General features: G+C 46.1%; 1 protein-coding gene across 1 annotated transcript; it reads left to right on the top strand.

Annotated features, from left to right (window-relative positions):
* The first annotated feature begins 17,382 nt into the window (after positions 1-17,382).
* LOC138570245 (zinc finger protein 268-like) lies at positions 17,383-65,319 on the top strand. Its single transcript, XM_069648995.1, has 2 exons — positions 17,383-17,620; positions 58,614-65,319. Exon 2 carries the CDS (start codon positions 59,643-59,645, stop codon positions 61,803-61,805), a length of 2,163 nt encoding a protein of 720 aa, XP_069505096.1. The 5' UTR covers positions 17,383-17,620; positions 58,614-59,642; the 3' UTR covers positions 61,806-65,319.
* The last annotated feature ends 6,770 nt before the right edge of the window (positions 65,320-72,089 follow it).

The following is a 72,089-nucleotide window of genomic DNA, read 5'->3' as shown; positions in this document are numbered from 1 at the left end:
GCGAGATGAACTATGTTTGACTGAGAGAACTGGTTGAGCAAGATTGGAGGTTAAGTAAAGGCAGCAGGCAGCTGCAATAATATCAGATGGTCAGCTACGGCCAGGCTCGGGTTTTTATGATTTGGTACTATTGTTTAGAGGAGATGCAATCTTTTGAAGTACATGGGAGCCTGTTATTCATTGTCTAGGGAAGTCTGGCTATCTGGTAGAGTCAGTTTGGGACTGAGTAATAAACCTGATGCATGGGATGCTTAAGGGCTGGGTTGACAAATGCTGTATGGGTTTCGATCAGGTTGTCAGGATGTGCCCAAAGACCATGCATGCTGAATTGATAGTCATATAGATTAGAGTGAAATAAGGATGCCAGCAAGTCTGGGCGAATAAGTTATTTATTGCCAGTTCAAAGGGAACTTGTTTGTTCAAGCCCTCCTCATATTGTTGAAGTGTACTTGCAAAGACAATGTGCATCACGTTCGGGGTTAGAACCTGTAATGAATTATGTTTGTTGTGTGAATGTGTAACTATGGGACGACGTCATGACCTACCACCAAAAGATCAAGCGGTGTACTAAATATGAGCTGATGCAAATATATGTTGAAAGTGGATGGTAGTTAAATAAATGTGTCCAATGAGAGCGTGGGAATTAAAGGAGATTAAATTTCTTTGTTTGGGTTTGGCCAATCATGTGTGGGGAAATGATTTGTAATAAAATATGTGGGATAGTTTTAACTTGGAAAATGTATATAAAATGTGTAAACCTTTGTGGTGTGAGGTGACTCTGGTTACTTTGACTCCACAGCATCATCTAACTCCTTCGGGCATTTGTACAATAAACTTGCTTTACTGACAAATGGGACATCAAGCATATAAGTCATTAAAGGCATTCCAAATTTCAAGATACTTGTCCATTCTTTTTATTCGTTGACAACTGGTTTTCTCTGTTTGATAGAATGGACAGATCATGTAGCCAGCTGTCAATCGTTGGACAAGTATCACTTTTCCAATACTTCAAAACCTGTTTTTTAGCTATTAAACGGGCACTAAAAGCCCTGTAAGACTGATTAGACAAAAGTTGGAGACCTACTGGAAATAACCCTAACACACACATACGAGGTGACCGAGGAAGTGACCAACCCAACACCAGCTCCATTCGTTGTAAGATCCCCTTCCAAAAACTCACCACCTTTGTACAGGACCAAAACATGCGGAGATAGTTGCCAATCTCCTTCTTACAATTTCAACATGTATCTATCTGCATCAGCTGACACTGTTTCATCCTTGAAGGTGTCCAATAGATACCATGACTAACCCTCTGTTGAGCGAAACTCAGAATCAAGTCAACCTTGTACCTGGAAGGTCCTGTGCAGATTCGACTCCAATCTCTATCCGAAATTTCAGACCTAATTTCCAGTGACCACATGGCTCTACCGTGCGCTAAAGGAGTGGTTCCATGTGCTTGCGTCAGTAATTTATAAATGAACAAGTCCGAAAGTGAGGAGCTCCTGGACAGATAGAGCAATGGAAGAATATCTTGGAGTGAGGCATTCAAGGGCGCTAGAGCATTACTAACCACTTTGCAAAGAATCTGATACCGACCTACCTCAGAGGCTCTTAGCTTGTACTTAAATTTAAGAAAATCAAACGAGAGCATTGATGTACTATCATATATTTGCCCCAGGTGCCAGATGCCAGTAGAACGCCATGTAGACCATGAAAGAGGGCGATTATTAAATTGGAGTTTTGGGTTCCACCAAATTGAGGAAGTAGGGTTCAATAAATAGCTAAAACCTAAATCAAAGCAACACTTTTTCCAATCCCTTGAGACAGATCTGATAAACGGGGTGGATTTCGCCAGTGGCATTCTCCTTTCTATGCTGAGTAGACAATCTAATGGGGCTGGGCAATCCAAACTCCTCTCTACGCATACCCAATCAGGGATTCCCACCTCATCCCCTTTCATCCAATAATGCAACGTTCGTAATGAGAAAGCTCTGTGGTAGGAAACGATGTCAGGGAATCCAAACCCACCCAAGTGCACTGGCCTCACGTGCATATCCATGGGAATCCTAGCTTTTTCATTCTCTCCCCACAAAACGTTACGTAGAATTCTGTTTATATCACAAACTAAATCCCCCGTCAGAGGGAGAGGCAACATACCCAAGACACAGAGGAGCTTTGGTAATAGAGTATCTTAATAGCGTTTACCTTTCCCCACAGTGTAAGTTTCAACTTTTTCCATTTTAAGCGTAGTGTTTTTAACTCTTCAATCTTATACCTAATATTGACTGCCAATAAGCTCTCTGTGCACTGCATATTCCTTATATGTACCATTACCCCAGGTATTGCCTCTTTTGTGCACTGTATCTTCCTTGTACGCACCATTACCCCAGTAATAGCTTCTTCCGTGCACTGCATCTTCCTTGTATGCACCATTACCCGAGGGGTAGCCTCTTCTGAGAACTGCATTCCACTTGTATACATTCTTACCGACAGAAATCAAGTACTTTGCATAGCTCACCACCTCTAACACTCATACTCCCAGAAACAACCTCTACTGTACCCAGAAAAAAACCTCTGCTATAGACTGTGGGTAGCATGTAGAGACATCCATTCACTCAAAACACCTCTATCTACTTTACACTAGGTCACTTGTAGACATTGTTAACGACAGAACATCTTTACTTTTCACTGGCTGTCATCTGAATACAATTGTACCCTCTGGAACATCCACTACTGCCTGTACCTGCATGTCCCCTGTAAGCACAAATATGCTTAGAAACAGCAGTCACTGTACATTGTGTACCACCTGTAGAGGAACAGGGGGTCAGCTTTGTGGTGTGGCACCAGTCTAAATAAGAGCAAAGGTTTGCAGTGAAGCCCCACATCAGGGCAGAGTCTGGGAGCGGTTGAGCATCCTTCTGCATATGTTGGGAGCGGACAATGCATGCACCAGTTCCCTAGAGGATTATGAAGAGTTTCTTGTGGTCAGAACAAGTGTAGAGATATGAAGGAGTGCGCTTCTTCTGAGCCTTGCAACGTTGTCATTGCGTAGAAGATTCACATAACTGTCTTGTTCTATGCTCTGTACACTTGTGGTTTGGCCTCCTTATCCAGTCTCTGCTGAGACCTGAGTTAGAGAGTCAATTATTCAGTTAGAAAAGAGGAGACAAGGCTTCGCCCAGTATGCGTTGCGTGCCGCCCGGTAATAACCAACAGGGCCTGGTTACCTCCCCTTTTCTGTCCTCAGGCCCTACGATTACCTTGTGGTTAGCCCTTCCTGTGCTCTATGGGGCGGGCGTAGGGGAGATCGATAGACAATGATACATTGGGCCTCATTCCAAGTATGCCGGTCTGGAACCAACGGTGCCAGCACCTTTTTCCGGACCGGTACAGTATGATTTGTGATGCCGATATCACCGGCACTGCAAGTGACCTGCCGCATCTGGCAACACCTTTGCTGTTATCTGCGGAGTGCCGCAGCAACCGCGCCTGCCATACCGGCATGGCGTAACTAAGTGCACATTACGAGCAGCACGGACATGCAATTGCCGGCATGAACATGCCAGTGGCAACATGAAAACAGTGCCGGAAACACTGTCATCACAGACCAGGCGTTAAGTAGATTCAGGTGTGTAGAAACATGACACAGGTGCCCAAAATCAGCACAGGTGGTCCCATTCGGCAGTGCTACAGCACAAAAGGACCAGTCCCACACCCCATCACGATGCTAGCAGTAGCAGTACTGTAGCTGGAGGCCATGCTTGCAGGATTATTACTCGAAGAGGCAGGGAGGCAGAGGATGCAGCGGAGGTGATTGAGGAGAAGGAGGACCATCATAGCCCAGCAAACTCCCATTGGCCAGCCTGTTGCAGCACGCCGACATCCACCAACCCCTCGTTTAAGGGCCACCCCATTAAACCTGAGCGAAATGCAGATCCACACTCTTAACCGCCTAGACCGGGATACCATCATCAATGTAGTGGACATGATCCATGACGACCTGGTCAGCCGCATATATATACGCACAGCCATTCCCCCTTGCTCATGGTAGTGTCCGTGCTACACTTTCTTGCCACAGGCACATACCAGCACACCGTCGGAGAGCTGCATGGGATATCACAACCGTTTTTCACGTGTCCTGTTCCAGGTCATTGATGCACTCCGGTGGCATGTTCGAGACCGCATCAGTCTACCCAGAACAGCAGACCAGGTCAATCTCACGAAAATAGCCTTCCATGCCCTTGCAGGCATGCCGAACGTCATTGGTGCCTTGGACTGCACGCATGTGGAGCTTGTGGCCAGGCATGCTGTGGAGGCTGTGTACCACAACAGAAAACTCTTATCATTCACTGAACGTGCAGATTGTGTGTGATGCCCGCCTCATCATCACCCATTGCTGTGCTAGATTTCCCTGTTCCACCCATGATTCAGCTGCAACTTGGTGAGTCTAACTACAAGGCCATGAGCACATTTGAATGTGGGGGGCATGAAACAGCATAGTGTACCTGGCTGCTGGGTGAGTCCAACTACAAGGCCATGAGCATATTTGAATGTGGGGGGGGGGCATGAAACAGCATAGTGTACCTGGCTGCTGAGTGAGTCCAACTACAAGGCCATGAGCATATTTGAATGTGGGGGGGGCATGAAACAGCATAGTGTACCTGGCTGCTGGGTGAGTCCAACTACAAGGCCATGAGCATATTTGAATGTGGGGGTCATGAGACAGCATAGTATACCTGGCTGCTGCGTGAGTCCAACTGCACAGCCATGAGCACATTTGAATGTGGTGGGGGGCACGAAAGAGCATAGTGTACCTGGTTGCTGGGTGAGTCCAACTACTTGGCCATGAGCACATTTGAATGTGGGGGGGCATGAAACAGCATAGTGTACCTGGCTGCTGGGTGAGTCCAACTACACGGCCATGAGCACATTTGACTGTGGGGGGGGCATGAAACAGCATAGTGTACATGGCTGCTGGGTGAGTCAAACTACAAGGCCATGAGCACATTTGAATGTGGGGGGCATGAAACAGCATAGTGTACCTGGCTGCTGGGTGAGTCCAACTACAAGGCCATGAGCACATTCTTTTTCCAAAAATTCTTTCTATTGGTTTTATGTAAACAAGCTTTTGACATGACTTCATATAGCAAGCGTTATCCACTGTTTGTCAAGATGGTGACATAGACTTAACAGAAAAACAAAAACTTGAACAGTTAACAACCATAATAGTTCATGGTAGAGAAGAGGAAGATTGTCCTTTGATCGTCCGTACTTGGCCCTGTCGTGGGTGATGCGATCAGTAGCTCGGAATGCTCTTCTAATGTATTATGAATGCGACTCCATAGTTTCAGGGTTATGCTTTCCCCCTCTGGGGAGACCTTTAGTCTTGCTTCTCCATCCAGCGGAGGGGGGGAGGTTGTCTGGCCAGCCCTGGGTATTGCTGCGTATAGTCCAGGAAGTGAGCCCTGGTTTGGTAGAACTTGTCTATGTTCCTGAACTGGAGGGCTGTAATTTTCTCTGCTGCAATTATGTCCCAGCATTTGGACCACCACATCAGGATTTTTCCAGAGTCTGGCTATTGAACCTTTTGCAGCTGTAAGCAAGTGTGAGCACAGGTCTGCCCTCCTGCCCGTCAGGGGGAATTTACCCTCGCCTGTAGCTCCCAGCAAGACGATTCCTGGATCCGATGGGATCGTGAGGCCTGTGATGTCTTTGATTTGTTCCAGGACGCTTTTCCAGAATTGGGTAGCTTTGGGGCAAGTCCAGAGGAGGTGATATAGTGTGCCCTTGTCCGGACATCCTCTCCAGCAGTGCGGGGGAATGGCGGGGTTGCATCCATGAGCACATTTGAATGTGGGGGGGGCATGAAACGGCATAGTGTACCTGGCTGCTGGGTGAGTCCATCTGAATGGGGGCCATGTGTAACACACATCACCAGTAGCTGTGCACATGGAATGCTTTATTCCATCTCACATACCACTTACCTGTGCTCCTTAAATAACAAGAATATCCTTGAAATGGAACATGTGCAGTATAGAGAGTTTGAAGGGGAATTGTTGACATGAATAAGATTCCCATGAATAAAGCCATTAGTACGACACATACTCACCATTCCAAACAACGTGATCCTTAGATAATCGAATCTACCAAGGACCAACTATAGTTTACACCTTATTCTACTTCTCAGGAAGCATGGCTGGTCCCACGAGCCACATACAACCCAATTAGTCACCCTTAGAAAGGAAGCATAATCTGCAGACATATTGTTACGCCTCCTGAAGAACCACCCCCATCAAGGGTGGGGAAACACGTGTCGACGCACCAAGAGGCATCAAGTGGCACTCGTAACATTATAGTAAAGCAAGCTATTGAAGAACTTTTGCAAGACTACAAGAGACATCAGTCACATATTGACAGTACTTTTGTCCATTATCTGCATCGTTTGGAGAAATTAGCAGCAACTGCAGATGTAAATATTGAAAGGACAAGGTGATCCAATTCACCATCAGTACACAAGCTTATCAGCACAGCAAATCTAACCTCTACATGGTTACATATTATTGGAATTTTGCAAATCTTCTATTGAAGCAACTACATTGATGCCTGTATTTGACTCAAATGTTCTCATTGGAATTTGAAAGCTCAACAGCAAAGCAACTGTAATTGCAGTCCATGTAAAAAAAATCTATTTTGGTTATTATTTTGTTTTTGACTCCTGCATTAAATGAAACATATCTATCTTTCAATCCATGTCTGACAAAATAAAGACATACTACAATTACACTACAGCCATCTGAAGCCTCTCCTTTGGGACTAGCGCAACCCAGGGCTTGATACACATTTTTCCGCTAAATGAAAGGGGAAAAGTATGTACTTTGTGTTATGCGTGCATTAAACATGAAAATGTACAGGTGTGACTGAATCTGTTACACAGTTATAGCATGCCTGAGTGCAAGGCCTTATCAGGCGTGCCACAATATTTGAAATCGATCCAGTGCGTGCATGCCAGCAGCCATTCGGAACAAATATAAACCCGAAAACAACATGTACCACAATGCACCAAAACAGAGAGAAATCAAGTAGCAATAACAAAGTTGAGCAAACACACAACACCTGATGGACAGACGGAGAACAATACTGCACCCACCCACATAACAGTGTTTGTCAACACACCAATTGTCTATTTCCTATGCCAATTAGAAGCACACAATCACACATGCTTCTCTTTTCAAATGTAAAAGTGCACTACTACATGGACTTCTTGTTCATTTTTCCTTCATAACACAAGAATGATAGATGAAGCTTTTCACTTTCTGTCTTTAGTATAACAAAGGTAGGTCATGTTGCCTGTGAATGGCCAACGTGAATGCCACTGCAGACCACACCACCACACGCATATTTACATAGTGCATTTCAGGTACCTGATACAGGACATATGTTAGATGAACTTAATATTGCATATGTATGTCTGTACACTCAAATGAACACTCTGCAGCCTGTGCCAACATAACATGGACAGAGGAATGACATTGTACACTTTCTGTTGCCCCCTGCAGGTGATGCTGGTTACCCCCTGTCGCCATGGTTGATGACACCCGTGAAGCAACCACAAAACATGCATGAGCAGGCATACAATCGTGCCCATGTACGTACTCGGAGCACAAATGAACAGACAATTGGGCTGTTGAAGGCAAGGTTCCGCTGCTTGAGCAGATTGGGGGAGCACTGATGTACAGTCCAGAAAAGGTGGGAAAGATAGTGCTTGCCTGTGCCATGTTGCACACCATGTGCATCAGATGCAACGCCCCCCTGCCCCCTGACATGGACATGCACCCACCTGAGGCGGAAGATGGCAGCGATGATGATCAGAAAATTGGCCAGTGCCGTGACAGAATGGACAGACGTGTTGCACGGGATGAACTTAAACTGCACTACTTCTAATCACCTGTCACACACGTGGCACAGGACACCTTGCACACTGGGCACTGCACGTAAAAAATACAATCACACGGAATAATGAATGTCCAGTCATAATTTCAGTTTGCCACACCAACTATAGTTTGTGATTAGAAACTATGTAGCAATGTTAAGTTGCTATACTAGTAATACTATTTCTGGTCCCCTTACATGCTCCGGGGTGCAGCTTTGTGCAGGCCAAGACAGCAGCACCAAGTGACGCCTTGGGCTGCTCTGTAGTGAACTCCCTGGTGTGGTGCTAGTGAAGGGAGCCAGTTGTGTTGACAGGGGCCTTTGGTCCAGCCATTGTTTCGGCTATTGAGGACATGATATTGTTGCCCTCCCTCACCCGGCGTGACATTTGCACAATGGCACTTGTGCATTGTCCCAGTGCCTGTGCCTTCCGCCTCAATTTGGCCTGCACACTCTCCCACATCAGTTGTTCCTCATGAAGGTGCTGTTGCACATGTGGTGTCAGAGCATCCTGGCATTGCTCCATCCGTGTCAGGCGCCCTTCTATGTCCCTGACACTGTGGAAGGGTGGAGGGAATGCCCTCCTCGTAGCTGCGGTCTGTGTCCACAATATCTGCTCCTGCCTCGTCACCAGTGTTTTCCTCCGGACACCATTGCGCACGTCCTTGCGGCTGGGCTGCAGGTGCCACTGGGATGGTGGGCGGCTGGGCTGCTTGTGTCACTGGGATGGTGGGCGGCTGGGCTGCAGGTGCCACCGTGGTCGGATGCGGCTGCTGGGAAGCGGATGGGGTGGCACTTTCACATCTGTCGGAGGTGGCTGTGGAGTCCTGTGTGGAAGTGGTCCTTCTGTGGCGAGGCCTGGTGAACCTCAATGTACTTGGCTGGCCAGCCACATTGCCAGATGATGTGCCTGAGGGATTCAGAAAGGCACGGCATGAGTGATGGAAATGGATTGATGAGAGAGACATAAGTGCTATTACATGTTGATGACAGTGTTGGGACATGGCATGGTGCACACATGCTTCTGTTGGGGATAGTGTGCATGTGCATGTGTGGTGTGTGCATTGGCGGTAACGTGGTGTACTTTTGTTTTTTTGGTTGGGTGTTATGGGTGTGGTACACAAGATGTATTACATTGTGTGTTGTGGCTGGTTGTGCATGGATGTGTTACACATGTGCCTGCTGGCTGTGGCACTTACTGCGTCGGTGATGATTTGGTGACATGGTTCATGGTGGATGGGACAAGGGGACCACATGTTTCCTTGGTGTGTGCAGCAGGTCATTTCTTGGTGGTGTAGGTTCTTGGCACTGACGTGACTTTGGGCCTGTGCTAGCACGGCAGTAAGTAAGAACACAATTTGGCCTGTGGCAGGGGGATGTGTGTCTGAGTGCCTGCATGAGCATCTTGTGAGGGTGATAAAGGGGGCCTGTGTTATGCTAACTGTGTGAGTCAGGTATGAATGAGGTTTGAGGGCAAGGTGTATGTGGATGTGTGCAACCAGGTTGCAGAGGGGGTGTCCGGCAGGGCTGTACTGGCATTGTGCACAACGTACCTGACGTGTTTGGCAACTCCAGTGTATGCAGTGTGGACGAGGAGGTTGATGTGACATTGGGGTGGCCAGCCTCCTCGGATGTCACGCCTCCGGCCTCCGCTGCACCGACTCCCTCAATTGATCAGAGGTGAAGAACACTGCTGCAGGTCTTCTCCCGGGTCTGCAGGTGGATGAGGGATGCTGTGACGCCTCCTGTGGCCATGCCTTTGGTGTGCTGGGCCGACAGGAGGTTTCGCACCCTCAGACGCAGGACATCTCACCTTTTACGGCAGTCACGGACAGTGTGGGGTGTTGATCCAACTGCGGTGACCTTCTGGGCCACGTCCCACCAGATTGCCTTTTTGCATAGCTGGGCATGCCTTCTGAGGTCGGTGCTGAAGAGTTGGTCAGCATGCTCAACTATTGTATCAGCAAGCATGTTCAATTCAGCCTCGCTTGCGCTTCCGGGTTGCAGGTACCCTTGATGTTATTTCTCGTGGTATGCTTATGTGCTCGGGATGTGAGTATCACTCCTGTACTCACAGAATTGCAATGGATTCTGTTTTATTAATGCCCACTGGTCGATTTCCTGTTCCAGCGAACACGCGATTTCCGGCCACAGTAATAATGGCACCGTTGTTACTGGTGCCGATGGGTCCGGGCGCCTGGTGTCGGAATTGGATTCACCGGCACTGAGGGTGGCGGTGTGGGGTTATTGGGGGAATTACCAGCATGCCGGTGCTACCATTTCCGGCATGCACATGCACACAAACACAGAATCAACCGTTGATTCCGGCAGCAGCGCTTCACGGACACGGTAGCAACGGCATGCCAGTAATTCTGATTTCTTTACAGCCAGACCCGTAATGAGGACTATTGTGTGCTATAAGCACTTTTTTTTTATTTGTTTGGATCACGTAGATCTTTACAAAATATAAAAACCAACATTTTTCCGATTTACCACAATAAGAGTACAATTAACTAACAAAGATTTCAACAAAATTAGAAGACAAGCCTAAAAAAAAACATCTAAATAGATAAAAGACTAAGAGGAAAGTCAAAGAAGAAAAAAAGAAGAAAAGAAGAAAAAGAAAAGATAAAAAAATAAGAAAAAACAGGAAACCCTAACTTCCCTGAAAACCTGCACCCCATATTACATTAGTTTCTACTGCTATATTAAGCCATAATAACTGGAGAGGCATTGATCCCGGACTGCCCAACACTTAATTGGGTCATGCCAAGTTTTAAAAGGACCTGACCCACTGCAATCGTCAGGGTGGTGTTGTGCCCCGAGATCAAGCGATTCCAAAAGTTCTCTGAGTACAGGCAGTCCATTTTATGCACAAATTTCCCAAAATAGAGGACTCTAGTCTCCCAAGTTCCTTTACATTCTATGAGTAAATGACGCAGATTTTGCTTATTTTGAGTTACACAGATTTTACAAAACGATATGATATTCTGGCTTTTCCCTCTAATGCTTAGGATCTCGCCTGTATGAATTAGGTTAAGGCGGGCCCTAAGAAAAACGTATCTTGATTCACTGCTGGGATGTTTTAGCAGATAGTTGGGCAACTCTCCCAGTTTTTTTTCCCACTACTAGGAAGCTATTCTTCGGTTTTACCAGCCTCATTTCCAGTCCTGTTTCAATCCAGTCCACTATTTCCAGTTCTTTCTTTGCTTTCAGAGGATTCTCTATCAGAGTTGTTACCGTTGAATCGGCTCCTTCCAGATTTCTTTTAGCTTTTATGGCCAGCTGATGGAGGATCTTAGAGCTGTCCTTTTGGAAATGATGATTGACATCTTCATAAAGAGAGTCTTTTTGAGGAGTTATTATTAACCTGTAGAGAGATAGCAATCTCCAAGTTACCTGTTGCTGCAATGATTTCAGGCCGAGCTCAAACCTTAGGACCTGAATGGAAAGACAGCTGGGCAGGCCCAATGAACTCTTCCAAATGTGCCCCTCCACCTGTTGCCAGTCTATATCCCAGAGCTTTGGATGGGCCTCCAACCCGTACAGTATCACAGGGATTACTTGGCGTTATAAAACTTTATTAATGGTTTAATTGAAAATTTACAAAGCTCAAAGAAGATCTTTTTCATCTGAGAGACTGTTTTGTCAGCTTTGGATCTGATTTCAAGTTCCACTTTGCTCACTGATGGATAGGCAAACACCGTGTAACCCAGATAGACTAGTTTGTCTACCCTTGTAATTACTTCTCCTTCAAAAAAAACATTTACCAAAGTTAATTTGATTTTTTGGGTGTTTCAGCACCAGGATTTTTGACTTTCTTGGATTTACTTGTAGTCCATTTAGTTTAGTGTATTCACTTAGCCCATTGAGTAAGTGCTGCAGGCCTATTGCTGTCCTGCCAATCAAGACAATGTCATCTGCATAGGCGAGCCAAAAACTCTTAATGAAATTAAGTTTAGGACTTGCCATAGTCCATTTTTGAAGAAAGTCTCCCAGATCTGACAAGTATAGGTTGAAGAAAAAGGAGGCTCCCATACACCCCTGTCGCACACCTTGCTCCACGCTGATTGTATTGGAAAGATGACCAGCCTCATCTAATCAAATGTAATGTCTAAACAGCAGTTCAGCCTCTACATATTCGAAATGCTGCTTGTCTCAAGATGGCTTTGCTCTCTCCATCGCTTATATGTCCATGCTCCTGATGGCCGACTGGGGCTAAATCTCATACACGTATACTGCAGCAACAACTTCTACAACCACCCACGCTCAAGTCACTACGCAATAACCCAAGCACCATCACTTCATCACCTGACCCACTCCTCACTGATCAAAGCAACAAACCCATCACGCAACCTCACTTTTCTAAGCCTGGCCAGTTACTCACCCTCACCACATAACCCCACCCAGTACACCTCATTCACCCACCAACCCAACCCTTATCCACCCCACTCACATGCATCCCATTACCTCACCTGCCCTCTCAACCCAACGTTTTAGCCCATTGACCCACACCTCAATCAACCATCTCGCTGACTGGACCTTTCCCACTCTCATTTTACCACTTGATCCATCCAAGCTTCATCACACAACTCACCATTCCAATCACCTATACAGCATACTATCCTTCCATCCAACCTGATTCCACCGCCTTACCACACACCCTTACAATATCACCCTGCCCTCCATCTTCTCATCAACCTCACAACACTCACCCTAGCCCAGAATCCTACCCACCAACAAATCATCCCCTCACCCAACCACCTCTCTCCACACACACATTCCACTATCAGCCCAGGATTTCACCCTAGCCACCTCAACCCGCCACAGCAGCACTAACCCTCAAAGGCCATCACTTAATTATCCAATTTCACCCCACCATCCAACTTCACTGACCACCTCATTGCAGCCCACACCACCCACCCAATCTCACCCAACCAACTCCACCTCATCGCACCCCTATTGATCACCCACCACCACCTCATTATCTCAACTCAATCCTTTCACAGAACCACCTCACCCCACACACCCTCACCTCTCACCCTATTACACCACACCCCCTCATTTCATCCCACTAACCTCACCACTTCACCCGACCAATCCTCACATCACCCTATCACACTCTACCACCAAAACTCCACCCACCACTTCACTGATCCCCATACCGAACCTAAATCCACCACCACACAACATGCCCTCACCTCACAAACTCATCCCACACCCTCACACCATATTTCATTACACTCCACCATGTCACATCATGCAACTGACCCCTCACCAAAGCTCATACCCTACCAAACTGCATTACACCCTGCCAACGACCTCAGTGCCACTTCACCTTACCACCCAACTCAACCCTATACTGTATAACCACCAGCCCGACCACATAACCTCACCCTACTACCCACCCACCCAACCTCTACTTACATCTCAACTACCACATCAACTTCATACAGCCAAGATTACCAAACACACACCACCACCAACACCCAAACGATCCCTGACACCCTGGAATCCCACCCAAAACAACACTCAGCTGCATCACACCCACAAGCTCAGAGCACCATTACATCCAAAAACCACATAACACCCACTGTAACCTACCACCTATCCTAACCCAAGCAACTTCACAACCTCACCACCTTACTTCTCCATCTCATCTCACCCCATTAACCTCACCAACTCAACCTCACCCACCTTCCGCTTCTCACTCCATCCACAAGTAACCACACTACCCATCCACCAAACATCTTAACCGACATCAATGACACCCCAGATCCCACCACACAATCCCACCCACCCATTCTCACCACCTTACCCCACCCAACCCCATAACTAACAACCATCAACCTACCACCTAATCCAACCCTACCACTTCACCCACCCTTACCCCACCACTTCACTCACCCTTACCCCACCACCTCACCCACCCTTACCCCACCCAATCACCTTCAACACAGCACATCACCTGATAATATCACACCCAACCACCTCAATCCACAACCTCAACTCAATCCTTCAAAACTCACCCTGCCCAACATTACTCCACTACCCTATCCCACCCACTCACCCCACCACGTCATCTCAACCCAACCACTCATCAATTCACACCCTTCCCTCCCACCCTCACTTTGCATCACCCCTCAGAGTGCAGCTCTTAACTGTCGGATCCGTGCCCACCGCAGTGCACTCTAGAAATCCATGATCAATACGTGTTCACCCCAAACATCCTAGCTCACCAAGCACCCCACGCACCCTAGCTGATCCCGGAACCCTCCCCACTGAAACTAGCTCAACGCAGCCTACACGCCCGCTGTCACTCACCCTAGCACCTATTACCATAGTCCTAGCTCACACAGGCACACCAAGTTCACACCAGTGCTCACCCGCCAACCATAACCTGCAGTCCACTCTTGCGTCATCTAGCAACAAGCACCACCAACCCAGCATATCCCCAACCTCCAAACCCAGGCTACCATTGAGTGGCAACAGTCACACAAAGGCAAATGAATCTAAGCATATGATGGAGGTCGTTGCTGTATGTCTGGCTCGTGCCTATACAAGAGCCACAACTGTTGCCTTTGCCAGCGCTTGTGTTTACTTTGCATTCTGGGACTTGTAGTCCTGCATTTCCCCACAATTAACCCAGGCCTCTGAGTCCAGGAATGCAAATGCAATGGGACACGCATGTTCCTTTCTGTGAATGGTTTATAGTCTCAGACCCTGGAGAGCTCAGACTATATCCATAACTTTATAAACAATAAGTCTCGGGCCACCCTGATTCGTGTAATTGTTAGTGCGTAAAACGGGGCTATTTGCGTGCCATTGTGCCCGCAAATGCCCATTCGTGAAACAGGGATTTGCAGGCACAATAGCACGGAAATACCCATTTTACACGCAAATAATTCCATGAATCAAGCCTCGTTCTTTCAGCGGCTGTTTCCCTGGGAGCATAAAGCAGCGAGCCTGCATCTCTAGCATCACACGGACCCCGAGGGGCTGCTTCATTGGCGCGGATAACTCCACTGGTTACCAGGGGCCTCTGCAGCAGCAGCCCCCCGCACACCTGTGGGGACAGAGACGGGGGTCCCTGTGAGCATAAAGCAGCGAGCCTGCATCTCTAGCATCACACGGTCCCCGAGGGGCTGCTTCACTGGCGCTGATAACTCCACTGGTTACCAGGGACCTCTGCAGCAGCAGCCCCCCGCACACCTGTGGGGACAGAGACGGGGGTCCCTGTGAGCATAAAGCAGCGAGCCTGCATCTCTAGCATCACACGGTCCCTGAGGGGCTGCTTCATTGGCGCTGATAACTCCACTGGTTACCAGGGACCTCTGCAGCAGCAGCCCCCCGCACACCTGTGGGGACAGAGACGGGGGTCCCTGTGAGCAGAAAGCAGCGAGCCTGCATCTCTAGCATCACACGGTCCCCGAGGGGCTGCTTCATTGGCACTGATAACTCCACTGGTTACCAGGGACCTCTGCAGCAGCAGCCCCCCGCACACCTGTGGGGACAGAGACGGGGGTCCCTGTGAGCATAAAGCAGCAAGCCTGCATCTCTAGCATCACACGGTCCCCGAGGGGCTGCTTCATTGGCGCTGATAACTCCACTGGTTACCAGGGACCTCTGCAGCAGCAGCCCCCCGCACACCTGTGGGGACAGAGACGGGGGTCCCTGTGAGCATAAAGCAGCGAGCCTGCATCTCTAGCATCACACGGTCCCCGAGGGGCTGCTTCATTGGCGCTGATAACTCCACTGGTTACCAGGGGCCTCTGCAGCAGCAGCCCCCCGAACACCTGTGGGGACAGAGACGGGGGTCCCTGTGAGCATAAAGCAGCGAGCCTGCATCTCTAGCATCACACGGTCCGCGAGGGGCTGCTTCACTGGCGCTGATAACTCCACTGGTTACCAGGGACCTCTGCAGCAGCAGCCCCCCGCACACCTGTGGTGACAGAGACGGGGGTCCCTGTGAGCATAAAGCAGCGAGCCTGCATCTCTAGCATCACACGGTCCCCGAGGGGCTGCTTCATTGGCGCTGATAACTCCACTGGTTACCAGGGACCTCTGCAGCAGCAGTCCCCCACACACCTGTGGGGACAGAGACGGGGGTCCCTGTGAGCATAAAGCAGCGAGCCTGCATCTCTAGCATCACACGGTCCCCGAGGGGCTGCTTCACTGGCGCTGATAACTCCACTGGTTACCAGGGACCTCTGCAGCAGCAGCAGGCCCCCGCACACCTGTGGGGACAGAGACGGGGGTCCCTGGAGCTGAAGAAGCAAGCCGAACCCTCCACCGTCTTTACTAGGAGGGCAGAGCAAGATTCAGCCCACAACCAGTGTTGCCAGGTCGGAAGGAAAATATAAGCTGAATGCCCTTCAAAAACAAGCCCAAAACAAGCTGACTCCCATCCAAATAAGCGGAAAAAACCAGCGTGCACCTAAAAAGTTGTGGAAAGGTCTCAAAAGTAAGAAACATAACAACAAGAAAAACGTACATAGACAGAACACTGACATAGTGTGTTAGAACAACAATATTTTATTGCATGGTGACTAGAAGTCCCAGATTGCAAAATAATACGGCCCTGAAATATTTGTATTTATTGTTTTATATAGCGCCTTAATCCAAGGCGCTATATAATATTGTAACATGGCCAATTGGAAGCTGAAAAGAAACATGGCCTTCCTGAATACATCTTTCTGAGAAAATGTTGTAAATAGATTCCAATAATCCTCTAACCCAGTCATGCAAAAAAAAGTTTTTAAAAAATAAATAAATAAATAAAGGATGTTAGTGGATAATGCGTCAGCACTGGGGATATCACCAGGATAATATTGCTATAGAGTGACGCTTGCTAAACTAAACCAATCCCCTTCTTTACATCTTTACATGTCAGTGTGTCTGCCTGCATGACAAAACTTTTAAAGTGCGCTTTTTTTGCATATGTTTAGGCATTTGGCATTGATGGGCCACCTGGTGGGCAAGTAACGATCCCATCAGTGCCAAACACTTAAGCATATTCAAAATACAGGGCGCACCCGAGAGCAAGACACAGCAGCAACTGCCGTCAAATGCTGCCAGCAGCCCAGTGCAGGACGCTCTGTGCGACGTGTAATGGGCTTAAGAGCAATATAAACAAGCCCAATTACACGCGCACAGACGGTCCAACAAGCGGACGAAAACAGCGACAAGCGACCTCCAAATATAATAAGCGGACCTGACAACACTGCGGCCACAACACACTGATCAGCAGAGCCGAGGCCAGACCCCCCCCTTCCGGTGTGCCCTGAGTGCTTCCGGGTGAGCACTGGGGCAGCAGAGCCGAGGCCAGACCTCCTTTCCGGTGTGTGCCCTGAGTGCTTCCGGGTGAGCACTGGGGCAGCAGAGCCGAGGCCAGACCTCCCTTCCGGTGTGCCCAGAGTGCTTCCGGGTGAGCACTGGCGCAGCAGAGCCGAGGCCAGACCTCCCTTCCGGTGTGCCCTGAGTGCTTCCGGGTGAGCACTGGGGCAGCAGAGCCGAGGCCAGACCTCCCTTCCGGTGTGCCCTGAGTGCTTCCGGGTGAGCACTGGGGCAGTAGGGACAAGGCCAGATCTCCCTACTGGTGTCACGGTGTGTCCGGAGTGCTTCCGGGTGAGAACTAGGGCAGCACAACTCAGCTCTGACCTTTCACCTTGTGTGCGTTACACACCTCTGGGTGAGTACAAGTGTAACAGGTCTGAGTCCTGACCTTTCCCTTTGTGTGTCCTGGGGTACACGAGGGGGTGCATGAAAACAACAGAGTTGAGCCTTGATCCTCTTTAGCTGCACAGGGGTCATGGGACACTTCTGGGTGAGCATGAGAGTAGCAGAGCTGGGCCCTGACCTTTCCCCTTGTGAGTCCTGGGGCACATTCGAGTGAGCATGAGAGCAGCACAGCTGGGCCCTAACCTGTCCCCTTGTGTGTCCTGGGGCACATTAGGGTGAGCATGAGAGCAGCAGAGCTGGGCCCTGACCTTTCCATTATGAGTACTGGAGCACATTAGGGTGAGCAGCAGAGCTGGGGCCTGACCTTTCCCCTAGTGAGTCCTGGGGTACATTAGGATGAGCAGCAGAGCTGGGGCCTGACCTTTCCCTTGTGACATAGCTCTCAACTCACCCGCTTTTGGCGGGTGTCACCCGCCTTGAAAGCAGATGAATCACCCGCCAAGTCCCTGAGGCGCCCATTCACTTTTATGGGCCTCTCACCCGCCAAAAAGAAAATCGGGTGTTTTCACCCGCCTTGGAGACAAAAAAGGTTGGGAGCTATGCCTTGTGAGTCCTGGAGTACATTAGGGTGAGAAGCAGAGCTGGGCCCTAACCTTCCCCCCTGTGAGTCCTGGGGCACATTAGGGTGAGCATGAGAGCAGCAGAGCTGGGCCCTGACCTTTCCATTGTGAGTACAGGGGCACATTAGGGTGAGCAGCAGAGCTAGGCCCTAACCTTTCCCCCTGTGAGTCCTGAGGCACCTCTGGGATGAATTAGACAGACACTGACGAGGGCTCGCTGCCCTGGATTGACGCTTTTCTTTGCAGTTCGTTGCCTGTTGGTGTCACAGGTTGGTAATGGGAGAAAGCCTGGATGCCCAAGTGTGTAGTGTGTGGAAATAGAGCTATGTTTGACCCCTCTTAGGTTTCTCTCTAAGCTCTGCCTTCGTGTCTCTTCTGCAGAACTGTATTGCAGTTGGTTTTAGTGAGTTTATCATGTTCAATGGCTTCTGTCTGTTTGGTCTTTGCACGCTGCCTATGGAGGGGGAGGTGTGTGTGTGTCACTTTCAGTAATGTGCAACCAGGTGTGCAAAACTACTTTCAGACAAGACACTCACACAAAGAATAGCATGTGCAAAATATAAGTGTTCAAACTTAGTTGTACTGTAATACAGTGAAATTACTGGCAACCAAATGCACTGCCCAGAAAGTGTGATGCAATCCTGTCCTGGTTTGTATTAACCTCTTCTGAGCGGCTGGAAAGGTTTGGTCTCTTTTTACTGCACGTGCCCAGACCCCTAAAGGCTGCTCCAGGGTCCACATGTCTTTATTATACAGCCTCTATTTGTTTATTTATTTTTATATAGCGCTTCCGGACCTGGAGGCAAAAGGGCGCTTGGTACAAGGTTACATTATATACAGTTTACAATTATACATTTATACAGTTTGTACATAGAAACATAGTTACGTTATAGATAGTAAGATCGGCCATTGTAGAGATAGGATGGTGAATGCTAGGGTTTGTTCAGTAACCAACTAATGACCTGTTTCCTAAATGACTGAAAGGACTCGATAGATTTGATGTCGAGAGGGAGGGTGTTCCAAAGTTGGGAGGCAAGGACCGTGAAACTAGATCCTCCAGCTCTTTTCAAAGTAAATCTGGAATCTGGGCACCGTTAGGCATAGTGTGTTGGAAGATCTAGTGATTCTGGCGACAGGTTTTAAGGTGAATTTGTTGGTGAGATAAGGAGGGGCTAGATGGTTTAGTGCTTTGTAAGTGAGACAGATGGTTTTTAGGTCTTTATTTAGTATTTGTTTTTGTATGGAGAGCCATTTACACGATTTTCTGGTGGAGGAGATGTGCTCTCGCCTGTGGATGTTTAGTGCTGCTCGTAGCGCGTTATTTTGGAGCACCGGTAGTTTATTAATTATCGATTGGTTAGCGCCTAGGTGTAGACTGTTGCAATAGTCCAGTTTGGATTGTATAAGAGCCCTGGCCAGCGTGAGGCAGCTGTTGCAGGACAGGAACGGTCTGCAGGCCCTGGTCAGTTTACCGGTGTAGGCAGTGGCTGAGGCAGTCATGTTGATTTGTTTGGAAAGGTTAGTGTTGGCATCAAGATAAAAGCCAAGGGTTTTCACGCTTTTAACAATTGGAATAGTGTTGCCGTCGATGATAATGCTGCTGTGGTTGGGGCTAAGTTTCAGTAGGTTATTGGGTGAGTCGACCAGGAGAAGTTCAGTTTTCTCATCATTCAGGCAGAGGCCGTAGGTGGCCATCCATGTCTGAATGATGCTAAAAATTGTGTTAATCCGGATAACGTCAGCATTGTAGTTGCCTGAGAGAGTCAGGAGTACCTGGGTGTCATCTGCATCATTGGTGTAGGTGACACCCAGATGGTCCAGTTTGTCAAAGAGTGGCTTTGTAAATATGTTGTACAAAGTGGGCGACACATGAGCCTTGTGGGACACCACATGTAATAGGGATAGGGTCAGCTGCTGCTACTGGTGAGAAGACCCTCATGGTTCTGTTAGTCAGGAAGGATTGAATCCACATGACAGCAGAAGCAGAAAAGTGAGCAGCGGACGATAGGTGGCTACAGAGGATATTGTGGTCGACCAAGTCGAAGGCTGCTGACAAGTCTAAAAGCAGTAAAATGGCGGCGTTACCTTTGTCTTTGATTTCATCAATTTGACTTTTGAGGTCAACAAGGGCAGTTTCTGTTCCATGTTGAGGTCTAAAGCCAGATTGACGTATTCCAATAGCTGGTTTGTCTCTAGGTGGCCCTGAATTTGCAGGTAGGCAACTCTGTCAAGGATTTTTAGCAAGAATGGGACCGTGGTGATGGGTCTATAATTGGTGGGTATGGCCGGATCTAGATTGTTTTTTTTTTTTAGAAGTGGGAGAACCCAAGATTGTTTCAAGATATTAGGGACTGAGTTATTGGAGAAAGACAGGTTTATTAGTTTGGTGATGAAGGGGGATAGGTCTCTGGCTGCGTCTTTTATAATCTGGGCGGGGCAGCTGTCACCTTTGCAATTGGAAGGTTTTAGAGAGGCTATGATTTTTTGTACTTCTAGTATAGTAACCTTTTTGAATGTAAAGCCTAGATTAGTGTCAGTGGGCACTAAAGGTGGTGTGCTTGAGCTGGTGGATTTGCTACTGGTGAGTTGTTGTCGTTTACACTCTATATTGGTTTGGAGCCCTGTGATTTTATTGGCGAGGGCGTTCTGGATACTGGTGCACCAGGGTTTGTCTTTCGTGCAAGTATCTGTGGGTGGGTTCGGATTTTCAATTCCTTTAGTATATTGAAAAGTTCTCTAGTGCAGGATCCTACCTGGTTTATCCTAATATTGTAGGCTTCTTTCTTAGTGCAAATTATCTCATTTTTATATAAGGAGGAGAAATTCATAAGATTGGTTTTGTTTTCAACCGAGGGTGCCGCTTTCCAAAGTGTTTCTAGCTTCGCTTTCTTTTTTCTCATTAGTTTGAGTTCGGGGGTGTACCATGAGTTCAAATGAGCTCTGGGTTTTCCTTTGCGTAATTTCAGAGGGGCGAGGGTGTCGATGACGTTGGCCATGGACTCGTTGTAGGTATTGACCAAAAGGTTGAGGTCAGCCGTGGCCGGGAGTGCGTTGAGCGTGGGTAGGACCAGAGGTATTAGGGCTTCAGCAGAGATGTTACGCTTATTCCTGGTCGGACAGGCCGGAGCAGTGGGGCATTTTTTGGTATTTGGGTTATTAATCTCTAAAGGGATGAGACGGTGGTCAGACCATGCAAGAGGTTGGGGAGTTTTGCAGGTCATATCGCAATTGAGAGCAGCTACCCAGTCGATGATTTTACCTTTCTGGTGAGTGGGTTGAGTGCTGAGTTGTGTGAAGCCATGTTCAGCTAGAGCGTTCGCTAAGGAGGAGGCTGGGGAGTCATTGGGGTCATTGAAAGCAAGGTTAAAGTCTCTGAGGATGATAGTTTGTGCTGATGGTTTAGAGTTCTCCGCTATTAGAGAGGAGATGTCTTCCTTAAAGGCTCCAGGAGGACCTGTGGGGTCTATATATTAAGTGAATGGAGATAGTGCAACTTGATTGTAAGGTGCTCACAGGATTTTAGTGGAGAGGAAGTGACTGCTCTGAGGTCTAAAGAGGATTTAAAGATGATAGCTACACCTCCTCTGCGAGCATTAGGTCTGTCGACTCTGAGGATGGAATATTTGTCGGGAATAGCTAAGGTTAAGTACGGTCCTGCTGCCTCATGTAGCCAAGTTTCTGTTCTGGCGAGGAAGTCAAAATTATTGGTCAAGAGGAGGTCAGCGATTTCTGTGGGATGTGCAACGAGGGACCTGACATTTAGTAGTGCTCCTTTTAGGGAGAGTGATGTAGGCTTGTTAGAGGCTGCATCATTTTTCTTAGTCTTGGTGTGGGGTTTGGCAAGACGCTTACTGGTCATGAGGGGGAGTCTGGTGCCCAGTCTATTGTTCCTAGCTGTGAGGTTAGGGTTGACTGTGAGTGTGCTACCTGGTTGCTTAGTTATGCATGGCTTGGTACTAGGTTTGGTGTGGTTAGGCTTAATACTAGGAAAGGCGCCCTCCATCAAGCAAGAAGCGCTAGGTCTAGTGTGACACAGTCAACTATCGGAGATAGTGTTGGTTGGTATGTTAGCTGGATGGTCACTATCTTTGTTGGTAAGGTTTTGGAGGAAGCTAGGTGGGAAGGGTGACCTAGTGGGCAGGAAGGGTGTGGGACAGGGGATAGGGGAGTGTCTCAGGCAACCAAGTTTGGCAAGGCCATTGTTGAAAGCTATATAGTTATTACCGCTGCAAGGTATACTATCTTGCATGACACAGAAAGGGAACATGACGAGTGTAAGCCAGGTGACGTGGTCTTGGTTAAAGGTGAGGTCTAAGGCTCGGTAGGCTAGATCGATAAGGGCTGAAGATGCCCGCCACTGGGCAGGTTCAGTTTTGGCTCGGTACACACAAATAGGCAAGTTCAGCTTTGGCTGGGTACACTTTTAATGGGCAGGTTCGATTTTTGGCTTAGGTACACACAAATAGGCAAGTTCAGCTTTGCTGGGTACACTTCTAATAGGCAGATTCGATTTTGGCTAGGTACACACAAATATGCAAGTTCAGCTTTAGCTGGGTACACTTCTAATAGGCACTTCTAATAGGCAGGTTCGATTTTGGCTAGGTACACACAAATATGCAGGTTCAACTTTGGCTAGGTGCACGCAAATAGGCAAGTTCACCTAAATGGCAGAGCCTGCATTGGTAGAGGATTACACAGATGGTGGTATGTACATGCTATAGTGGCTGTATCTGAAATGCATGAGCCTGGATAACTCGGAGAAAAGGAGTCATAAAGCAGTATTGCAGGTGGCAGGATAAGGCATGACTTTAGGTTCAATGTGACCGGACTCTAGGTACAGAGGACACTTAAGCACTATGATATAGAGGAGGCGTAAGATTGAGATGCACAATAGGTAGGTAACAAGGAGCAGTGATAGATAAGAGACCTAGTGTACTATTGCACACTGTATTTGCCTGTACAAACTCTTACCCCAGAAATAGACCCTAATGTACACTGCACGACATCTGTGCACCCACCCCATATAAAGCCTCTACTGTACACCAGGATGCAACATTTATACTTGCCACTTACTAGTGATAGCATACTCATGGCAAGTAAGAAATGGTGTGCTGTGTGTATGTATTGCATTGAGGTGGCGAGTGACCTAGTAGCTTGCAACTTGAATTTTCCCCACCTTCTGTACACTATATTCCACATGCATGCATGGTTACTCACTAAAACAGCCTTGTTGTACAGTAGCTTTACACCGCCTGTAAATTCTCACTCCCATAGAAACAAGTATCTTCTGGAAAGTGCTGCCACCTGTAAACTCTGTATCCTGTAAATAACCACTGTTGTACATTTGCACATGGAAACAACCTGTTCTGTGTGCTTTACACCACCTGTATAAACCTCAGCCCTAGAAGCAGCCTTTGCTGTGCACCGCACCGTCCTTGCATGCACCATTACCCCAGGGATAGCTTCTTCTGGGCACTGCATCTTCCGTGTATGCACCATTCCCCCCAGGGATAGCCTCTTCTGTGCACTGCATTTTCCTTGCATGCACCATTACCCCAAGGATATCCTCTGTTGTGCACTGCACCTTCCTTGTATGCACCATTACCCCAGGGTTAACCTCTTCAGTGGACTACATCTTCCTTGTTTGCACCATTACCCCAGGGATAACCTCTTCAGTGGACTACATCTTCCTTGCTTGCACCATTACCCCAGGGATACCCTCTTCGTGCACTGCACCCTCATTGTATGCACCATTACACCACGAATAGCCTCTTCTGTGCACTGCATCTTCCTAATATGTACCATTGCCCCAGGAATAGCCTCTTCTGTGCATTTCAAATATTCTTACCCACATAAACCAAATGCATTGCATGGCTCACAACCTCTAGCACTCATACCACCAGAAACAACCTCTAGTGTACACAGAAATAACCTCTGCTGTTCACTGTGTGTAGCAAGTAGAGACGCCCATTCCCTCAAAACACCTCTACTTTATACTATGTCAACTGTATACATTGTTTTTAAGTTAATTGATTTTTATTGAAAGTTAAGAATAATTTGACATTACAGCAAGTTGTATGAAAAGTGAAATGCATCATAGTAAATATGATAATTGATACATTAACCAAAGAACACCTTTACCTTTTGCTGGCTGTCCTATTTATACAATTGTGCCCCCAGGAACATCCACTACTGTACCCTGCATGTCCACTGTAAGCACACATAACCCTAGGAACACTACTTGCTGTACATTGTGCCACCTGGAAAGCAGGGGGTGGTCTTAGTGGCGTGGCACCGGTCTTAATTAGAGCAAAGATTTGCAGTGAAGCCCCCCCCATCAGGGCAGAGTCCGGGAGTGGTTGTGAGCGGACAATGCCGGTTCACTGGAGGAACAGAAAGTGTTTCTTGTGGCCAGAGCAAGTGTAGGGCTCTGAAGGAGTGTTTCTTCTGAGCCTTGTAACTGTGCCATTCCCATATCTATGTCTTGTTCTCTGCTCTGTGCCTTTTCTGTCCTCGGCTCAACGATTACCTTGTGGTTAGCCCTTCCTGGGCTCTGTATGGCGGGCGTAGGGGAGATGGACAATGCTACATTGTGTGCTTAGAGCAAATGTAAGGTCTAAACAGCAGTTCAGCCTCTACATAATGAATGCCATTACCTACTAGAAGCTACTCTTCGCACCGCAGGCCAGCTAATGCCGAACAAACACAGCTATTTAAATTCAACTGTGCACATTTGGGACAATCCATAACTAAACAGCATGACACATGTAAACAACAATTAAAGCATTAGAAGCCGTAAGTAATCTACAACATGCTGAGTTTGCATATTACATGGAAGTTAGATATGTGGAATTCTATGTTCTAGCTCCTGTTCCCCAGTGGGAGCTCCAGGATATGGTTATACTGGATCCATAGGAGCTGCTTTGAGCTCTTAATTTCGATCCCTGACGAGCTACCTTGCCCGCTGCAGTCTCTGCTGTCTTTGCCCATCTGTCAGTCCACCATGTCTATCCAGAATCCCATTCAGCAGAGTGATTTTACACACTGCACTAACAAGAGATGGGCTTCTTTTCTCGTGTCCCTCCCTAATCTGATGTTGCTGCCCCAGATTCCCTCCCAAGGCCAAACGGATCTCTTTTCGCTATAGAACTGTCCACCTCGGAACTGCTATGTGCCATAATCCTGCTATTTACACATGTACACTAGTGGGCTCTGTAAAACTTGCAACTGTGGATAGTGTGTGTCGCTCACTGGCACTGTGAGGTACGGGCAGCGTGAAAAATATACATTGGTGGGCAGTGTTAAAAGCCCAGGGCAGTTCTACAAGGGGATTGCGCCACTGTATGGAGCGCTAACGCCCAACCTTTTTAAATAGTCCTGACCACACTTTGACATTTCGAACCGGATCGAAGGTACAGGAGTCCACATGTCGGTCACTGAGTATAACCGACTTCAGTTCTGTGGGTGCCACATAATTCATTTAAAAATCTGGTGCAGCTTATCCCTCCCCCTCTGGTCATACCACCACTTTTTCATTCAAGCCACTCCCGCCCCACAGACAAAGTTAACTGCCAGTGAGCTTAGTCTGTTAAAAAATGCTTGCCCAGGCTATACTGGAATGGTATTAAAATAGTATAACAGCTTAAGAACCACTATTCTTTTGAGTAAGGACCGTCTTGTGTACAAGGAGATTGGGATTTTCGCCCAGAGACGCAGTTTAACTGCAGGGGTAGTCTGATATGCCTAATGGTTGTCTCTGAACAGCGAGTGCTACCTGGGACACTAATATCCTCAAATACTTTTTTTTTTCTAGTAGTTTTTATTGATTTTAACAACACAAACAACCAAAATAAACCGAACAGTCACAAATGTATAATATGTCCATTGCCTGCCTGTTACCTCCTCTCCCTCCCGAGCTTACTCCACTACACCATTCTCTATCGTATCTTCTAAGGGTATACTCACTTCTGCACCTGTCGAGGAATCATCTTCTCCAGAGCCGGTCAGACAGTGTGGCCACTAAATGCCTCCCAAGGACTCTCCTATGTCATTCCCCCCCCCCCGTTCACTGCTTCGCCCCGCACTGCTGTATCTGCATCCACCCATTTCTGAAGGTCGCACCACCACACTTCCACTCTCGGTCTATTATTGGCTTTCCAGCCCATGGCAGTCCTGCGCTTGGCCTGTATGTAGGCCAAGTCCTTAAATTTACTCGCATGTTTCATCTTGCGTGGCCTGGGAAACACTCTTGCCTCGGCGCGCCTTGAAACACTTATGTATAGGCGCGTTATAAATGGCATCATATCATATATCATAACTGGAGCGCCTCTTTACCCACCCTGGACATAGTTCACAAATCCGGGAGACCTCGTGGCCTCCATCTGGCATAGATTGTTTCCACAGTCATTTCTGGCTGACCTTCAGCACTTGTTCTGCCTATGTATCTTTAACCATCCAGACCAATCTGGTGTAAGTGATATATTGTCCCCGGTACAGACCAGTGTTTTCTACTAGTGTGTCGAATTCCACCGCCTTCCCACCCTACCATATATCTCCTAACGTTGCAATGCCATTCGTTTCCCAATGTCTCCGGATTATCTTCCTCAGCTGCTCGTCCACCCCAGTCAATGCTACTAACGGTATCTGTGGGGAACACAGGGCAGGGTTCTCCAAAGCCTGGCAAGCTCTCTGTTATACCCTCCCACCCAATTCTAACATTCTTGTGCACCCCCTTTGACGTGAGTTTGGCAACCAAAGCCATTCTTTCAGAAAGAACGGGTTACATTCTGCCTTCAGTAATCTATACTCCGGTGTTGTCATCTGAAACCACCTGGCCACATACTGTAATTGACTAGCTAGGAAATACATCTCAAAGTTTGGCAATTTAATGCCCCCCCCCCCCACCGTCATGTGTTTTGCAATTTCCACAGTGCTATCCTATTTCTAGTGTTGTGTCATGTAAATCCCCTGCACAGGCTTTGGAGCTTGACAAATAATCGCTTGAGTATCATCTAAGGTATGTTCCCGAAGAAGTGCAACAACCTAGGTAACTCCACCATCTTTAGCAATTCCACTCTCGCCATCATGGTCAGGGGGAGCTTGGCCCAGAACTTCATGCTGCGTTCAATATTAGTCACCAACTTCTCTGTGATGTTTATATTCAACCTCGGTCGTATGATATACATCAATCCCCAGGTATCTAAAGGTCACCGTCCCCCATTGTATTTGGAGTACCGGCAGCTCCTCACGTGGTATCCCTTTGTACCTACCCTGGGGAAATATGCATGACTTCTTGGGATTCAGTTATTCCAGAAAATGCTGCGTATCTATCCATCACTTTCAATATGTATTCAAGATTCTCCTCGGGGTATCTTGGATATAACAGCATATCATCAGCATACATTGATATCAGATGCAGCCCTCCCTTCGTGGGAATCCCCACTTCTCCGAAAAGTTGCCTCAAATATTTCGCCTGGGGCTCCAGAGCCAGAATAAACAACCTCGTGGACCACAGACATCCCTGTCTGGTGCCCCCACCAAGTTGCCACTGATCAGAGATGATCGCACCAGTCAACTCGAGCCAGTGGCACGCTATATAGCAGATGCACCCACCTCAAATACACAAGCCCCAACCATATCCCTTTAAGGCCGCTATCAACCAAGGCCACTTGACAGTGTCAAAAGCCTTCACTGCATCTAATGATATTATTGCAACCTCTTGTGAGTCCTTTTTCCGTTTGTTCAATGATATTATGGAGCATGTTCAATGATATGATGGAGCCTGCTGAGGTTATCAGATATGTTCCTGTGCAGGACATACCCAGTCTGATCGGGATGTATGAGTTTATTAATGACTGGTCTCAACCTGTTCGCCAATACTGCAGTAAGCATCTTGCTGTCTTGGTTAAACATGGATAGCGGTCTGTACGACCCTGTATGTTTTATAAAAATCACTAGGGAGCCCGTCTGCCCCAGGAGCTTTACAGGTGGGTAAGAGTTTGATCACCACCTCTAGTTCCCCTAAGGTAACTGGGGCTTCCAGATTTTCCCTTTCAGATATCTCCAGTTTGGCTGAGGCCAATATCCTCCATTGTGTCTATTATATCTATCTCTGACTCTCTGCCTGTATCCTCGTACATCTGCTGGTAAAATTCTCCAAAGCCATAGTTCACTTCTCTTTGAGTATTGAATATTTGCCCATTTTGACCACATATTGCTCTAATTGGTTGTCTGGGCGTCTCGCATTTGTATGACCAGGCCAACAGCCTGCCCGGCTTGTCACCCCCTGCATGTTGCCTTTCTACATATTTTTGGGCGTCTCGCATTTGTATGACCAGGCCATCAGCCTGCCCGGCTTGTCACCCCCTGCATGTTGCCTTTCTACATATTTTGTATAGCTCAGGTTGCACAATCTCCCCCAGTATTCCCCGCAATCTTGTTGCAATCGTTTTACCGTCTCTACCTCCTCAGGGGATTGCCCTTCCTTGTGCATAATTTCCTCTAGTTTCTTCTCTGCTTCTTGTAAATTCCTAGTGACCGCGCCCTGCAGCCCCTTGGATTTAGACATTGCTGCTCCCTTCATCACCACCTTAAATGCCTCCCATAATATGCCAGCTGACTCCACACTCCCAGTATTATGTTCAAAGTATTTTATCTCTTTCCTCAGGTCCTCTCTAAACACTGCATCTTTCAGGGCCTCCGCCCTAAGTCTCCATGTCGGGATCCGCCCTCTGGGTGGTGAATACAGCCGAGAGGCCAATATTTTCGCCAACATTTTAGCATCCGCATTTATCAGCGAGAGTGGTCTATACGAACCCATTTCATGGGGTCGCCTACTCTGTTTCGCCAGTACAGTAATAATGGCTTCAGCAAGTGTTGGCGGACATCTCCCACGCTCCAATGATTACTCCCATACTTTAACCACTCTCGGTGTAAGGGTTTGCCCACATGTACACTTTGACCAGGTTGGCAGTGCATTAGTGGGCTTTGTAAACACTGTGCCTTCATGGATAGTGTGTGCCACTCACTGGCACTGTGAGGTACGAGCAGTGCGAAACTGCTGGCGAGTGTTAGAAGGTGGCATTGGTTAGTAGTGCGAGGAGCCTGAACTGGTGGGTAGTGCAGAAAGCCTGAACTAGTGGGCAGTGTGTAAAGCTGGCACTCGTGGCAGTGTGCAAAGTTGACCCAGGTTCCAAGGTGGACATCTCCTACTGGTGGGCAGTGCAGAAAGCCTGAACTAGTGGGCAGTGTGTGAAGCTGGCATTCGTGGCAGTGTGAAGAGTTGACTCTGGAAGCCAAGGTGGACATCTCATAGTGGTGGGCATTATTAGCATCTTGGGTTCAATACAAACAGCTGGCTTTGTTGAGAAGCGTGTGGTGCGCTCACACTGGTGGGTATTGTGAGAAGCTGGTAAGGAAGGGCAAACGTTAACTTAGTTGGGTGTTGCAATGGGTGAGCAGTGTGAGTTGTTTGCACAGATGGGCAGTGTGTATAGCTGATACTAGAATGTAGGTTAAGAAGCGCACCCTGGTGGAAGGTGTTAAGCAATTCACACATGTGGGCAGTAGTGGGACCTGTCACTGGTGGGCAGTGTGTAGAGCTACATCAGGGGGGCAATGTGATTTTTCTCAGATAGGCCAGGCCTACAATGTCGAACATTTTCAAGGACATCCTTTTTTGCTTCAAGAGTCTCTGAGGTTGTCTGCGACAGGAACCCCAAAACATAATTGGAATCTAAGAAAAACGTTATGGTTTTCAGCGATGCACAACAATACATTTTAAGTATTCTGCCGTGCATTAGGGGCCTTTCTGTCTGAATGAGAACACAAAGGTAGGGGGCCTTATTATTGAGCTAGCGCGCCCAACCCCCATGATGTTAGTTACAACACAGTAATAAGATCGCCCAACCAATGCCACCAAATGTGACTTATCTAAAAGCAGCATTGTGGGTGGATGTTCTGGATGGCGAGATCTGCATCACAGTGCTAAACATTTCTGGTTGAGAGATGAAATTGGAGGAGCCCTTTTTAATTTCTGTTAAAAATGAGCCCAAACCCGGCGGGATCACACCAAAACGCACTGCTGTTGCCTGCCACAAGACAGACCAGTTTCCAAAATAAAACCTGCAGACAATCGCCTGTAGATGGATCACAACTGTCGTTTGTTTGTGTGACTAACCCCCAAATCGGTGTTCAAGGCCACTCCAAGACGTCTGACCATTACCAAACTTTGTGGTACGCATATCATCACCTGCATCCAGGATTAAGAATGACTGCTGACGCCTCCTTTCATTGTGGATCTGGGCTTCAGGATTCTTTGCTAGGAGTAAGTAAGAGCCCAAAAATAAAAATCCCAAATTGATCTACCTGTAACAGAACAATGGAAGAAACCGTACTGAGTATTGGTAAAGCTACAAACCACACCTTTTCCCCTGGTACGCAGTGGTAGAAGTGTATCACAAAATGGGGTGGAACTGTGACCTTGTCTGAGGACAGGATAGGTGGGAGCATAGTGTAAAATTTGACAAGGCGTTTGGGTGGGTTGACAGCCAAGTGGGCGGACTGGGCAAAATAAGGCAGTATCCCTGTATTTGCTTTTCTTAGTTGGTCAGTCAGTGAGAGCATTTATATATTGCCTAAACTCTAAAAAAAAGCCCTTGCAGGACAATTCTGCGGTGTTGAGCTACGCAGGAGCGCAGGACCCACTGCCCTACGAAACGAAGCATGTTTGCTACGTCCACGCTACCGAGCCTATAAAATCCGAGGTCAGACCCTCTGCGGCAAAGCCCTTGCCGGACAAGTCTGTGTTGTTGAGTGACGCAGGTGTTTGGCAGCAAAGCGGTCTGCGGCACAGGCAGTGAGTGCAGACGACTTGACCTCCTGTCTGCGGCCGCCAGGTAAGAAGTTGTGGGGAGTTAGCTTGTTCTGCGCTTCTCAGCCCCTCTGCTTGTGCCTTTCTCCCCCTGACTTGAGTCCCCCATCCTCCTGTGACCGCCCCTCTGCCCTTGCCCCTTGGCTGGGTGCGCCCCCTTCCCTGTTGATTCCTACATGTGGTTCCATCTCACCCTTCTTTGCCCCTTCCATCCTTGTGTTCCCCCTCTGCGCCACTGCCCGCATGGTTCCCTCTCAATCCTTGATTGCGTGGGCTTCGCACACCTTCCATCTTTGGCTCCACTCGCACCTGCTTGTCCTCTGCCCGTGTGGTTCCTTCGCAATCCTTGACTGTGTGTGCTCCTCGCCCCCTCTTTCCCTGCCTCGCTCGCGCCTGTGCGTCCTTCGCAGTCCCTGATTGCGTGTGCTTCTCGCCCCTTCCTTGCTTGGCCGCCCGCGTGCCCCAAGCCCGTGTGATCCTCCACAATGCTTGGTTTTGTGTGCTCCTCCCCCCTTCCAACCGCTTGTGCCTTAGCGTCCCCAGCTTGCGTGGTCCCTCGCATTCCTTGATCGCGTGTGCTTCACGCCTCACATGTGCTTTGCGCCCCTTCCATCCTTGGTCCGTTAGCACCTGCGCGTCCCTGCTCCCCTGTTGCTACTCTGTGCTACTCTTTCTTCTTCTAGGCCCCTTTTGCATGATTACACTGTTCCTATATCTCCTATCTTGCATGCTGTTGTTTGTACTGCCTACCTCTTTGTTTTTCACTCTTCTCTGTAGGTTCCCTTTGATCATTGTTCAGTTATTTAGCCCTCGCTCTGCCTGGTTGTTCCTTGGTGTGTCCTTTTTTCTTTTCAGGTTCCCTCGTTCGTACTCTGTTAACTGATTTTGTTTTTCACATCTACTTGACTGCTCTTCTTTGTCTTTTCGAGCCTATTGTGTACTTTACTAATTTGTTCTTGTCTCATTTGTGCCTTGTCTGCTTGTATCCTTCCTCTTGTGCCTGCCCCTAGTGTCTCCTCCCCCTACCTTGTTCCCCCTCCCCTCTCACCCTCCCCTCTCTCTCCTTCTTTCCCTCTGCATCCTCTATGGTGCTCTGTTTCTCACATCTTCTCTAACTGCTTCTCCATTGACTATCCTGTCACTAAGTCTGGTATGAAGAGGTTCAAGAAGGACATCCTGGTCTCCAACCCAGGCCTCCCTATTGCTGATACCTACACAAGCGTTTCCTCCAGACAGACCCTCACTAGCATACTCATTGTCGTTCCTTCGCCAGGCCTATGGACTCCACACATGGTCTCTGTGCTCACTCCTTTTTCCTCCTCTCCCACACAGTGGGAGGCCCTCCTGGCCCCCTTCCACTCCTCTAAGACCATCGGTCATGTTAGGCAAGATTGTATGCAGTACCCTTTGGGTCCACTACAACCGTGACCTTCTGGCAATAGGTACCCAACCTTTGGTATACGTCTTTACTACACAGGTTGGTAGTGTGGTTGGGTAGCCAGTCTTATCTCAAGAGAGGTCAATGTAAGCTGTAGGGGAGCTGCAGAGAGATTCACAGTGACAAGTATTCAAATAAACTCTTACACACAAGGTTTCTTGATTAAACAATTATTAATTTATTTAACAGGCAGTATGAATAGGCCCTCTTCAGAAGGGAGCAATTTAAAACAACACAAAAATGCACTTAGAAAAATACACACTTAGTTTTCTAAATCATTAATATATCACTGTTGCATTTAGAATATACTTGAGAGGAGTGTCAAAGAAAAGAGGTTTCAGAATAAGACAAGTGTTCACACAATTATTCGTAATCGGCAAGTACTAAAAAAAACAATGCTAAGTCAGTTAACCCTTTCCTGGAGGGAAGGCAAATCACATAAGCAGAGGAGAGAAGAGTCATTCAATGGGCCAGGCCAGCCAATGTTAAGTTAGTAAGAGTCAAGGTTGAGCTAAAATACTTCTTGCAGGTAAGTAAAAGTCTTGCACAATGTTTTAGAAATCTTTGTAGCAAAAGTAGAATCAAATATAGGGTCACAAGCTTTTAGGCCTGTGAGTAGTAGAAGATGCTAGCAACTCTTACAAGAGCAACCAAGACAAGTCTCAACTGAGTTCAAGCAAGGTGGCACCACAAGAGGGAAGTTCTCTTAGACTATACAGTACTTTTAGGCTGAAGAAAAGTGCAGCAGATGGCTTCTGTTCCTGTGCAGCTTTGCAGATCCTTGTGTTCCTGTGCCCCAGTCGTGGGGACAAGAGGGAGGACTTCTGGGGACTCCTGCACTGCAATGGGACGGTTACCGACCACAACCAGCAATCTTCAAACAAGTGGCACTTCGGTATTTCAGCTCCTCGCATCTACTGCAAATAGCAACACCGCGGTTCCTGGCTGTCGAGATGGGCTTTCCTTGCATCCGGGTCCAGCACTCTGTTGTGGCTCAGACTCGGTCAGTCCTGCTTCCTGCGAGTCCGGAGGATCTTCCTGGAGCTCGTGACCACCTTAAAAGCAACGCACACGATCTGGTGTTCCTCTGCCTGGCTATTCGGTTGCAGCAGCAACTGCAGTGGAAATTCAATCGGATTTGAAAGGATGTCTTACTTTGGAGTTGATTGGTCCCACCAACTCAAGTGGAGAAGTTGTCCTTGCAGGGCTTCTCTGTCGATAAGAATTTGAAGCTTCAGCACAGCAGCAGGGCTTCACCGGGCAAACCAACGGTCCAGGAGTTGCAGCAGGCGTCTCTTCGGATTCTTTCGTCCAGTGGTCGATTCTGCCTTGCAAGCCAAAAAGCCTTGCCTTTCATGCAGGATCCTCCCATTCATTCCAGCCCAGCTGTCAGTCACCCAGCAGGGTGGCTGTCCTTGCCGGACAGCCAGCTGGCCAATCACCTTCATCTAAGAGTGCATTCCTGTCTCCTAGGAGACTAAGCACAGGGAGTTTCGGGCACCTCCCTCTCTTCCTGCCCCCGCCAGACACCCTGGAGTCAGAGGCGGGCTTCACTCGTGAATCCCGCCAAAGACAAAACGAACAAAGGGACCTAACCTAGTTTGGCATGCAGAGTAAATCTCAAGATGTACCTTTTCATAGAGAAAGGGCGAAAAAAGAAGACCGGGGCCATTTTGACAAAAATGCCACCCTTGTGTGCTTTACCGTGGCAGCGAACGCAGCCTGCGGTAAAAACACACATCAGCAAAAAAGTAAACCACTGCCACCAGCCATTCATCGAGGAAAGGGTAACATAAACATTTTTACATGAGAAGCTAGACAAAAGGGATACTAGGTAACTGCTCCAGCACCATATAGTAAGATAGTGTGTGCTGGGTCTAGAAAGTTACAAATGTAAGTACAGTTAATTTCCCTTTACTGCTCTTGGAAACAGTAGTTTATCCAAGAGAAGGTGTTTAAACCTTGGGAAATCTGAAAGACTTCCCTGTGCCACTGCACTGAAGGTGCTGTGTGACACAATGTAAAAGATGATGCCTATGGCGTTTGTCAGACTCCACAACAAAAAGAAAGTGTTCAAAATCACATTTAAAATACATGAGAGAGTAGGAAAAAGGGTCTCACTCTCTCCAGTTTAAATATTCAAATCCTCAAAATCAGCAGAGTTGCTGAGTGTCTCTAAGGTAGAGAGGAATTGGCACATTTCTGGGAATACTCCCTAACAGTTGATGTTCACCTAAATGGCACCGTCTTGGTCCAAGGCCCTCGGACCAACCTCCTTCTCTTTGATAGATGCTTCCTGCGCCTCACGAACTTCCTTTCCTCTCCTGCTGTACCTTCTTTCCCTTCTCCTTCTTCCTTGCCTCCTTCCTCTGCCACCTCTCTGGCGCCTTCATCCTCCCCCTTGGCTACCTTACCCTCTCCTGCTTCCTCTTCTGCCCACCCTCTATCTCCTTCTACACTTCTGCAGGGAGTACCTCTGACCTGTACCCTTCCCCGGAAGTCTTTCAAGGGCGGCAACCTTTTCCACATTGCCACTCTAAACTCTCACTCAGCTGTGAAACACTCCTCCGACATCTGCCGTCTCCTGGAAGAACTCGACCTTGATGTTCTCGGCCTTACCGAGACATGGTTCATGGCCAGATCTGCCGAGTTTTGACACTCTCCTCCCTGATGGCTACACGATCCTCTCTGTGCCAAGATCCAACCATCCTGGTGGGGGTGTAGCCTTGATCTTCCCAGAGTGGATCCCTGCCTCTATCAATCCTATGCAGGCCTACTCCTCCTTTGAATGCCTGGTCTGCAGGCTCTATCTCTCTCCTGGCCCATCTCTCACTGTGGCTACTATCTACTGGCCACCTGGTGAGGTAACCTCCTTCCTCTCTGAGTGGGCAGACCTCTCCTCCTCCTCCCTCCTGGCCTCGACCACTCATCTCCTCCCTCCTCCTCGGAGACCTCAACATTCACCTGGATGCTTCCTGTCCCTCCTCTGGACTCTTTTGCAACCTCTGCAACTTTCTCTCTCTATTCTTCCCTCCGGCCTGACTCACTCTGCAGAGCACACCCTGGATTTTCTGATCTCCTCAGACCTCCCCCTCTCTAACCCTCTCACCACTCCTTTCTCCTGGAGTGATATCTCTCTCTCTCTCTCTCTCTCTCTCTCTCTCTCTCTCTCTCTCTCTCTTCCCTCCCCCTACACTGCGTGTATCAGCTGTGGCTTTCGCTGTCACTTTCTCTCCCCCCTCCTGCACCTCTGGCTGACTCGCATCCTGACACAGCCCTCTCCAACCTCCATTCTTCTATCTCTGACACTCTTGATGTACTTGCCCCTGTCATATGGATCTGCTTGAAGGCCAAAGCCAAGTGCAACTCTTGGTATGACTCAAACCTCGTCACCCTTAAACACAAGTGTAGGATGGCTGAGAGGAAATGGCTGGCAACTTGTGCATCATCTGACAAACTGGACTGCAGACTGCTCCCAAGGCAGTACTGACTCTCTGTCCGCACTGACTCTCTGTCCGCACTGAGAGAGCTTGCATCCAAGGTAGTGTCTCTGTAGCATCTAACAACTCGGCCGATCTCTGCTGCAGTCTCAATCTGCAAGGAGCTGGCCAATCCTGCTGCAGTCTCCATCTCTCCTATACCCTCCCAGGCCCTCTGCACGGCCTTGGCTTCCCATTTTATATCAACCCTGTCCACCCTCTCTTCTTCTACTTTCTTCTCTAGTTCTAGCCTTCCCCGCTGCCGCCTCTCCTACTCCCTTCTCTTTTCCTTTGTTCACCCTGATAAGGTTTCTAGACAAGCCCGATCTATGAAAGTCTTTTCAAAACAGGTTCTTCCCTGTTCATCCAAAACTATTAAGAACCACATTGACACCATCGCTCCAGCCTTGGCTGACATTTGCAACCATTCTTTCGCCACTGGAACCTTCCCTCCCTCCCACCCCCCAAGCACTCTCTTGTGCACCCTCCTCTCAAGAAACTCTCAGCTGACACCTCCTGTCCGGCTAACTGTCGCCCGATCTCCATTACTCCTTTCCTGGGCAAACTCTTGGAAAAGCTGACCATCTCCGACACTGAATCTGTTGGTTGCCTCCAAGACCATCAGTCTGGCTTCGGAGTGGCCAGAAGCACGGCAACTACTCTCCCGAACATCCATGAAGACCTGTTCTCTGACCTTGATGCTAACCACCCCTCTGTCCTCGTCCTACTCCGTCTCTCTTCTGCCTTTGATACAGTCAAACATGCCATCCTGCTGAACCGGCTCCGTGATAACCTGGGTATCGCTGATCAGGCCCTGGCCTGACTGACCTCTTTCCTCTCTGACTGACCCGCCAAGATCCAACTTCGATCCTTCCTCTCCTCTATCTCACTTTCTACCTCTGGTGTTCCCCAGGGGTCTAATCTTTCTCCCTGGCTGTTAAACCAATACCTGGCACTTCTCTCCCATCGCATAGCTGCTCTCTGCTCCAACTTTCAGTGCTATTTGGATGACACTCTGTTTGATTTCAGGCTCCCCTCAGCCGCCTCGTCTTCTCCCCCTCTCATCCTGGATTGTCTGTCCGCAATCCAGGAATGGTGCACCGCCAATGATCTCTGCCTTTCTTATTTTATTTTTTAATTATGTTGTATTTGTTTATAAACAGTGTAACGTGCCTTAATTAATGATCCATAACATTGTGCATCAATGGTGTCTGTCTACATAACCTCCCAAACTCCCCCGGCACCACACTCCAGCCTATCCCACCCACTGTACCATTTCATATTCCACCGTCTGTCACAAACTATACATTGGTATAAAGCCTTTACGTCACAGGGGAAACTCCACCTCTCGGACTACACCATACACTGATACCGACAAGTCTTGTACCAATTGCTTCCAGGAATCTAGGGATACACTCTGTTGAACTTGGCCACTACGGGCCGCCTCTTGCCATACTGCAGTTTCCACTCTCAACCATTTCTGGATGTCTCTCCACCATAGGCACATCTCCGGTCCCCTGTGCGCTTTCCCTCCCATAGCTATCCTATGTTTCGCCAGTGTATATGCTAGGTCTTTTAGTTTACTAATGTGTTTCGCCTGCTTCGGGCGTGTAAACATACTCAACATGCAAGCTGCCTGGGAGCCCACTTCTAATATTAGACCTGTAGCGGCCAGAGCCTGACCTATCTCCTCCCAAAAATGACTATTCTCTGTACACGCCCAAAAAATGTGTAGTTAATCCGCCTCAATCATTCCGCATTTAGGCCAAACCTGTTGTTGCTCTACTAAATGTGCCAATCTCAGCGTCGGATATGCCCTATGGGTGACATACAATTGGATCAGCTGAAGCTTCGCATTTCTAGAAACCATTGTATGCTACGTTAAAGCTCTGGATGTACCTGTCAGTTGGTCATGTAGGTCTGCGCCATCATATCATCTGATCATGACATTAACAGCTCGTATATCTGTGACCCCTCATGTCCCCCTTCTGAAATGTCATACAATGTTTCTATGATCTTATCCTCCTGTAATATCCCATCAGCAACAGGCCATCTGTTCTGCACCCTCTGAAGTAGTGCTGCATGTGTGATATACTGTCCTGCATGTATTGGAAACCATGAAAATCTGGAATGACCTACCAAAGAATATACGGAACACAAGAAACCACCTAGTATTCAGGAAACTCCACAAATTCTGGCTCAAAGACAACAGAACCCAAGGAACGGACCCCATGACAAACCATAAGACACTATGAGAAATGGCCACAAAAGGAGGACACTAAAGACTGAACACCTACACAGTCCAACCGAAAGCACTTGGACGACTCATCCACAGCTTCCCGGCCTGTACCACATTCACATAGACAGTATGGTAAGAGGAGACCACAACCCTGCTCCGACACACAAGGAGGAGAATAGACACTCAACCCACTATACTTAGTTCATTAGAATTGCAGAGTTCATTAGAATAGAACAGGGAGTGTGTCACACTAAAAAACCTTAATTTTTGTTAGGCATAGGCCCCTTCTCCCTATACAGGACGTGCCCACTAATCTACCTGTGCTTTAGGGTAGCAGTGAACTAACGGTACTTGCAAATGTAGCTGTTTTTCACCATGCAGGACTCCCGAAATCGAGGCATGCAGCCACACTGTGATGATTGATATGATATGGTATTTGTAACGCGCCTATACACAGGTGTTTCAAGGCGCGATTAGCTGCATAACCTATAACCCACTAACCAAAAAAAGCTCACATTTTCTGCATACTTAACTCACAAAACTAACACAACCACCTCTTTCGCCGCATTCACTTCACCACACCGCAACAACACATAAACCGCACCAACAGCACACGTGGACTGACATCCCTCCGATACTCACACCAAAGCTCAGCGCACGGTGTATACTGAGATGAAGCTGCCAACAGAACACCACTCCTCTCACTATCCTACTCCCTCTTCACCCTACTAACCCATTCCGCCTTCTCCTTTGTAGATCCGCCAGAGCACTTGGGGACCAACTCCGTTGGCGACGGTCCGCGGTACAAATACCTTTAACATTTAACATGTATTGCTGTTTCAGAGGCGAGTGTGTTGAAATTCATCCGTTTACCTTTTTGCATTAGGTCGCCTACCGTCGCCAGACCCATTGGTTACGAATATTTCCTTATCTGAGTTGTGAATCTTCACATTTTAGTACTTTGGGGGGTAGGGGAAGAAATAGGGCAATTCTATATCCAGAAAGCAGCCTGCTCTACGCCGTGTCTCTTTACCCAGTTTCAACAGTAGCAGGGGGTCAAGGGTGTATGACTTAACGGTCCATATTATTTCCTTCAAGAAGAATGGGGTACACTGTGGTTGTAATAACAAGGTGTATTCGGACTGCACATCCGACAGCCAATTCACCACAAATTGTAATTGACACGCCATAAAGTAAGCCTCAAAATTTGGGGCGCATATCCCTCTCTGGGTATACTGTTTTTACAATTTAGCAAGGGCCGCACAACATCTCGAGTTATGCCATAGGAAACTACAACATATTGTGTCTAACCTCTTGAGGAAGCTTCTGGGTATGCTGTATGGCACATTAGTGAAGAGGTGGAGGAGCCTTGGCAGCACCAACATCTTTAACAGCACCACTCTTCCCCCCCTCAACGAAAGCAGCAGCCTTGCCCAAAAAAACATAGATTACTCTATTTTGTCCACCGCTTTCGCTGTGTTTTGTAAGTGTTCCATCTTAGGGTTGTGATAAATATCTACCCCTAATTATCTGGATATGGCCGATCTCCCATTTAATTGGCATTATTGGCAACTTGTCTTGGGTTTTCCCTTTGTACCATTCTAAGGGGAACAAGTATGACGTCTGAGCATTAATCGTGATACCTAATAGGGCTGCTTACCGTTTCAACACATCTACAATATACTGGAGATTAATTTCGGGGTGTTGTACGTATAGGATCACATTATCGGCATACATTGAGAGCAGATGGTTATTGTCACGTATAGTTATGTCAGCCTCCTGATATTCATTTTGAAGATATATCGCGAGTGGCTACAAGGTAGTATAAATAGCAATAGACCACGGACAACCCATGCCTGGTACCTTTACTTAGCTGCCATTGATCTGAAATGCACCCCACCGGTCTTAACCCTAGCAATCAGACTACTGTAGAGAAGCTGTGCCCACTTTGGTCCCATACTGAATCCCTTCATCGCTGTTAGCAGTCATGGCCACCTGACCAAATCTAATGCTTTAACTGAATCTAGCGAAGCCACTGCATATTGGTATGTACTTTCCTGAGTATAGTCTATGATATGGTGCAACCTCCTGATAATAAATTTCTATTTGGGTCATATCTGGACTGGTCTGGGTAGATACGTTTAGCTATTTCCGGCTTGAGCCTACTGGCCAATAGGGCTGTAAGTATCTTGCCGTCCTGATTAAGCAACGATTGGGGCCTGTAAGTACCACAGTCGTCATCCGGCTAGTTCGGCTTCAGCAATGGGACAATTATAGATTCCCTTAGTGATGCTGGCAATATGCCTTTCTCCAACACTTCGTTTTAGCATTTCCAACAATGGGGGTACCACATCTGTAGTGAATTCTTTGTAGAATTCACTGGGTATTCCATCTGCTCACGGAGCTTTGCCAGTCCGCAACCCCTGTATGGTGGATTCCAGTTCCTCCGCCATTATATGTGCTTCTAGTCTGCGCACTGCCTCTGCCTCTAGTTTGGGGAGCTCTATCTGCTCCATCGCCTCATCAATATATGATTGTTGTGTTGTTGCCGTCTATGCATATAGCTCCCTATAGAACTAAAAAAAGAAAAACATTTATTTATACCTTCCAGCGTCGTGTAGGCATTTCCATTACTCCCTTTAACCTCCCTTATCAAATCCCTCTTAAATTCACTATTCTAAAACCAGGCCAACAGACAGCCTGGCTTATCTCCTTCTGCATATTGCTTTTCTATGTATTTACTATAATTCAAATGGCCTAGTCTAACCCAGTGATCCAAACATTCCTGCTGCAGTCGGGCTTCTTACCGGGGCTGCTCTGTGGTTGTATCTTCCATGCTGCACAAAGCCTCTAGTTTGGCCTCCACTCTGACCAAATCCCTCTCTATTGTAGCTTGCGTTCCATTGGCTGTAGCTATCGCTGTGCCTCTAATCACCACTTTGAATGCTTCCCACAGTGTGCCAGCCGACCTTACACTTCCTGTATTATTTCTGAAATAATATTTGAGCCCCCCTCCCTTATGCGTTCCCTAAATATCACGTCTTTGAGAGATTCCCTTCTCTATTTCCAATTTGGGATGTGTACCCTCTGGGTGGGTGGAGTACTGCCATGTGATCAATAGGGGGGCATGATCTGACAACACTTGTGCTTTATATTCCGCCATTGTGAACTCTCCCATTGTCTCCTCAGTAAAGAAATAATCCAATTTGGTGTACAAGTCTTTTGGGGTGGTGTAGTGTGAATATCCTCGAGCTTGTGGTTGTAAGGCTCGCCACACATCCGACAACATAAATGATTGCAGTATTGTATTTAAGACTGGCCGCCGGGGCAGGGTGCGCCAACATCATCTGATCTATCCAATTTAGGGCTCAGAGTGCAATTAGTCACGCCGTATCAGCGTGCCATCCCTATACCTGGCCAGTTGAGGGTACAGTGACCTAAAGCAGTCCGCTGTTCCCTGGTTTGGTGCGTACGTGTTGACAATGCAAAGCTCCCTCCTTTCCACCATACCTTGTACTATAACCATTCTGCCCTCTGTGTCTTTATAGGTCTTCAGAACTTTTAACGGGACTGACAGGGCCACCCATACTAGGACTCCTCTTGTAAATGCAGAGTATGACGGGCCCAGGGTCCACCACCTCCTTTTTCTTGTCAATGTTGCTCGACTGTCCACAGTTGGGTGCGTTTCTTGGAGGAGTGCTAGATCTATTTTTCGGTACCTTTTAAAAATTGCATGACCCTATTTTGATTAATAAAGCTATTGAGCCCTCCAACATTCCACAAAACTATTTTAAGACCCCCTCCCCCCCATCCAACTTTCCACAAAACTATTTTAAGACCCCCTCCCCCGCCCCCATCCCAGGTTGGTGACCTAGCTTGTCTTGACAGTCCGGTATACATTGTGTGTGTGTGTGTGTGTGTGTGTGTGTGGTACTATAGGCTAACCTCCCTTGAAGAACCCCCAACTCCCTCGCCCCGCCCCCCGACCCCAACAGTTTCCCAGCTCAATACCTTGTGCTCGGGCATTCCTGCTTTCAACCCCTGCTTTGGTGTATATTCTGCCAATGATGAGAAGACGGAGATTCTCATCGTGGGGTCAAAAGCTAAAATAATTGTCCTTCATCCCAAGTACTCGTCCATCGGCATTGACGGTACACCAATACCTGTCCTAAAGCAAGTAAAAACATGACTTTACTTAGACGCTAACCTATCAATGACCAAACATATCAACAGCCCCTCAGCATCCACCTCATACACGCCTCATCACCCTCAGCCGGCAATTCCTGTCAACCACTAATTGCATTACTCTGGCCAGAGCCCTTATTCTCTCAAAACTAGACTATTGCAATGTCCTGGTACTAGGCACCTCCACCACCAACTTGAAAAAGCTCCAACTAATACATAAGAAAGCCCTAAGAGCTGCACTAGGAATCAGAAAATCTGACCACATCACCAAGACAAGGAGAGAACACCACTGGCTGCCTGTCGCAGCTTACAAAACCTTATGCTTGACCTTTAAATGTCACCGGGAAACAGCACCCACCTACCTTAACGATGCTCTAACAAAAATGTCCCTAAGATCCAATGACCTCCTACTTCTCAATACACCTTGTTACAAAAACACAAGCAGCTTCCAATACCTAGCTCCTAAACATTGGAACTCCCTCCCCCTGGGCATCAGGAAAGAGGTCTCCTTCACGAACTTCAAAAAGGCTCTCAAAACCTGGCTCTTTAATCAGTATGATTAAAACACATCACCTCTCTTCCCGACCACCCTCGTAGCAAGACTCACCTCCGATTAGCCTCACTGTTGTATATATTATGTTTGTCTTTCTTTGCCAATTGAATATGTATACATTTACTGTCTGTAACCTCGCCGTGATACCCAAGGGTCTGGGCGTGTAGCAAATGTAATAAATAAATAAAATACTCCCAAAAAAACAGTATCCGTGGACCACACATGGGCATAGGACGTCCCCCAACAGTGTGCCCCCAAATGGGTCCCACTGTAAGCTCCCGTGTTACACACAATAATGATGCCTGAGTCAGTAAAAGGATGTCTCGCATTGTCATCAGGCATCATCCGCTGGTTGCTTCTTGTTTGTGTTCCTCAGTTAGTATTATCTTCTGTGGTTTTCGCTTTGGTTGGTACATTTTCAGTGTCAATCTATTTATGTGCCTCATCAGGATTATCAAAGAAGACACTTCTGCCTTTGTGCATCACTTTCAACGTTGCCAGGTACAGTAGCATATACTTGTAGTTTCCCTCTGTCTCCTCTTAACGGATGTTCTTTGGCGTTGTACCTGCAGATTGTAGTCCGGATATGCCGTAATATTCAGATGTCTTTTGTATCGTGCCACCCTTCCGAAAGTATTCCAGGGTTTTTTCCTTGGTCTTTGTAATTCAGAATACAGGTTATTATTGATGGCAGTGGGGCTCCAGGTGGCGGCCTTCTTGTCAGAGATCTATGCGATCTATGGGCCCGTTCCATCTATTTTGGACTCCAGCACAATTTTCAGCGCTGCAATGGCCTCCAGTACTTGTCGGTCTCCCTTCGTGTGTGTTAGTTCTTCCTATGGGGACGAGGTACTCGAGCCATTGTTCTCTGCTGGATTTGAAAACTTGGTAAGTGTCCAGTGTGGGTTGCCATGTTTTGCCTTTCTGAGTCTTGAATACCATGACTGTTCTCCTCTGCTGTTGTCCTGGTCTCTTTAGGGCCGCCCTATATGTGCAGACCTTCCACTGGTTGGCAACTGGTTTAGTGAGGTTTATGCGCTGTGCTTCCATCGGGTCGCATGATTCTGCCTACTGGGATCGTATTGTCCAGGCGGCCCTCTTGCTGGCGGGCGCTCTTGATGCTGATGTTTGTGGCCTGGTCGTTGCTTGTTCTGATTATGCTAAAGGCAAGGCAGCCCCCAACTGTCTAGTCGCCACATGCCAATGTCTCCTTCCACGGGTGTGCGTTCCATTGGATTTGCGCTGCCCAAAATCAGCTCACATAGACCGCTGCTATCGGCCAAGAGCGCCAGCCTTTGCTGTTGTCGCCAGGTAATGCGCTGGACTGCTTATATGCTGCAGGTGCACGGCCACACCAAACACCTATGCGCGACCTCCAAGTATGTCTTGAAAAGGGGGTATTTCTTCCCAGGGACCAGCCCTCATTAGTATAAATCACCCAATTACAGGTCTGCCCGTGCCAAGCAATGAACTCCTGCTAGAGAAATGACACCTTCAGTATAAATTTAGCATTTATTAGACATGTAGCATAATATAACATAACAGTAAATTTAGCAATGGAACTTGGGAAACAATAATAGTTAGAGAAATCGCAAAACTTAGAGAAACAGTCTTATGCCCTTTTAGATGGTATCTTCAGTGCTAGGAGACCCTGGTTGTCTCAAGCGAGCTGCTGCCAGCCCCTTCAGACAACAGCGCTGCAAGGCGCCGCACAAGGCCTCATCAGGTTCCGGGCACTCACTCCTGCTCGAAGCCAGTCTGCGTGGATCTCCCTCCTGGGTCATGTGGCATGCATTTTTGTAATCTCGTGCTGTGAGTCACCGTGACGCACTATCCTCGCACATACTGAGTGCAAAAAATAAGTTTACTTATGGAAAAAACCCAGCTCAGTAAATTTCTACCGCGGTTGCAAAGACAGAAGATTCTAGGAGAAGCTAAAATTGATTAACCCCTAGTGAGCAAGCTTTAACAGGCCTGCTGCTAGTCTCTATAGGGCTTTAAAGATTGGCTATCAAAGCGCTATATAGGGGTCATAATGCTCCAAACACTCAAATACAGGTCTCTATTAGCTACCAAACTGGGGCCTCGGCCCTGCCTTTCTATGCACAATGCATAATGTAACCTTCCACCCCTCCTAGGCCTGCACATTCCTTATAGCTCACTAATGCCTAATATGGGCGCTATCAACACATTACTTTCTCAGCATTTAGCACATACATTGAATAAACTATTGGTTTTAGCTGTTAATGCAGCAATCTAAGGCCCTAATATCAAATATGGCACTTTGTATCACACGACAAAGTAATGCCTCCTGATCGGGCAGGGAGACGAGCTGTGCTCACTCTACTTCTGGTGCTTGGGCTAGATTGTGCGAGGCGGCTTCAGCTGGAGCCCATTGTTATTTTATTTGCCCAACTTCAGCGGGGAGCGTTTGTGTGACTGCTTGTTCCTATACAGCCCTCACCCCTTTTTGGGCAGCTTTTATGTAATTGCAGATGTCGCAGCCTTCCATGCGCCTTTGTGGCCGGAGTCCAATTGTTAATCTTGCCTGTTTGTAATGGTCAGGGGCTATATGCTGCCCTTAATTGCCTTGTGCATGCTCTCCTTTCAGGCTATATTTCCTTCCTTTACAGCAAACATCAAACCCACAGAATTGACCCCTGAAGACAGGCCTTCGACACTGATCCCAGTCAGTCTGTATCATTGAAACGTGGAACTCCTTTCTGATTTACAGCTTAGCTAGTCGATCCACCGACAGCTGATTAGCTAGGCTCCTCACTTGTGTGCTTCCCATCCTCTGCAGGGCTCGCCGGGACTTAGTTGGCGTGTGCTCTGCGCTGTGTGACTGCCAGAATTGACTGTCCGTCTATGCGGCTCTGTTGCCCGTTACGTGACAGTCCTTCAGTATGTTACAGGGTGCAACACTGATGTATTGGCATCCTCTGCAGCGATGCTGCCTGTTTTTGGCTGTTCCTTTGTGAAAGCGAACCACTGTGGAAACCGGCAAACAGATTTTGGAATCAAGTCCCTTGTTTCCGATGTGCCTTTTCCAGCGATCATTTCCTAAACGCAGGCATTTGTTTGTATAGGCAGACCACACTGGGAACTGGATATCAGCTTATTAATACTGAATAATGCAACCTGCGTGTCGGCGCTGTTTCTTCTCTCACTGTGGGTGTGCTGAGGGCAGACCCCAGATGGAACCAGCGGTTATCTCAACTCTTTCGTTTAGACCCAGGGCTTGTAACACTGTAGCGGCTGTTTTCGCATAGGAAGCACTCCGATGTGGGCGGACCGCAGTGGAAACAGGCAAACAGATTTTAGAATCGAGACCTTCGCTATCGCTGTGCGTTTTTCAGCGATTTCTTGCCTTCACGCAGACCGTCTGTGTAGGCGGACCACACTGGAACCTGGATGTCAGCATATTAATGCTGCATAATGAAACCTGCGTCCCAAAACCACTTCTCACGCTACGAGTGTTCTGAGGGCGGAACCAAGGGGGAACCAGCTTTCAGCACAACTTTTTCTTTCAGACCTCAGAGCCTGGAACACTGATGCGACTGGCTTCGCGTATGAAGCTCTCCAATGCGGGCAGAATGCAGCGGAAACGGGCAGCTCTTCTCTGCTTTGGCACTAATCCAGTCTGCTGCACGTTCTGCAGCGATCTACCGAACGCCACCTGCCCCTGCCCCAGCCCTATCTGCTTGGGCCGGGCCAACATTAGAGCCAGGCACAGAGCCCGCTTCAATTTGAGTCTAGATAACACTGTTCTGACATCCAGTGCTGCAACATTGTTTACTCGCCATTGTGTTCCACAGTGTCAGCCATTTCGTTCTCCGGGTCTACGGCAGGGCCTCAAACTTCTCCGCCACAGTATGAACTATCAGCATTATGTTTGCACACGATTGTGCACGTCACCTTTAGACATGTGATGCAATGTTGCACATGGGCCCATTCAAGCTGGGTCCACAGCTACAGGCCATGATAATGACGGATCATCGGGAGCTTTGAGAGAACGTCCTTGCCGCATGATCTCTGCCTTAATGCCAATGAGAAGGATATCCTCCTCATCGGCTCACTGTCCCGCCAGGGAATCATCGCTGTAACTTTGCAGCTGAAAGCCGCAGAGCTGCACAATTGCCGCATTTGAACTTGCAACGGAAGTGGACTCGACTGCCGAAGTTTGGTCCGGAGTGCACCAGGGTTCGATGAGTACTTGCAACCCTTACCGGTGGCCTCTAGCGTATCCATCAATTTTTACGCATGAGTGTCCCCTGAGGGCCACTCACCTTTCCACAGGTAGCCCAAGCTACCGTCCCTTTCCCAACTCCTGGAACCTTCTCTGCCCTCTTGGGGAGACCCTCCACGAATAGTGGGAACTTATTCTACATCACCTAAGCCACCATCCTGAGCTACTACAGACCCTACAAGAGACCCCGTGTTCGCCCTCCTGCATTATCGTGTGCACCAGCATTTTAAAGTACATTTGAGCACTAGGCTCCACTCTTCGTAGGGACTAGACTGCTTCTCAATTAGGAATGTATCAATGCAGAACAGCCTAAAGTATTTACACTGCTTGCTCCCTTTCCTTTTAAGGTTGTGGACCCATTGTGTGCATCAACCCTTTAGGCCACTTGGTATTGTATATATGTGTTATGGTAGTGTTGTATTGGTTTAAAGGTATTACTATTGATGATTGCTTTGTGTAACTTCCAAGGCCTTGAATAAATGAACATGTATTTTTAATATATATACACCCGACTGTCATGATAACCCACTAAATCAATTGCCAACAGACATGCAACCAGACCAAAAAAGGATACAAGTTGTCTGCAACCATAAAAGGATACAAGTAGTCTGTACTGCGGAACTTGCAGAGGTATTCCTTCCTCTTGTAATGTAGGGTAATAGAAACCTTTCTAATGATGAGACTCTCTGCCGGATAGATACCCACAGTCAGAGCGAGGAATCAATTGAAAGGGCATGAAAACAAACACTCTCCAAGCTGTGAGATAGAAACAACAATATAAGAATATGTCTAAATAATAATGTATTGCATATACCTTTCACTATACCTCCACTAACCTTATTGGGAGTCTTGAAATTAAGAAGAGGTCCAATGAAAGGAATTCACCAAAGTAAACAACGACCATGGAGAGGGAATGTTAGTAGGAAACTAATCCCGCACGGAACGAAGGTCGGTCTAGAGCCGGGTTGGTGCACTCAGGAAAGCGTCCACCAGTTTAGTGCACAGAACAAAAATCCAAATTGAATCCACACTTGGAGTATTCCAAATCCCTTCTGGAATTGAACGTTCACACTGGAAACCAAAATATAAATCCTCCCCTTGGATAATTGAAGCAAATGCCCTTAGATAGATTTTACAATAATTGGGGAAATGTCTAGCTGATGTTAGGTACCTGTGGATGTCTGGAAATGAGCAATTCCCTTCTACACGTGCCTGGATAGTAACAGTGATTCAGTCCGTGTCCTTTGTTTGAAACTGAAAGCTGCTGGGACCAGAAGCACGTGTGCAATGTCGGGCGTTTCAATTGAATGCTTGGGAGACCTGAAAGTTGTGTTCCTCGGGATGGTGTGTCCCAGCTTGTGACAGGAGGCAGTCGGGAAAACACTAGTGTTCCCCGGAAATAAGTAGCAGGAGACAGCCATATGACGAGTTCAGCTGAAATGAATTCCGCCTCGAGAGCCGAGTCGGAAAAAGTCTTGAATGTAAAAAGATCAGCAACCACTAAGCAGATGAGGAAAGGGTTGCAAAACAGGAAAGGCCAGTAACGTGGAAGTAACATACTTGCACTATTACCGCAGCTTCAAGAACATGAAAGGAAACATTAATCAGAAGCAGCGTCCTGCTAGAAAAAGGAACCTAAATACTTCAATACAGTCATGTGATTGAACGTCACTACGGAACGTTTTAATAATGTTTATACGCGTACGCCGCTTTCCTGAGAAAGCATCAAAAGAGCCTTCACCTTGTATAGAATGGCTTAAAAGCTGTTCTAAATGCATATTGATTACGTTGTGTACTAACACCAGGGGAGGATGTGTTGAAAGTTAAGTATGCCCTGGTAGGCAGAGGCATGACACAGACTGGGAGTGATTTGTAGTGTCCTTTACTGTGTGTGCTCATTGTGGGCTTTCAGTCACCCTCACTCCTCCTGAGACCTAGTCTTGACCCCCTCCACCAATGCTACCATGCTACCTTGATTGGTTTGGCTTTTCCAGAATGTTACCCTAGTTGTGGGTGGGCTGGTTCTTGGGATGCTAGGGTTTTAGTGGTTTCCCTGTTTAATAACACTATTTCTAGGTTTGCTTTTGTAGTGGCAGGGATTAGAATAGTTTTGGGACAGAGTGCGTTTTTATGTTGATGTACATCCTGACGAGCACCCATTTTTTCCTAGGTTGAGTCAGGGACAACTCTGTTTAAAAGTAGCTGGAGATAGGTTTCTTTCCTCAATGGATAAAAGGTTGTACCCCAAAAATGACCTTCATTCTCATCATCCCGCCACAGAACCCCAACTAATAATGCACTCCACTGTACCATGGCCCAGTCCTGCAATTGCATCGTTGCCACAATACATCCCAGTTTCGTGCACTCCAGGGAGGAAGCCTAAATAATCACATCAGAGTACTATGAGGCGGTCCTGCAAGTGCCCCCTTGGCACAGGGGGGAGAGGCTTAAATAATAATGCACTCCACGGTACAATTAGGCAGTCCTGCAATTGCTTCCTTATCACAAAACATCCCAGTGCTTTCATATGCTCTAGTGAGGAACCCCAAATATTAATGCACTCCACAGTACCATGAAGCATTCTTGTAATTGCCTCCTTGCTACAACACATTCCAGTGCTTTCAGATGCTTTAGGGAGGAACCCTAAATAATAATGTACTCCACAGTACCACAGGGCAGTCCTGCAATTGCATCCTTGCCACAGAACATCCCAGTGCTTGCAGGTGCTCCAAGAAGGCATCTATGAGTTACCAGTAGCACAGCTTGGACACACGGGTGGTATATTATTGGGTATAGACTTTTATTGAAAGTAAAAAGGACTGTGTTAGGGTAGGTCCTACGTTTCCCTACATCAAAGAAGGACCCCCTCCTCAAAAGTACTAGTGAAAACAGTCAGGATGTCCAAAAGAATAAAGCCTATCCCAGTCACGTCCCCAAAACCTATCGCTGTCCCTCACGATGTAAACTGACAAACGGTGCAAGGGTAATCTATCTCTAAAGAAAATGGTGTTCATCAAGGTAACAATGTTGTTCTCAGCCAGTTAGGCTTCCAACAGATTTAATAAAATATGATTTTCCAATACTAGGGGGTTGCTCCTTTCCCCTAGACTTCAAAAGGATAAATGCCTTTCCAGTCTCTTCTAATTTAATACAAAGGAAAGGATTCTCAAAACAAATACAACATGTTCCTTGGTCCCAGGGTTCTAAATCTCTTTGGATCCAACATTTCCCTTGGGTGCCAATCCCTGACTCACAATACTTGAGGGGGCTTGGTATACTCTCCTGCCAAGACCCAAATACTTTGTATATTGTCTCTGTTTCATGTATATGGCTCCAGCCCCAGTTACTTCTGTTTGGGGTACTTGACACTTTTATCCTTGACCTCTCTTTAAGGTGTGGTTCCCAGACTCGCAATGGAACCTTTGGTTAGTTTGGTTTACTCTCGGTTTACTCTCCTGCCAAACGTAGTGTTCCAAGTCTTCAATCTTGCATTCTCATGGGGTGTCCTACTACCTTGGATTTTTGGCTTGATATGGGTGCGAGTCACAGACTTGCAATCATGGTTTGTAACAATGTGGTTCACTCTCCTGACATGATGAGGTTTTCACTTGTTATGTACTTATTAATGCCTGGGTTTTCTTCCCCTTTTCTTCTCCGTATTTCTTTCAAAATATAACTGATTCTTAATGACCATTACTTGGTCCCTTCTGAGCTTCACACGTATTCACCGGACCTCCTGTTAATCCCCACTTGCCCGCATATCTCTGCTCTCTGGTCATGTCTTCTGGGCAGCGAGATTCTCCGCTGAGGCTTCGGTAGCCCTGGGACTTGCTCTCGGTTCGATTCTTCATTTGCAGCATTTTGCATCCTTCTTGCGGTCCACCATCCTGTGCTGATGGGAACACAGCAAGACGCTCCCACCTCTTTTCGGTAAGTGACCCTCGGAGTAGCCTGCTCGCTGGGTACGTTCGTTCTCCCTCCTTCCGTGGCGAACAGTGTCCTTTCTCTGTGTATGGATTGCGTCTCCATGCACTGCTCTCCAGCTGACAGCATTGGTTCTCTGGTCACTGCTACTCTGTGTTTATTTTGTCTTGCTCTCAGCTGCGCCATATTTAAACTCCCACGCTGGGAAATCAAGTCATTCATAACCAAGCAGATTGGTTGAAGAACTAGACTGCTCACTTTGGTTTAGCCATGTGATTTCATCCTTGCAGTCCTCGTCTCAGTACATGGTTTTAGATGTAAAAAGTCAATGTCCGTATTAGTTAACTCGTTACTGTACCCAAATTAACTTGCTGGTTTGGTCTCGCAATAAAACATATCAGTCCTTTCTGGGCAGATGGGAGGGGGAAGTTAATGCATGAAAAGGGGTTGAAGTATTTTCAATTGAGTTATGCTGCGTCTCTTGAAGATGAATTTCCCTAGTCCTAAAACAGGGTTTCCTTCCCTGGTGCTCCTCCCGCTGTGCACCACGTACAGTGGGATGATTGTACTTTAGACGCACCACCTGGGTCCCTGGGAAAGGTCTCCCGCCTTGAGGATAATTCTAATCAGATTAGTCAACCCCCCTTAAATAATAATGCACTCCACATTCTTATGGGGCAGTCCTGCGATTGCCTCCTTTCCACAAAATATCCCAGTGCTTTCATATCCTTTAAGGAGGCACCCTAAATAATAATGCACTCCTCCATACCATGAAGCAGTCCTGCAATTGCCTCCTTGCCACAGAACATCCCAGGGATTTCAGATGCTCCAGGGAGGAACCCCAAATAATAATGCACTCCACAGAACCACGAGGCAGTCCTGCAATTGCCTCCTTACCACAGAACACCAGAGTGCTTCCGAATTCTCTATGGAGGAACTATAAATAATAATAATGCACTTGGCAGTACCGCAATGACTTCCTTGCCACAGAACCCTGACGCCAAACGAAGCTATCCACTTTTGAAGAATCTTTGTCTTTACTCTGCAGAATTCACACTGTCACCATGTGCGATCCATGCTAAAGCCTGCTTCCAAAATTGCCACTGCAACTTCAGCGTTCTGACCATTGTAAGGCTGTTTACCTGTTGCTTAGCAACTGGGGCACTACATCTTCCAATTGAATCCGCCGCCAGGCGGAAGCCGGCCTGATGAGCAAGGACCTAGAAAGGGCCCTGTCCTGAACCTGTCAGAGCCGGGAGAACCGTGGACCGTGACCCTGTGCCTTAGATTTCATGCTCAACAGATTTTCATGTAGAAAATGTAACTCGGTAAGCGCCTGCTTCATTACCACGTTCATGCTTAAACGCAAGGTTCAGACAGATGCAGCTCTATCTCCTACACAGAGCATATCTAACGCTGAAAAGAATGTTGAGCATGGGGAGCAGACAGACCCGGAACTGCCCGCAATGTGCGGCAGAGCTGCCGGATATGGTGCATATGTTCTGGTCATACCCGAGAATAATGAACTTTTTTGGGCACTATCCAGGAAAGGGTGTTGAAAGGAGGAATCCAGATGCAGGCGTGGTCGCCAACCTCTTACCTGCTTGGCCTGTTCCCGCTGGGAAACAAGCAGAGAACACACTTGGCAAAAAATGAAAGACCTGATGACAATACTGGGAAAGCGTGGCATAGCAATGGCGTAGAACACAAGCACGGGACCCTCAATAGAGGGTTGGTGGGATCTGCACAAATAGGCAATACCTGAGACGTCAGTGTGGACGAGGGCGATGCAAACGGGAGAAGGCAACAGTGGGGCCAAGATGTTAGCATGGAACACACTTGTGGAGGAACTGTTCGGCAGTGATGAAAGTGACAGTACTGGAGAGTTGGGTGGCTGAGTCGAGAACCAACGGGCGACAGAGCAAGCTCGGAGATCACGAGCCGAACTGAGTCAAGAGTGAGAAGGCCGGCCCATTCACTCCCGGGTGGGAAACAGAGTGGCGTAGGACATCAGACGGAGGAAAAGGGGACTTGAGCAGATCAGAAACAATATGCACTCCAACACGAAAAGTGGCAGTAGAAATGTGTGGTGTGTTACTGTTGTTTAAGTGGTTATTTGTAATGTTTTGTGTTTAAAATGCAAATAAAAAGGTTGAACAAAAAAACTAGGTTGTGTGAAACAACCCCCGGGAATCCTGTACTCAGGTGGTCGGGGAAAGGCCATCGCTTTTGGATCCCTACCCTGGGGGTGGACAAAAGAGGGAGGATCACCTTGGTAGTGGGCCCTCAGGGAGTGGGGGAGAAGCACCCAATGGTGAGACATGGTATCTCCCTTTTTCCACAACCCATTTAACGCCTATTCCTGTTTATTTTATTGGAAACTACAACTCCCATAATTCCTCTCCACTTTGTCTTGACAAGTACTGCACCAAGGAAGATGAGGAATGGGAACAGAAGGTTTACCTCCCCTCGCTTGCATTGGCCCTGACCCAGTAATGAGGCCAGGCAGAGTCAGGCACGTAGCTCTAATAATGTACACCTGCCACTTATTAAGTCTCCCTGTTAAAATAAAAGGTGGCATGCACAAAGACACTTTGAGCGAGGCTTGGTATGAGAAGGAACCGCTCTTCCGAGGTTGAAGCGACCCAGGCTGTGGCAGTTGGAAGGCCAACGGGCTGATCCACAATGGAGAGGATACAGAGAAAGCCAGGCAAGATTTCCAAGCTTTCGGGAAGCCATGAGTGTTCGAAAATCAGAGCCGAGTGAGCGGTGGAAAGACACCTTAAAGGTGCTAGGAAACAGCCCGCAACCCTCCCGGATGAACGGAAGCGTTTGGGAGGAGCAGCAGAGGCATTGGTAACGGCCTTGAGCTGCGAAAGAAACATGGAAGACATAGCACAACCGGTGAGTTATCGAGCACAACAGTCTGGTTGATGTTAAAGGGAAATTGACTGATTTGAAAGGTGAAGGTTGCATGTGTGCTGATAAAATGCGAAAGAAGAGGGCAATTGTTAAAAGAAGAGGATGCAGAGTTGCAGAGTGGTCCTGAGAGAGGAGCTTGCACATTCGGAAGTCTATGTGAAATGTTATTGAACATTTCAAAGATGTTACAAGCAGAGATCAAAGAAAACAAAGTTAAACAAGAGAAAAATGAAATACGTGAAACTCGCCAAGAGGGCAAAAGTAAAACATGCGAAGGTGGCAAATGTGAAGAACTTTGAAAAAGGCCAAGAAGGCAAGTGAAAGAGTATAAGAACCACAAGTCAAATTATATATGAGACAGAGCTCAAAGACAGGTTGCACACCTGAGTAGATTCCTAAAACACTGTATATAAACTTTAATTTGATACACATTAAGAATTAATAAAACACACAATTAATAACAATCATCACCAGACTATTAAGTACAATACAAAAAGGATCAATATTGATCATCACATAAAAGAACATAGGATTTCGGTAATAATCAAATGGTTGGTCAACATAAAGTGAGCAATACATTCAACATATAGCTGATAATCAGTTTCTGATCACTAATAGATAACACACGTTTTTGTTTCCCTGAATAAATCCAGGAAAAAGTCTCAACATGTTTCTGTTCTTGGGCAGTTATTTAAAGAACATTCATCAGGAGGGTTGTCATAGTCATGAAAACCCCAATTAAAAATTCAAGTGCTTCATTAGAAGAATGATAGTCTGCACGTGCAACCTGTAGATGAAAAGAGAATGGAACAGATAAGGAGCTAATTATATAGCTAGGTAGATCTGTTATATTCCCTAAAAGGTGAATAGAAGAACCACACAAAGGGAAATGATTACCTTGTGGGGGCTCACAACATCAAACAGCGTAGGTTGCGGAGGGGTGTCAAGTAGCTCTTAACCTGTAACTAATGCATGAAAAACCTTGAGTGTTTTTCAAAAGAGCTAGAAAATGCTGTACAAACAGTTCAATAGATAAGTCAAAGAGGGCTAATAAGCAGATGTATATGTGTAAACATCAGTAATAGTTAACCTCAATCTCACCTGAGTGTGTCTTCTGTTAAAGATTGGGCAGAGAAGGTCCTTTCATGTGGCTGTGCTTAATAGCGGATGTGTATCTCCAAGTAAGCAGTCACTGGACGGAGAGAGAGAGAGAGAGAGAGAGAGAGAGAGAGAGAGAGAGATAGATATAGGATGGGACAATTGAGTTTAGTCCACTAGACAAAGACACAATTACTGCGTTCGGAATGGGTACCCAAAGGGTTGGGATCGGATAGTGTAACCATTTAGATCTAACACCAGACAGTGCTATAGTAATGCTATATCTAAATAAATAGGCGAGGTGTAGGGTCAGACCATAGAAAATAGTTCCGTGTTCAGAAAAGGGACCAGATACGTTTGTAACTAATACCAGTGTGCTTAGTTAGGTGCCCATCTATTAGGTAGGTCGAGGTGAACCGCTTTTTCCTTAATAAAAAGATGTTAGTATCATATGAGAGGTGCTGAGGGGTATAGCCGCAGAAGTGCATTAAAAATAGAAAGTAGGCAACCACCCAAGTGATCCGGCAGAGCTCGTATGCAAACAGCTTACCGTCTTAATCATTAGACGGAACTTGTAATTCGTAATGCTGAATTCAGAAATTGCCGGCGTAGCACATCAGCGGGAGTTAACACCACGAGTCTTAATCTAAAATAGAAAAGTTTTTTCAGAATGCGTTTGCCAAAAGCAAACTAAGATCCGATGGGTGAACGCGGAGTAGGGCAGATCAACAAAGCTTTTCATTAACATACCTCAGTTATGGACATCAAAGCGTTCGTGCGGTACGCAACTTGCTCGGCCGCATACAGCTGGTCCTGTGTCTCTGTGTGAGGGGCTCGCAACTAAGGCATTCTAGTTTTACATGTTTCCATGGGAACAGGACACTAACACGGGCCGGAAGTAACGCCTACTCTAGGTGTAATAAGTCGGCCATTTTAAAAAGGAGTAGGAAACGGCGATCCTGAGCGTAAACTGCTCGAAAGCTCGTGAATAGAGTACCATTCTGAAATTTTTGTTTTGACACACAATTTTCCTTTTTGTATTGTAATGCCCCCAGTTGGCCGAGGGAACTGATGATCTCGCTGGGGCCTCCAAAAATGTATCCGGGGTCCTCTACAAGCACGTAATCAGTAATTTACCAGAGGTAATCCAAAAAGGAGCGCACACCAGGCAAGAAGTAGTGCTGTTTTTTACAGCTGGGCAAGCAGAAATCCAACAGAACAGTGGTACAGAACTGATGAGAGGTGACAAAATCGCCCACTGCGGCCAGATCTTTTATACAGCGAGTACGTTATTTGCATAGTGAGGGACGGTTGCTATTATTGTTTCACGTTGTCATGTGTCCCACAAAGCTGATTGGTGTGGCCGCGTCAATCCCCTATAACTAGACACATGTTAGCAAGAAATGATTGGGGGAAAAACAGTCCTGACATCGCCTGAGCCATCACCTCCCCTTGTGACTCCACATTCCTTTGGCTCTACCCCATGAATTGATTGTTAATATGCAATACGTAATTCTGCCGACCTCCATAACTTTATTTATCCGCCATTGGGCCGCACACACAGAAAAACCATGTGACATCCTGAGCTAGTGGGAAGGGAGACTTTCACACAGCATGCGACCAATGAGCGGCTTCGTAGACCTCGACACAGTATACTTGTTGCCTTTCGGGGACACCAAATCTCACCTCTGGTTGGCTCTTTCTTTATTGTCCCTTCATCCTACTTCCTTCTTCCTAGACCCACCTGCCCAAGGGCGATTTGAAACCGCCAATTGTGCTGTTAGTATGCCTCCCCGAACATATCTTGGTGAATTTAATTCACCTTGTCTTAGCGAGTGCCTGTGAGCCTAGCTCGCCGACCATGTATGTATCGGCTGGTTCTGTTCCCAACGACTGCTGCCTCCTGGGGACGGTCAACCTGAACGATTCTTCCACCACCCCACTGTCGTAAAGTGTACATGCAATTTTCTGTGTGGCTACCATGCAGGGCCTGGCTGGGCTTTCCCCATATAAACTACTTACCTGCTGTTTTTACTTGATTCGGACTGTGCGGCAACACCCTACGTGTTTATACCACCATAATTATTGTGCCCCCCCATATTCCTCTTGAGCACCTCCGCCCCAATACAATTTCTGTATTCCCTTAACATATTTATTGTATAGAGAAGGAGAGCTGGGTTAAGTTTTCTTAGTATAGGCCTTTTTATTTTCACCAGGCTGACTTGGACATATGTATTATTGTTTAATGATCGGGATTGCTCCCATTTTAGAGTCGGGGCCAGTTAGGAATGATACCATCCCAAGCAAATTCATAAATAAAGGTTTTTGAACTTGTATCCATTGTGTTTGTGTCTACTGCTCGATACCATCTCAGTTTGGAAGAAATATAAAATGATGAAATGATAAAGTGAGACTAAAAGAGTTTAGAAAGAAAACGAATAAAATGAAGTGGTTTTTTACATTTCTTTTGAGGAAGGTTATTAATGTACATATGAGTCAGTCATGTGTAAGTGGTAACTGGATTGTGTAATATAGCTTTGCATGCTACTTGTCAGCCATTTCCTGTGTTCCATATGATCCATAGCACCATGAGGGTTGAGGGATAAGAAGTTGAGCATCAGGTGATGAGTGACTCAAGTGTGTCTCTCTCTGTAGCTGGTGGAGGTGATCCGAGATCCATGCATTGATGTGATTGGCATTTATCAAAGTAAAACAATACTGGCAAAGCCCTTCAAAGTTCTTTGGGGGGGTGTTTGGATACATCAGGTGGGTGCGGACTGTTGGATGCAGTCTTCTTGTGGATGCAAGATCAGCTGAGGCCAGATCATGGGTAACGAGGTAGTGCAAATAATAGCTCTGTTCTGAAGGTGCATAGGGGTGGAATGCTCAGTGTCTCGTCGGTTGCCTTGAAGGTCTGAATGCAGCCACTGTGGCACAGATGTTTGTGAATGATAATGGATGTTGTTGATAGTAGAGAGTGGACTATGTAGGGGCGGTGATGGCGAGCCATGACACTTATTCAGTTCTTTTCACTGAGACTGGTGGGTTAAGGGTGCATTATGTACAACGCATTTCCCAAGAAAAAGCTGCAAAAAATATGATTTTACTCTGACCCTTCTGGTAGGATGTTTGAGGAATTAAAATGGCATGCTTGCTTCCGTATTAGTTTCACATGGTTGGTCTAATGTCTTTGAAATGAAGATGATTTATAAAAATTTGTTTTTTTTTTTTTTTGTTTTTTTTTTGGGATACACCATATTTCTCTCAAGCGCTCTCCATGTACAAAGTTCTAAAGCCACACACAGATAAGAATCTGTCGTTTTTCCTCCTAGTGCTGCCACTTTACACTGACGTAGCACATATGTATCATTTCAATGCCCTATTTTACATCAACAAAATTAATCTCTCGCTCTTTCATTTTACAGGTGACTAAAGCATGGATGGAAAAAGCAAGAGGTTATAGGGGGGGAATCGCATCCTGAGAAACCAACCCCATAAAAGTTTGTACATGAAAGAAGTGAATTTGTCAAAACAATCTGAGAATTGCACCATATTTAGAAGTCTGGGATGGTAAGGACTGGCAGTGGAGAAAACATCACTTTATGAATGGGATTTCTGTTTATGGAAATCACAGTGTGATGGGGAAAACTGAGATCTTACAAGTATAGATCAACTGGACCTCCAATGGAAGCACTCATTATTAGAAGGAATTGCCCAACAGTCACACTGATTTATTTATGAGACGATGTTTGAGCTCGAGAGGACAGCTCAGGGGCAACGTGCTCACCTTGGAAGCAAGACATTGCGGAGCAGCATAGGTTTGATCCCTGGGTCTGTGCTTAGAAACCTCTCGGTATTAAGTGCTTTATAAATAACCAATAACAATTACAATAAGGAAAGACACATCTATGCACTGCCTTTGAAAAATCCCTCCATTGAAAATTCATTATGATCGTGCATGGGATTAGAAATCTGACGATTGTGTTTAGTTTTCTCCATCCAATGCTTGCAAAAGCCAATCAAAATTCTTCTGGTGTCACTGACTGCAAGAAATGCTTTAGTCACTAACCCAGTTCAGCCCTCCATGAGCAAAGCAACACTGAATCAAGCAATGTGTGCAGCAAATCCTCCGTTGCCTGTGTGACAACATATAACATCCTGACCGAAGTGACTCTGGCTACACTGCAACATAACCAAGAATATGATGAGAGTTTAATATTGAACATGATCGAGGTGCAGATGCGAGTACGTCTGGACCTGCTATTTTGTTTGATATTATGCCCCCAAATGAACTGCATCAGTGCTCCATTTGTTCGAAAATTGCAGCAATTTTTATCAGTGAATTTCTACTCTTGTCTTTGTGAAAGGTTTGAATTCAAACCATAATACAATTTACAAAAAGAAATTGTTAGAAAAGTTCCAAATAGAAATTCAGTATAACTGAAATTCCCAACATGGAAGGAAGTACTTATCAATGCACTGAATTTCAGACAAGGTTAAGTTTGAAAAACAATTTAAAACTAGATGGGCAAAGCTTCATAGGGAAAAACAAATATCGGTGTTTAACGTGCCATAAAACCTTCAGATATAAAAGCTTTTTAACCATCCATGAGAGAACCCACACTGAGGAAAAACCATTTCAATGCTCAGAAGGCCAGAAAAGCTTCAGTCTCAAAAGCCAACTAACGGAACATGAGAGATGGCACGCAGGTGAAAGACCCTATCAATGCACTCAATGTCAGAAAAGCTACCGTGCTAAAAGCCAACTGACACAACATGAGAAAAACCATAAAAGGGGAACCCGTTATCAGTGCACAACATGTCAGAAATGCTTCAGGGATAAAAGCTGTTTAACTATCCATGAAAGGACACACACTGGGGAAAAGCCATATCAATGCACAGAATGCCCAAAAAGATTCAATCAAAAAGCCCAGCTAACGATACATGAGAGATGGCACACAGGTGAAAAACCCTATCAATGCACCAAATGTCAGAATAGCTACAGTGTTAAAGACCAACTGACCAAACATGAGAGAACCCACACAGGAGAAAACCCTTATCAGTGCACAACATGTCATAAAGGCTTCAGGGTTAAAAGCAGTTTAATTATCCATGAAAGGATACACACTGGGGAAAAACCATATCAGTGCTCAGAATGCCCAAAATGCTTCAGACAGAAAGGCCATTTAATGGCACATGAGAGATCACACACAGGTGTAAAACCCTATGAATGCACTACATGCCAGAAAAGCTTCCGTCATAAAAGCCACCTGACACTACACGAGGGAACCCACAAAGAAGAGAAACCTTATCAGTGCACAAAATGTCAGAAAAGCTTCTTTCACAAAATCGCTCTGAACCAACATGAGAGAACACACACGGGAGACAAACCACACCAGTGCAATGAATGTCAGAAAAGCTTCCGTCGTAAAAGCCATCTGACACTACATGAGAGAACGCACACAGGAGAAAAACCTTATGAGTGCAATGTATGTCAGAAAAGCTTCTCTGATAAAAGACATCTGGCCAACCATAAAAGAACCCATACAGGAGAAAAATCTTATCAGTGCACTGAGTGTCACAAAAGATTCTTTGATAAATCAAGTCTGACCTTGCATGAGAAAACGCACACAGGAGAAAAACCTTATGAGTGCAATGTATGTCAGAAAAGCTTCTCTGATAAAAGACATCTGGCCAACCATAAAAGAACCCATACAGGAGAAAAATCTTATCAGTGCACTGAGTGTCACAAAAGATTCTTTGATAAATCAAATCTGACCTTACATGTAAGAACCCATACAGGGGAAAAACCTCACCAGTGTTCTGAGTGTCAGAAAAGCTTCACTAATAAAGGTGATCTAATTAAACATGTGAGAACCCACACCGGGGAAACACCTTATCAGTGCCCTGAATGCCAGAAAAGGTTCAGCCAAATAAGTGACCTATCTAGACATATTAGAACACACACTGGAGAAAGACCTTACCACTGCACTGAATGTCAGAAAAGCTTCAGCCGAAGTAGTGCCCTTACTCTCCATAAGAGAACCCACACTGGGGAAAAACCTCATCAGTGCTCTGAGTGTCAGAAATGCTTCTATGAGAAAGGTCATCTAACTACACATGAGAGAACCCATACTGGCGTAAAGCCACATCACTGCTCTGAATGCCATAAAACCTTCAATACACTGAGCACTCTAACTATACATAAGAGAACCCACACTGGGGAAAAACCTTACCACTGCACTGAATGTCAGAAAGCCTTCAATTCAACAGGCAATCTTGCTCAACATGAGAGAACCCACGCTGGGGTAAGGCCTTACCACTGCACTGAATGTCAGAAAACCTTCAATACAGCAAACAATCTAACTGTACATGAGAGAACCCACACTGGGGAAAGACCTTACCACTGCACCGAATGTCAGAAAACCTTCCATACAGCAAACATTCTAACTCAACATGAGAGAATCCACACTGGGGAAAGACCTTACCACTGCACCGAATGTCAGAAAACCTTCAATTCAACAGGCAATCTAGCTCAACATAAGAGAACCCACACTGGAGGAAACCTTACCACTGCACCGAATGTCAGAAAACCTTCCATACAGCAAACATTCTAACTCAACATGAGAGAATCCACACTGGGGAAAGACCTTACCACTGCACCGAATGTCAGAAAACCTTCAATTCAACAGGCAATCTAGCTCAACATGAGAGAACCCACACTGGGGTAAGACCTTACCACTGCACCGAATGTCAGAAAGCCTTCAATTGAACATGCAATCTTACTCAACATGAGAGAACCCACACTGGGGAAAGACCTTACCACTGCACCAATGTCAGAAAAGCTACAGCCAAAATAGTGACTGAAATAGACATGTTAGAACACACACTGGAGAAAAACCTTATCAGTGTTCTGAATGTCTGAAAGACTTCACTGAGAAGAGAGATCTAACCAAACATAAGGATACACACACAGATAAAAAAAAAACAGCAATGTGACACACCATGAGAAAACACAGACCGGTAAATAACAGTGCACTGACTTCCATTCTAAAATGCAACCAGCTCCCCATAAGAGAACCCCCAATGGAGAAAGCGCTTTGTAGTGCACTAAATGTCAGAAAATACTTCAGTCAGAAAAGGCAACCAACTCAACATGTGAGAACCCATAATGGGGGAGGGGGGAAATATTATCTATACAATATATATCAGAAAAGCTTAGTGAGAAAATGCACCCAGCTCCCCATGATACCCATAATGGAGAAAACACTTATCAATGCACGAAATATGAGAAATAGGTCAGCTAGAAAAGGCAACCAACTCAACATACAAGAATCCACAATTGGGGAAAAACCCTTTATTGCATTAGATTTCAGGAAAGGCAACCAATTCACCACCAGACCCCACAATGGAGAACATGCTTATCAATGCACGGAATATCAGAAAAGCTTCAGTCAGAAATACAGCCAATTCACCATGAGACCCTACATTTGGGGAAAACACTTATCAATGCACGAAATATGAGAAATACTTCAGCCAGAAAAGGCAACTAACTCAACATGCAAGAACCCAAAATGGGTAAAGCACTTATCAATGCACGAAATATCAGAAAAGGTTCAGTAAGAAAGACAGGCAATTCACCATGAGCCCCTATAGAGGAGAAAACACTTGCACTAAAGCTCAGAAAAGCATCAGCGAGACAAGACAACCAATTCACAATGCAATTGCACACAATGGAGACAACAAATACTAGTGCATTCAATAACAGAATCCCGATGCAAGAACCCACAATGGAGAGAACCAATACTAGTTCACTGAATATCGGAAAGTCTTCAGTAACAGAAGGCAACCAACTCCCCATGCACAAACCCACAAGGCATAGAACCATCAATAGTGAGCTGAATATCAGAAATGCTTCTGCAAGAGAAGGCAACCTACTCCCCATGCAAGAACCCACAATGGCAAGAACCAATAATGGTGCACTGCATACCAGAAAGGCTTCAGTAAGAGAAGGAAACCAACTCTCCGCTCAAGAACCCACAACGGATAGAACCATTATTAGTGCAGGGAATATCAGAAATGCTTCTGCAAGAGAAGGCAACCTACTCCCCATGCAAGAACCCACAATGGCAAGAACCAATACTAGTGCACTGCATACCAGAAAGGCTTCAGTAAGAGAAGGAAACCAACTCCCCGCACAAGAACCCACAAGGGATAAAACCATTATTAGTGCAGGGAATATCAGAAATGCTTCAGTAAGAAAAGGCAACCCACTACCCATGCAAGAACCCACAATGGAGAGAACCAATACTAGTGCACTGAATATAAGAAAAGCTTTGGTTAAAAAAAAGGCAACCAACTCGCCATGCAAGAACCTACGAGGTATAAAACCATTTAATAGTGCACTGAATATCAGAGAGGCTTCAGTAAGAGTAGGCAACCAACTCCCCATGCAAGAACCCACAACGGATATAACCATTACTAGTGCACTGAGTATCTGAAAGCTTCAGTAAAAGAAGGCAACCACATCACCATGCACAAACCCACAATAGAGGGAACCAATACTAGTGCACGGAATATCAGAAAGGCTTCATTAAATGAAGGCAACTAACTTCCCGTGCAAGAACCGAAAATGGAAAGAACCAATACTAGTGCACTGAATATCAGAAAGGCTTCAGTAAATGAAGGCAACCAACTCCCCATGAAAGAACGCACAAAATATTAAAACCTCTTCAATCTGAATACCAATCGGATCCAAGATGTGAAAACCCACACCACACAGGAGAAAGCTACACTCGGAAAAACATTTTTACCTCAAATATGAAATCCCACATAGGAGAAAAGCCTCAGCAGTTTACTGACTATGAAGGTTTCTTAGATCGTATTCCTTTTTAAAAAAATACAGTTTACAGGTGGGTGGTGGAAATAAAACGTACTGTGTTAAAATGTTGCGTATGCAGAGGACGTTATAGATATATTGCGTATGTTAACGGCATAATGAAACAGAGTGGTGTATATAAATCTATCGGAGCTGGGAGTGTAAACATGTTAAATACAAAAAGAAAACTAGGCTGGGAGTATTCAATCTTGTTTCATAAGTGCTTAAAGTGCACACATGCTTCATGGATTGTTTCATTACTTCTTAGATATGTATTCACCGTATCAAATTCTTGAAACAGGAATCCTCAGTACAAGGATTATGGCGATACAAAGCTGGGCAATTGGCAAGTGTCGTACATGCAAACTATGAAAGGGAGCTGTCTCCCGTTTCTTGGGTATTAAAGAGGATTCCTACTGTGGTTGGTTGAATCGAATTCAAATTGTTCAAAATCCAGGAATATTGGGAAACTATTTTTGACAGACTGCAAATAAATGTGATAAGATAACTTGAGTAGCCGATTATTGGGGCAATGCTAGGAAGATCTGGTGGAATAATTTACCAGTCAGGGTCGTATCAAATATCTATTGAAGATATTCTTATTCTGTTGCAGTTTTAATTGCCTTCGACATGCCTTTCAATAGTGTTATCCCCAATTCGATTTCTTAATTTCTTCTGTTGCAATTTTTGTGCGATTTGAACTAAGTTGTTTCCCCCAGCAAATCTAAGTATTGTTGAATCAGATTTCGGATGTTATGTACAATGATTTGTAGAGAATTTTTTTTTTTTTTTAAAGATCTACCTATTTTTGAAGGATTGGGATTTCCATAAATTGTAAATATTCGGTTATTACAATCTTCCAGTACCTCTGTGAATGTGTTGAGAGCCTTCTTGCATTAGTGGCAGGAAATAGCATATTATAGCAGCTTACGTACAGATGTTTGTACTTTAGTATGGTGCAGGGGGTCCTTGGTTGTTTAGAAAGATACAGTTTCAAATTGGATTCGCTCTAAAAATAGATGCTCCCCTCCCTGCAATTGGTTGTAGGATGAAGACCCTCTTCTCGGTAGAAGCAAGCTTATTACACTGGTTTTATCTCAAAACTATTTGGAAAGACTCCATGTTTTAAATTTTGAAAACATTTTTACCAATGAGTTTTTTAAAATCTTATATTTGAATATTACCTATTGTACAAGATGTTAAAGATGTTATGCATGATTGCAATATCTGAAATAAACTTAAACTGAATTCAACTGGTTTGGTATATTGTGTACAATCATTTGTACAGCATGTATGTTTGTATTGGAGATGTACCTTTTTTGAGGGCTCAGTATTTCCATGAATTGTTTAAAATCATATCCAGTTATTACAAATTAATTTACCTCTAGTACCTCTGTGAATGTGTTGAGAGCTTTCTCGTATTAGTTGCAAGAAATGTCAAATTCCAGAGGGTTCTGCTCCAGTGAGGAAGAGAGAACTTCCTGAACCCCAGGTGATGGGTATGCTCCACTGAGGGGAGAAGAGCCCATCTGATCCCCCAAACTGAGGTGTGCTCCAGTGAGGGGTGAGGAGCTCATTGAATCCCAACAGTGGGGTCTGCTCCAGGGTGGGGAAAGGAGTCCCCAAAACACCAGAAGAGGGGTATGCTCAAGTGATGGGGAGAAGGCCACCCGTGAACCTAAAAGTAGAATCTGCTCAAGTGAGGGGGGAGGAGAGTCTCCCTCCTCCCCCGAATATTAAAAGCCAAATCTGCTCCAGTGAGACAGAGAAGGGCCCCATAATACCCAAAAGAGCATTGAGCTCCTGTGAGGAAGATGTTACCTACGGGGGACCCAGAAGAGAGGTGGGATACAGTGAAGAGATCTTGTGAGCACTATATCGCCAGGAAATTGAGCAGGGCTCTATATCACTGGATGTGGATTGTCAAACGGGACACTATTTCCCTGGGAGAGTGAGCAAGGCACTATATTACTGGGTGAGTGAGTAGGGCATTATATCCCTTGGAGAGTAGATCACAAGATCTATGGGCATGAAAGGGTGAGCAGGGCACCATATCCATTAGGGGAGAGCCCCTATGCCGCGCAAGAGGAGGGAGGTTGAGCTCCATTGAAGGGGAGGCATTTTGGGGCACTTGGCAAAGGGAGACAGCCCTAAATGCTAAAAGAGGCAGAAGGGCCCACTGGCCCCTGCGATTGCCTTTTTTTTTGTTTACTGTCCGTTGATAATCCTGAGTTCAAAGACTAGGGCTCCCAAAAACATTGCAGCCATTCTGAATCAATTTTCATGCAGTATTCTTATGTTTTACCTTTGTTTAATAAAACCACGTAAGCTTATTCTGCAGTCAGTAGTTGTGTGTTCTCTTGTACATTCGGCATGTGCTGTCATCTGTGGGAAACCCATCAACATAATACAAAGTTCTGCCCCTCTCCGATCACATTTTTTTCTTTTCTTCCCTTAAGACCAATGATCAGGTTAGGGCAACTCTCCTTTAATATGCCATCCACTGAAAGTGTAAGTGAGGTTCTCCAGACCCACCTCTGGATAGGGCTCGAGACAGCTGTGTTAGGAGAGAAACCTGGATTACATGGATTCATTTTTCACCTCCTGACCCTTCAGCCCCTCATCCCAACTCATAGCTCATCCTGGAAGAACTGTTCTGATATACGTAGTGCTTATTAATACTGGATACTAGGTAAAGAGATGGTTAATGCAAACAATGCTAATTACTGCTGCAAGCTAGCCGAAAAAAGAACCTTAGTGAGGTTTGGTGGGGGATTCCCCAACCATGAGAATGTAGTCAAAATATTTAGCAAAAATGGCACATTTCACACTATCCATTTTAGAAGAAATTGTATAAAGCATGCACAGGATTTGCATGCCGTTCGGTAGGTGGAATCATCAAACATTGAATGCCCACCAGCACTGCACAAGAGAGCTCCTTGCATGCATTAATCGCCGTGAAGTTCAAGGATCGTCCTCTCTTTCTGCTCGATGAATAGCTAGATTTCCTTTCCAATTCTTAACCAACAAACCGCCGCGTCATTTGGCGGTCCATGTGGATTCTGGGAAACTTCAAGAACACAATTGAGGTGTTCTGTTATGATTGTCAACCATGCAAGCAAGCTCCTGCATGAATTCATCACCCTTCAGTTCAAGCCTACCCCTCCCTAACTGCTCTATGAATACCTAGACTTCACCTTTAATTCTTAACCAACAAACCACTGCATCCTGTGGTGGTCCCTGGGGATTCTGGGAATCTTCAAGAAGACAGTTGAGGTACCTGTGGTTCAGGACCCTTCTCTCAAAATGAAATGGCAGCCTCTTAACCAGCACCTTCCCTATGTTCAAGGTTTTACTGCAGAGTGCTTCCTGGTACAAAGGCAATGCACAATGCAGAACAAGTAATCGGGATTGATGGCTCTTCATGTTTCTCTTAACTGTTTGGCAACTGTAGCTCTCTTAACCACTTTTCATGGTGCTCCATCTTTGGCCACTGTCACAGCTTTTGACCAGTGTGTCCATGGGACCCACCAAATTGGTGTATTTATTTTGGCTGTTGTGGTTTTTCTTGGGAACAACCTGCTAAAAGCTCCTGTGTAATGCGCATGTTTGAAGCAACACCATGAGCGTCTGTGGCATCTGCGCTTTCATGGCAAGGAAAGCAAATGGCTTCACTTTGTTTCCAGCTGCTCATTACCTTACTTTAACTTGAATGCATTTGTAGTGCGCAAGCCATGGATCCGGAGGCAATAGGGCATGGACAGAACATAAAAACAAAAAGGAAACCAGGGCCAACGATATATTACTTAGCCAAAAAAAACAGAAGGCAGAATCAAGCAAACATCCACGTTTTCTTTTAAAAAAAATGGATCTAGAGTTTTCTCATATCTAAGATCTAGAGGCAGATTATGCCAGGCTTTAGGGGCTGCATTCTAAAAAGCTCCTTTTTCAGCCTTTATGGTCCTGCACCTGGGAAGCATCACATATTCCCGGTTGCTAGATCTAAGAGATCTCCTATGAACCTTTCCAATGATTAGCTCTTGCAGATAAGGGGGCTTTAAGCCATGTCTGCATTTAAAGGTGAAGACTAGTAGGTGGAAAAAAACACAAGCCTCTACGGGGAGCCAATGCAGTTCTCGTCTAGCAGCCAAAACATGGTCTCTTCGGGCTAGTTCCATGACTGCCCAGTTTTGAACTACCTGCAGCCTGTTACTGTCTGATTTTGTAAAGCCCAGCAAGAAGACTACAGCAATAGTCTATCTTGGACCCAACTATTGGTCTAGCTATTGTCTCTGTGTTGGTCTGTGTGATGAGTCTGAGATCTAGAGTTTTCTTATTTGGAGGAAGTGCTTTGGCGAAGTGCTGTCAGATGTAGACGCCACAGAACGTTCCTTTCAACTTAAATCTCGCGCATCTATCTACAAATTGAGAGCTACGAGTGTAAAGCCCTGCACACTATCCCACAATTCAATAAAAAGGACTGGCTGCGCGCATTAGGCACGCACGCATTTGGAGGAAGTGCTTTGGTGAACTGCTGTCGGCTGTTGAGGCCACGGAACGTTCCTTTCAACTTAAATCTCATGCATCTATCTACAAATTGGTACAGAGTGATTTGAATATTTAAAGGATATAAGGAGTGCATACAAGCCCTGTGGACACTAGGAAAAGTAATCTATATTTTCTTTTCTCTCTTTTAGAGAGCTACGAGTGTAAAGCCCCGCCCACTATCCCAGAATTCAATAAAAAGCACTGGCCGCATGCATTTGGTGTGCGCCCATTTGGCGTGCGCGCATTTGGAGGAAGTGCTTTGGTGAAGTGCTGTTGGCTGACAGCGGGCCGTGGAGAAATTGAGCAATCCCTAAAGAGGCTCATTTCACAATCTAATAAGCAAGAGTCTCTATTACAAAGAGAAAGAATTGAAAATGATCAAACGCCCATAATAAGTAACAGTAAGCAATTACATTCTCAGAGGCAGTCAAAAGTGAGCTCTGTTCCGAGATTAGGCCTTAGAACTCTGCAGAGAAATGGGGGATTAAATTATTTGACCCTGCAGAATCGTTCGCACCCCTTAAGCTTTGTTCTAAACAGACAATCGGTCATGAACATATTTGCAGATGTACCGGCATTGGAGGGGATATATTCTGGAGATATAGATCAAATAGAATTTGTACATCAATATGATCTCTCTGTGGTGAAACTATGGATGAAGTCAGGATTTGTCAAGAATGCATTGGGGCAGGCTAGATCAGACTCGTAGCATCTGGGGTTCTTTTTATTGAATCATTCTTCTCTTGACCATCAGCATGTCCCGACACTAGGGAATCAATACTTATCAAGAACTCGTAGTGATCCAAGGGCTCAGACCATAAATCAAGTGGATTTGACAAGAGATTGTGGTCCAATGAATGATACACGTGAAGCAAGTCGGATCCAAAATTAACTAGCCCATAATTCTACTTTGTTCTCTGGCCTTTTGGAATTCAAGAGGCTTTAAACCTCTAACCATTTCAAGAGATAACCTGCTGCGGAATTATGACATTGTGGCATTTCAGGAAATATGGCTGTCTACACCTCCTGTGAGGGATAAACATATTGTAACACTGGTTCCTGCCATTGTGCCTGTAAAAGGTAGGCCAATGGCCGGACTCATGGTGGCAATAAAAATATCCCCCAATATTAAACTGGAACCTTGGCTCTCCCCTAATAGTTTCCTCCAGATGGTGAAAATAAAAACCAACATCAAAACTATTGGCTTAATAAATGTGTACTGGAATCACGCGGCAATTGCAGATAAGGATTTTCGTTACGCAATAGAGGAACTACTGAACCTTACGGTACTAAATTCCAGTTGTGATCATGTAATAATTACAGGTGATTTAAACATAAACTGCATGGAGCAATTGGGGAAAACCTTAACACCGGCAGCTATAAGATGGAACCTACTAATGAAAGAGCAACAGTTATGGAGACTTAATGGGTCAAAAAAAGGTGATATGCCGCCTCAAACCACTTGGCATAGAGGAAACCAAACCGCCCGGATTGACTATACCTTTGTTGACAGTGGATTGTTTACACAAATATCTGAGTTCCATGCTGTTTCTCAAACTTTAAGTGATCATGACATTCTGACAACACAATGGTCCTGGAGTTGTGATGGGAAAATGTATAATAACTCACTAGCATGTAACATGATTCTGAATACTGATCAAAATAGTTTCTATTGGACACCACAATCATTGGGGACCCTGAATGATAATCTTACTTGGGCCCACAATGATTGTTTGGTATTGAGCCCTGAAAATTCTGCTTCTTATGTAGATGAAATGCAAACATTCGTAGTCCGGAAGAACATGACTAAAATTACAGAAAACAAAATGTTACACACTTATATAAGGAGGTGGCTTTACGAAAAACCCAATATAGAGCTGATGAGAGAAATATTCTAAGATTAAGTATCAATGAAAGATTGTGTCAATTCAAAACTCTGAAGTGCAAATACAAAAATTGTCTGAAAGCAAGACATGCACACATGTATCAACAGGATGCAGAGAGTATGCTATCTATGTTGCAATCCAAAAATTAGGCTAAAATCTGGTCGCTCCTAAAAGAAATACGCAGGGTAGAGTCCAGATGGTATCCAAAATGAATCCAATTCCTGAAGAGGTGTGGGCCACCTTTTATAACTCCATAAACGCTGATAGAAATGTCGCGTGTAATGGTGATATCAAGGAGAGGGGGCAAGATGGTGAACTGGAATTTGATAAAGATGATATATTGTTCTATATCTCTAAGTTATCAGCCTCTCAAGCACCTGGTCCAGACGGGTTGTCAAATTATTTGATAAAAAAAATCCTGTGGTTTGGGCCCAAATTTTCATGATCATTTTCAAACAGATAGTGAGGACACAGTGGGTTCCATCCTCTTGGAGAAAGTCAATTACAATTCTGATTCATAAAAAGGGAGATAATGCTGATCCATCTAACTATAGTCCCATATCTCTTCTGGATATAACGAGGAAATGATTTGCAAGATTGTTATTAAGAGATTTGAACAAATGGCTGGAAATAACTGGAATGAGAAATCCTAATCAAACCAGCTTTATACCTGGGATGGGTACTGCCATTAATCTACATATCCTGGAAATCATTAAAAGGAGCAGTTAAAGGGTCAACCGGTTTACCTCGCCTTTATTGACTTCCAGGCAGCCTTTGATTATGTATGCAGAAAACTATTAATAAAAAGTGCGAACTGTCCTAATTATCTAGTTTTTTTGGATAAATGAACTTCATTCTAAAACAACAGTCCAAATTAGGTTATCATTGAACGGAGCGTTGTCAGATTCGATCGAAACATTTAGAGTCCTAAAGCAGGGCTGTATATTAGCCAGTACACTGTTTAATTTCTTCATCTCTGAGGTGCGCCATGAGTTTGAGAGTTGTATCGGATGCACCTCGTGTAGGGGGCCAGGCAATCCCTGGTTGTTCTATACAGATGACCTTGTGCTGTTGGCTAGAACTCCAAGGGGATTGCATGCCCTGTTGTCTTGTCTGAGCGAGTATGCCGATGTAAATCTGCTGAAAATCAATCAAGCGAAATGTAAAGTAATGATGCTGGGCATGAAGAAGGGACTGTTTGGTTAAATGGGAACATGGGGTATACAGAATGTTGATTTAGAGGTAGTGTCTGAGTATAAGCACGTAGGTATTTAAATCAGTAATGATGTGAATGATAAACCGTATTTCCGAGATCTGGACCAAAAACTGAGAACTGGTATAGCGCAGACAAAAATCATCCAGGCCAAATATGCAAAATTCTTGCTCCTGCCGGCAATGACATTTTTTATACAGAAAGTTACCCCAATCCTGATTTATGGGGCGGAAACGAGAGATATTATAGCAGAGACAGTATGGGCAAAAATGGAAGGTCGGTTTTGGAAGGCGATTTGTGGATTACCACAGTATCCATTTGTCTGATACGTCATGAAATGGGCATGTTATCCTTAAATGCCATCTATATGTGGAAA

This window comes from Ambystoma mexicanum, chromosome 2q, assembly GCF_040938575.1.
Source record: "Ambystoma mexicanum isolate Mex_15411 chromosome 2q, UKY_AmexF1_1, whole genome shotgun sequence".
Taxonomy (NCBI): Eukaryota; Metazoa; Chordata; class Amphibia; order Caudata; family Ambystomatidae; genus Ambystoma; species Ambystoma mexicanum.
Note: the sequence above shows the minus strand (reverse complement) of the source record. Positions and strands in the feature narration are given on the sequence as shown.

Excerpts from the sequence above, each read along its gene's own strand:
- LOC138570245 (XM_069648995.1), top strand. The coding sequence starts at position 59,643 with ATGGAAGGAAGTACTTATCAATGCACTGAATTTCAGACAAGGTTAAGT.